Raw genomic sequence first — 72,089 nt, forward strand, 5'->3', positions numbered from 1 at the left:
AGAACCAGTAGGTGGAGTAAACCTGGATTTCCTAAAGATATTTGATAAGATGCCACACAAAAGGTTAATAGGCAAGATAAGGGCTTATGGATTTGGGAGTAATAGAGAATATGCTAATGGACAGGAAGCAAGGAGTAGGCGTGAACAGAGCATTTTCAAGTTGGCAGGCATTAAATAGTGGAGTGCCACAACAATCAGTGCTGGGGCCTCAGCTATTTCCAATCTATATTAATGACTTAGATGAAGAGACAGAGACTGGTGTATCAGAATGTTATCATGCAGGTACAACAAGCAGCTAGGAAGGCAAATGGCATGTTGGTCTTTATTGCAAGGGGATTGGAGAACAGGAATTGAGAAATCTTGCTACAATTATACAGGGTTTTGGTGAGATCACATCTGAAGTACTGTATGCAGTTTTGGTCTCCACATTTAAGAAAAGATATACTTGCATTGGAGGCAGTGCAGCAAAGGTTCACTAAATTGGATGAAGGGGTTGTCGTATGATGAAAGGCTGAGTAAATTGGGCCTATATTCTCTGGAGTTTAGAGGAATGAGAAACAATGTCATTGAAACATACAAGATTCTGAAGGGGCTGGATAGGGAATTCAGAGAGAGATTGTTTCCACTGGTCAAGGAATCTAAAACACGGGGTCACAGTCTCACGATAAGGGGCTGATCATTCAGGACTGAGAGGAGGAAAAACTATTTCACTCAAAGGATTGTGAATCTTTGGAATTCTCTACCTCAGAGGGTCGTGGATGCTCCATCATTGAATACATTTAACGCTAGGATCAACAGATTTTTTGTCTCTCAGTGAATCAAGGATTATTGCAAGTGGGCGGGAAAATGGAGTTGAAGCCTAAGATCAGCCAGGATTTTATTGAATGGTGGATAGGCTCGATGGGCCTTATGGTCTACTCCTGCTCCTATTTCTTGTGTTCTTATGTTATTGTGTATCTTTTTGGAGTAAGTGTGTATAAGCAGCAATTAACTGAAGGCAGCGCTCTTAACTTGAGAAGTCGATTATGGTTTAACATGTTGCTGTCACGGTGCAGGAGCCCTCCTTTCCTGTCTGAAAACAGCCTGCACGTGGCTGTTTCACTTCTGCAGTTACATCTGCTGGCCAGCAGGGAGCTCCTTTGAGCAGCAACTCATCCAAACACTCAGCACTCACTGGAAAGCAAAAGAAGTCTCTGTCAGTCAGACAGGGCTCTCGACTGCTCCCTCACACTCGGGGCAGCTGCTAGTTTCCAGACACATCTTGCTTGGAAGAAGCTAATTTCAACGTGATGAGAAGGGATCTAGCCAGGGTAAAATGGAATGAAGGACTGACAGGAAGAGCTGGATCAGAACAATGGATAATCTTTAAAAAGAGATTCTTCAGGTACAGGCGAGGAACATTCCAACAAGGGTGAAAGGTAAAGGAACCAAAAACAGGGACTAGTTGGATGACAAGGGAGACAGAGATTATGATGAAACAATAAAAGAGGGTGTATGATCATGTCAAGTGAATTCTTCAAGTGAGAACCAGGTCATGTACAATAAGTTGAGAGGGGAGGTGAAGAGGAAAATAAGACTGGCAAAGAGAGAATATGAGAATAGAATGGCAGTCAACATAAAAGGTAACTCAAAAATCTTCTACCGACATGTAAGTAGTAAGTGGGTAAGAGGTGGAGTGGGGCCTGTTAGGGACACAGAGGGGAATGTATGCTTAGAATGAAAAACACTGCCTGAGAGTGTGTTGAAGACAGATTCAATCGAGGCCTTCAAAAGAGAATTAGATAAGCACCTAAAGAAGAAAATTTACATGTCTATTGGGAAAAGGTGGGGGGTTGAACTAACTGAATTGCTCTTGCAGAAAGCTGGCATGGAGGTGATGGGCCAAATGGCCTCCTTCTGTGATGTAGCCATTCTATGATTCTACAACATCTTTACTTTTATACTTCAACCCCTTGCAATAAAAGCTAACATATCATTTTCCTTGGTAATTGCTTTCTGTACCTGCATGTTAACTTTCTGTGATTCATGTACAAGAACACCAGGTGCCTCTGAATGCCATTGTTTCCCAGTCTGTCACCTTTAAACTAATATTCTGTTTTTCTATTCTTCTTAACAATGTGGATAGCTTCACAATTCCCCACATTATCGCTAATCTGCCACCTTCTTGCCGATCCAGTCTATATCCATTTGTAGCCCCTTTGCATCCTCCTCACAGCTTACTTTCCCACCTTGCTTTATATCATCAGCAAATTGGGAAATATTACACTTGGTCCCCTCACCTGAGTCATTAATGTAGATTGTAAATAGCTGAGGCCCAAGTACTGATCCTTGCAGTAGCCCTCAAGTTACAGCCTGCCGACATACAAATGACCTGTTTATTCCTACCCTTTGTTTTCTGTCTATTAACCAATTGTCAATCCAAGCTAATACATTAGAGGGGTGTAGAGCAAGGTTAATAGACTTAATGAGTACTTTGCATCAGTGTTCACCAAGGAAATAGAATCTGACAAAATCAGTCTAAGCGGAGAGAGTAGAGGCAATGGATAGGGTAAAAATTGAAAGGTACTAAAAAGGATGGCTATGCTTAGGGTAGATAAGTCACATGTTCCAGATGTCTTGCATCCCAGGTTGCTAAAGGAAGTGGGGATGGAGATAGTGGAAGGGCTTGCCCTGATCTTCCAATCTTCCCTGGATACAGGGGAGGTGACAGAGGATTGGAGAGTGGCAAATGTGACACCCTTATTCAAGAAAGGATGTAAGGACAGTCCGAGGAATGACAGGCCAGTTAGTTTAACATCAGTAGTAGGTAAGGCTTTAGTAATAATAATTAGGGAAGAAATCAACAGAAACCTGGAGAGATTTGAGTTAATTAAGGATAGACAGCATGGATTTGTAAAAGGCAGATCATGCTTAACAAATCTAATTGAATTTCTTGATGAAGTAACAGAGAAGGTTGATGCAAGAAATGTGGTGGATGCTGTTTATATGGATTTTAAGAAAGCATTTGATGAGATACCGCATAAAAGGCTGGTTAACAAAACTGAGGCTTTTGGAATAGCTCAGTCTCCAACTGGACAAAAAAAATTAATTGAGGACAGAAAGCAGCGAGTCGTAGTAAATGGTTGTTTTTCAGACTGGAGGATGGTCGACAGTGGTGTTTCCCCAAGAGTCAGTGCTGGGACCACTGCATTTTTTTGTTATATTTAAATGACTTGGATCTTGGAATACTGAGTGGAATCTCAAAATTTATCAATGATACCAAATTTGGAGATGTGGCACACAGTAAGGATGATAGGAACAGCCTGCAACAGGACATAGATAGGCTAGCAGAGTGGTCAGACAGGTGGCAGTTGGAATTTAATACTGACAAGTGTGAGGTGATGCATTTTGACAAAAGGAATAAGGATAGGCAATATATAGTTCATGGCTCCGTTCTAAAGAGTGTGCAGGAACAGAGGGATCTGGGGATGCAAGTGCATCGATCTGTTGAGAGAGAGGGATTAGTAAAGCATATGGGATCTTGGGCTTCATAATTAGAGGCATTGAGTACAAAAGCAGGGAAGTTACGCTGAAACTTTATAAAGCTCTGGTTAGGCCCCAACTGGAGTATTGTATCCAGTTCTGGTCACCACACTTCAGGAAGGATGTGAGGATCCTTGGGAGGGTGCAGAGGAGATTTAGCAGAATGGTTCCAGGGATGGAGGATTTTCGTTAAAAGGTTAGATTGGAAAAGATGGGTTTGTTCTCCTTAAAACAAAGGAGATTGAGGGAAGATTTAATAGAAGTGTACAAGATTATGACAGGCTTAGAGGAAAAAATGTTTCCATTAACTAATTATACAAGGACTAGGCAATACAGATCGAAGGTTTTGGGTAAGAAGAGTAGGGAAAGTAGAAGAATGTTTTTACACAGCGGGTGGTAATGACCTGGAACTCGCTGCCCACAAGGGTGATGGAAGCAGAGATGATCACTGACTTCAAGAGGAAGTTGGATGGCCACATGAAAGAAATGGACTTGCAGGGTTCCGGGGATCAAGCGGGTGAGGGGGACTGACTAGATCGCTCCGTGAAGAGCCGGCATGGACTTGATGGGCCGAGTGGTCTCTTTCTGTGCCATAAATTACTCAATAACTGTATGACTCTTTGACTTCATTTCCCTTCTGCAAGCTGAGGCTCTTCTCGGCTTCTTCCATCATTATTGTGTCTTTCCGTCTGGCCGATGCTCACCTGCTACTGCTTGAACCGAGCAAAGTATTTAATGTGTTCAGGCAGCGGGTCAACGCGAAGCAGGATTTCACTGCTGGTCACAGAGCAACATGGAGGTGGATGCTGAGGGGCTCCTGTGAAACAAGCTGGGGTGAGGTGTCAGCAGAGACCAGGGAGTTAGCTCAAATGGTAGAGCACTCACTTTACCTGTGAGAGGTACAGGGATCGATATCCACATTCTCCACTGTACTTTTACCTCGGGTTAATTGATCAGACACAGCAGTGGTGTCAGGTGTCAGTGAACGGTAGCACACGTACTTCCTTCCACAGCATTTCCACAGGCTGAGGTACAAAGAGGTCGAGAGGCATCAAATCCTTTGGTGTGTTATAGTAAACAAGGATTCTTTCTTTTTACATGGAGCAAAGATGGAGAGCTGAAGTGAGAGAGGGGGAAGAAAGATTTGTAAATTCCAGTCAATGTTTGGGACCTTTAGTTCTGACTAGTCACTGACCACTCTGGGTAGGAGGCATTTGATATAAGCAGTAGTAAGTTTATTAAGTGGAAGCACCAGTAGTATAACAAAATGGGTCCTTAGCAAGGCAGTAGTCACACTCTGATTTTACGAACATCAGCTCTGGACTCTCCGGTTGATTGGGGTGCGGTCTCCTGCTCTGTTCTTGTTGCTGCTTTATTGTCAACCATAGTCTGTCTCCTCTTCTCTTGTTTATGGATTGAGGGTCACAAGACCCTTCTTCTTATACCATTTTCAGTCCAGCCTTGTGTTGTATTAGGTGACTGATCAGATTACCTTTGAATAGGGTGAAATCTCATCTTCACCAACCTGATTAGTGTACTTCTTTTGGGCCTCCTTATCTCGAGAGACAATGGATACGCGCCTGGAGGTGGTCAGTGGTTTGTGAAGCAGCGCCTGGAGTGGCTATAAAGGCCAATTCTGTAGTGTACTATTATTTTATTATTGACCTGATTAGTTCACCATTATGTCATTATTGTTGTAAATTTACATGTCCCTCATGCATGGTGTTTTTGTTTACTAAGCAGGAGACCCTTTAGCTAAATTCTTTATCTTAGCTGTTGTCTTATTATAGAGTTTGGCAGATGAAAATGCTTATCCAAGATTCCAAGCAGCCAAATGTTAGAATACTTTCTGACCTAAGCTTTTATAAGAGCTCGACATTTCTTTCCACTGTCCTCCATACATCGGAATCTTACATCATTTCAAAATTATACCTCACTTCTCAGCATTTTCCAAATTCATACTTTCACACTAACCTACATATTGCCCAGCTTGAGGGTGAAGTGAAGCTGATCCCTCAAAATTACTCTGTATAATGACAGTACGCTCGATATATATAATTACATTACTGTTCTACCAACACCCGTGACAAATATTTTTTGCAAATCTATACTTTAAGCTCCAATGTTCGGACTTGCAGTTTCATCTTCCTTGGGTGGAGTTACTCCGTCCTCAGCTTTCATCCAATTGAAGTGGGACCCTTCTGCATGGTGAATTCCCACATGGTGTCAAAGGAATGGATAACTGTGCTCTGAATATTTCTGTTAACCCAAGGTAGAGTATACACAGCATCTTCATATCTATTTCTACAAGATAGAGATCAGATTTACCATTCATTCCTGCCAGTTTTTAACTGATTTATGTGGAACCATTTCAGCTTTGGTTCCCCTTTTGGTCCATAAGGAATTTGCAACAAATACACAGCAGGATTTAATTTGTCCAGGATACTATCTGGTCCTGACCATCTAATAACAAATGAATATTTCTTTGGCACGAAATTCTGCAGCATCACCCGATCTCCTACCTCATACTCAAATGGTTTGACCCTTTTATCAACATTTTTTTTTATTTTTCCTTTTGGATTTCCCAATATTTCTGACCATGAACATATTAACTTCCATCACATGATGAATTAATTCCTGTAGCCATTTTCGACTACATGGTTGTAGTGTAAGGGGTGTTTTCCCTCCCAAAATCAAATGTCCTGGTATCTTCAATGGCCTCCTAGTCATTGCCTCATATGGACTAACTCCTGTGGTCCTATGGGGTGTTGATCATATTGCCATTAAACAAAGGGGAAGCTGCTTGTCCACTAAGTGGGGCAATCTGTACACAGCTTGGTTAGCATCGTCTTCAAGGTTCGATTATTCCTTTCCATGATTGTGGATGATGTGGAATATGTCGTTTGTGTTGAATTTACAACAATTGTTGCAGGGCAGAGAAAATATCCCCTGTAAAGTGTGTTCCTTGGTCACTATCTACCTGTATTGCCCACGTACAGAACATCTCACTCAATAGGACATGAGCTGCTGTCCTTGCCTTATTATCTCCCGCAGGGATTGCTTCAATCCATTTTGTGAATTGATCAATGACAATTAGAACATATTCATAGTTGCCCTGTGCTTTTGTGAAGGGCCCAATGAAATCAATCTGAAAATGTATCCAGGGTCCGTCTGGCAGGGGTTGAGATCTCAGAGGAGCTTTGTTGGTATTTGGTGGTGGGTTGGTCTGTAAATAGTAGTTGGTGATTAGTAAGATCTATTGTGGAAGGTTATCTCACAAATCCTTGGCACACGCTGACAGCTCTATCCGTTCCATATCCTCATCCCATAACTGTGAGTCACACTATCCAAAGGACAGGAGCCTCTGGGCCAAATAAAAAGGGCAAGTTTTGTGACTTACGGGATCTTTAGAGAGGGTGCAGAGGAGATTTACCAGGATGCTGCCTGGACTGGAGGGCATGTCCTACGAAGAAAAATTGAGGGAGCTAGGGCTTTTCTTATTGGAGTGAAGAAGGATGAGAGGTGACTTGATAGAGGGGTACAAGATGATGAGAGGCATAGATAGAGTGGATAGCCAGAGACTTTTTCCCAGGGTGGAAAGGGCTATCACCAGGGGGCATAATTTTAAGGTGATTGGAGGAAGGTTTCGGGGAGATGTCAGAGGTAGGTTCTTTACACAGAGAGTGGTGGGTGCGTGGAATGCGCTGCCAGCGGTGGTAGTAGAAGCAGATACATTAGGGGCATTTAAGCGACTCTTGGATAGGTGCATGGATGATAGTAGAATGAAGGGTAGGTAGTTAGTTTGATCTTAGAGTAGGTTAAAGGTTCGGCACAACATCATGGGCCGAAGGGCCTGTACTGTGCTGTACTGTTCTATGTTCTATGTTCTAACTGTTCTGCTAGTGCTTTGAGTTCCATGAAACTCAAAGGGGTAAATGTTTCTATCAAAGTTTCGATGGTGGTACTCTCCTGAGTTCCTTTGTCCTCCTCCTCTTCCTCATCTCTGGCAGTCCCCTCTTTCTTTTCAAGTCTGACTGGTGCCTTGGTTTGCTTCACAGCTTTTGCTCTGGTGGTGGGATGCACCAGAAGGAGGACATCCTCCTCATTGTCCTTACAATCATACTCAGTCTCTCTTTGATCAATTCGCTCGACTCAATCTGGCAGGGTAACTGCGGCTACCACTGCGTGCTGCTTTCCCAATTGCAGCCTCAACTGCTGGATCACTCTTTTACACAGTGTATGATCAGTTTCTCAAATGGGTTGCTCCAGAGCTTCTCTCAATGCTCTCCAGGCATCTTCTAACTTTTCCTTCATTGTGCATTGTCCTGAATCAAGACAGCAATTTCTTTCTCTGCCATCTGCAGGTTATGCTGAGCTCAGCCTGCCTATACAGCATTCAATGCTTGCTGTTGCAGTGTGGCTGTAGAAGAGGCCAATTGATTTTGTACGATATCTAACTGTTCCTGCCGCTGTCGGCCACTTTCAGTGAGAATATAAACCTGGTCCTCACTCTTTAGAGTGCAATACATCATGACGTAGGCAACAAACTTCATTGCTTTGTCTGCCTTCCACCTTTTTGCTGTTACCTGGTCCCTATAAATCTTGCCAAGTCCTCCAAGTCAACCCGGTCTCTTTTCTGGAAGCACTCAGTCATCAGGACCTGAACCGTCTTGGTGCTACACTTGGCAACCACCCAAGCCTGGAATTCCTGCCACAGGGACCCCTTTAGATCTGTCTTTATGGGCATATCGGACATTCAAGAGACACGACCTTAACAGTAAAACGTGGCCCTCCCACCCAATGTCAATGAGTAGTTTTCCCCACACAAATCCTCATCAGTCAAACAGGTCTCCTTGTGCTTACCCTGCTTATCAATGCCACCTCATTTTCTGCTAGTCATGTCCCGGGTTTCAGCACTGCTATTATTTTATTATTGTCCATTACTGTATTGTAAACGTACATGTCCCTCATGCATGGTGTTTATGTTTACTGAGCAGGAGACCCTTTAGCTAACATAGTTAACAGAACATTATCTTAGCTGCTGTCTTATTATAGAGTTAGGCTAATGAAATTGCTTATCCAAGCTTCCGAGCAGCCAAAACATCAGTCTAATTCCTGACCTAAGCTTTTATAAGAGCTTGACATTTCTTTCCACCGTCCTCCACACAACAGAATCTTACATCATTTAAAAATTACGCATCGCTTCTGAATTTATACTTTCAAACTAACCCACAGGAAAACTGAAGCCATTGTCCTCGGTCCCCACCACAAACTCCGTTCCCTAATCACTGACTCCATCCCTCTCCTTGGACACTGTCTGAGGCTGAACCAGACTCTTCACAACCTTGAAATCCTATTTGACCCTGAACTGAGCTTCCGATCACAAATCCTCTCCATCACCAAGACTGCCTATTTCCACCTCAGTAACATCATCCGACTCCACCCCTGCCTCAGCTCATCTGCTGCTGAAACCCTCATCCGTACCGTTTTTACCTCCAGACCCGATTATTCCAATTCCCTGCTGGCCGGCCTCCCACCTTCCACCCTCCGTAAACTTTACCTCACCCAAAACTCTGCTGCCTGTATCCTCACACCCAGTCCTGTTCACCCATCACCCCCTGTGCTCACCGACCTACATTGGCTCCTGGTCCGGCAGCACCTCGATTTTAAAATTCTCATCCTCATGTTCAAATCCCTCCATGTCCTTTCCCCTCCCTATCTCTGTAATCTCCTCCAGCCCCACAACCCTCCGAGATCTCTGCACTCCTCCAATTCTGGCTTCTTGAGCATCCCCGATTGACATCTCTCCACGATCGGTGGCCGTGCCTACAGCTGCTGAGGACTCTCGAAGACCGCAAAAATCCATGTGGTTTCCCAACTTTCACACTCTGTTTGCAGTGCTGTCCATTTCTGACCACTCTGTGCTGAACACTCTAGACCACAGCTAGAGAACTGTGTACAGTTCTGCTCACCACATTACAGGAAGAATGTGATCTCACTGGAGAGAGTACAGAGGAGATGTACATAGGAAGTTGCCAGGACTGAAGAATATTAATGATGAGGAAAGATTGGATAGACTGGGAGTGTTCTCCTTGGAACAGAGGAGGATGAGGGGGATTTAATTTGAGGTGTGTATAATTATGAGGGCCCTGAATAGAGCAGATTGAAAGGACACATTACCCTTAGCAGAGAGGGAGACATACACTTAAAGTAATTGGTGAAAGGATTAGAGTGGAGTTCAAGTGAAATGTTTTCATTCAGAGGGTGCTGGGGGTCTGGAATTCATTTCCTGAAAGGGAGGCAGAGACAGAAACCCTCCTTCCATTTGAAAGAAGAAATACTTGGATATGCAGCTGAGGTGCTGTAACCTACAGGACAATAGTCCAAGAGCTGGAAAGCAACATTTGGCTAAATAGCCCTTTTTATGATTTGCACAGATGCGATGGGCTGAATGGCCTCCTTCAGTGCCATAGATTTCAATAATTCTATAATTCTATGCGGTATTAGTTTGGTGAACTGTATTAGTCTAATTTGATATCTGGTGTTAGTTTGAGGTAATTGAGATACTGTATTAACTGAAAGTGATGTATGAGCATGAAATGCTGAATTAGTTTGAGTTGCTTTATTCGTGTGAAGGGCTGTATTAATGAGGGGAGCTATTAGTTTGAGGAATGTATTAGTTTCAGGTGACCTATTATTTTGGGTTGTATTAAAGTGAGTTGTTCTTTCAGTCAGAGGGGCTTTATCAGGTTGAATGTCTGTATCAGTGGAAGGGCTGTATCAATTGGAGAGTTTGTATCGATTGAAGGGTCTGTATCAGTTTGGTGGGGGCTGCATCAATTGGAGGTTCTGTATCGGTTTGAGGGTCTGCATGGATTAGAGGGTTTGTATCGGTTTGAGGGTCTGTATCAGTTTGAGGGTTTGTATTGATTCGAGGGTCTGTATTGATTCGAGGGTCTGTATCAATTGGAGGGTCTGTATTGATTCGAGGGTCTGTGTTGGTTAGTGGGTCTGTATTGATTCGAGGGTCTGTATTGATCCACTGGTCTGTATCTGTTTTTGCATCTGTATCGGTTCGAGGGTCTGTATCGATCAGAGGGTCTGTCTGCGTTCGAGGATGTATCAGTTGGAAGGTCTGTATTACTTCAGCACTTCTACTGGTTTATAGTATTGTCTTAGTTTGAGGTGCTGTATCAGACTGAGCTGCTATATCAGTTTGTGGTGTGAAATAAGTTTCAGATGCTGTATTAATTGAATTCTGCAATGCAAAGTCACAAATAACCCACTTTAATCACAAACTGAATGGTCCCAGTTAAAGAGGACAGTCATTTCCCAGAGTGCAATAGAACAAACCTGAGAGGCACACTCTAACATTTGGTATTTAAGTACTAAATGGTTACAGTTGAGTGAAGGACATCACTGAAACAACATGAGATCTAGAGATGGGACTGATGGTGTTTGAAAGAACACCTCATTGCTGGGAGAATGCAGCTTCCAATTATCATTAGTTAATTAATGTGATCAGAATTGTCCAGTCTTTGGAGTTTTCCAATTCAATCTCAGAAATATATATATTCTATCACAACACAGACTAGAGGCAATGTCATAATCTGTTTGCTCAAATTAAATAAAACAGTTTGAACAATGTTGCAACCTCAATATCCCCGGGGAGATCCCACAGGGTATAAATTACAGGCTCTGGTAATGTGTCACCTCAGAGTTTAATACAGAGAGAGTCTGCAGCACGAAGAGACACATCACTTCACACAGAAAATGACTCGACCAATTGACAATTTCGGCAAAATATATTACCCCATCCTTGCTGTCATTGGAGTTCCTGGTAAGTGACTGTAACCATTGAAGTTGTGTAAATCTGTGTGTGAGCTGGTTTCTGGTTTTATTCTGTGACTGACAACGTTAAATGCTGATCTAGTGGTCACTGTTATACAGACACCCGATCAGTGATATAATTTCCTTACATCAACTATCCTGAATTATCTCTGCGGTTTTATTCCATTGTCTCAGCTGATAATAAACCTGTTTGTAATTGACAGGCTCTCTGAATTATCAAGTTATTGCATTTAGTGTAATCTAGTCTAATGCTGAATTAGACCTCAGTGAAGGCAACTCTCTGAGTGAAGGTATTACTGGGAGTATCTGTCACTGTGGAATTGTACTGACTACAATTGTACAACCCGGTTATATTTTAAAATCATTGTTTCAAGTGGCTGATCTCTCCATTCCATCAAGCTGCCTCTGTGTTTTCGCAATGTAATTGTTTGCAAAGTGTTTTTTACTGATGTTTGGTAATAAGTATATAAAGTGAAATGTATTGATATTGCTCTGTCTCCTATTGAACAGTTCCAACAGAAACAGATGTTAATGATTTACTGACAGTTAAATAGCAGAACCCGATTTTTACAGTACTCAAATCCTCGGGTTAATAACTTATTTTTACTCTGAGTATAGTTATGTAAAAACTTTAGTTGTTTTGATGTTGATTATACTCCTTCCCCCCAACATGATTCTGAGAATCTGTGGGTCAGGAGTGGTCAATTTTATTATCTGTCTATTACACAGGAAGAATATTGATTATGGTTTGACTGATCAGTTTTTATCTATGATTCAGAGTCTCAACACATGTAACCTGTACCAATCCCTGCCCTTAACTCAGTGAGGTGGTCCCTGTGAGGAGAGACACCTATAACTGAGGAATAGACATATCAGGTTTTCATAATGTGAGAATAAGAAATACTGAAATGTTATTTCTACAGCTTGTGGAAAATTGCCAAGAAGACATTTCTACGCAACATAATGAAATCACTGAACAAGGGAACTGATAAGGGGTGTGAGTAAAGACCTTGAGACAGTACGGCAGTTAAAAATTGTGCTTATGCAGAGAAAAGAAAAACAGCAAGAGTTAGAACAAAGGATGTAGTGAATGAGAAACTGCCCCTCTAAGATAAAGGCTGACAGCTGCAAGTTAACACACACACAGGAGGCTTGCAAAAGAATGGAGAGCCAAATAAGGTAAAACAAAAACAAGAGTTAGGGGCTAGAAAGTTAGAGTAGGGGGAGAAGTAAACAGAGGAGGAGATTGTAGCAACCATAGGATAGGTTAGTGTCATAATACGTTATAACCAATAATGTAAAATAAAGGCGTGGACAAATGGATTTGTATTCTATAAACATGAACTGAATATGTTGATCGGTGTGCCTGCTTGTAGGACACCCGATCTTGCAAGAACGTTAAATAAACTTACTTCTTCAGAGTTTGACTTGGTGTAAATTATTATTAAGTGGGCTACGTTTCTCACAGACCAACGTCCTGGGTTTGGCAGCCCCATAAAATCAAGCCCCGCCATTGTGTCTTCGATCAGATATCTCCTTCCCCCTCACCTCCCACCAGGAATATGTCACAGGATAGGAGACCAGGCTTGAGGATTGGAAACTCACCCGCCCCCTCTTCTCCCACTCCCCCTCCCCAAGCTCAGACTACACTGCAGTATAGGACACCCCCTCCCCGAGGTTGAGGATCGACAGACCAGTGATCAGAGATGTCACCACTCTCTCCCCCTCTGGAGATGGTGAATGGACATCCCCCAATATCAGGCATCTCCCCCAGAACACCAGGGTCAGCATTTGGACCACCCTGGTCCTGAGGCCTGCTCCAGAGTCCGCCCTGCCTGACTGGAAGCCAAGCTTGTCAATCAGGCTGACTTCAGGGCGGGAACCTGTCAAGGATAAAAGAGGCAGTCTGTGGAGTTAAAACACACCATTAACATATTGTTTGCCTTTGCTCCGTGACCTTTTGGTCAGCTATGTGGCCTGGTCCAATCTGCACCTTCTCCTTTGTTATCTCTTGCCCAACCCCCACCTCACTTGTTTATAATCTGTGACTTTTCTAATATTTGTCAGTTCCGAAGAAGGGTCACTGACCCGAAACGTTAACTCTGCTTCTCTTTCCACAGATGCTGCCAGACCTGCTGAGTGAATCCAGCATTTCTTGTTTTTGTTTCAGATTTCCAGCATCCGCAGTATTTTGCTTTTATTTTAATGTTTCAGGCTGATAGGCTTTCATCAGAACTGGAAGATATTAGAGATTAACAGTTTTAAAGCATTTATGTAGTCAGTGAGAAGTGGGGTATAGGGGGAGGAAAGAACAAATGGGAAGGTTTGTGATCGGGTGGAGGTCAGGAGTGATTCAGTGATAAAAGGGATGATGGTGCAAGGTGAATGGGACAATTAAAGACACAGAGGATGGGTCCAGAGGAGGTGTAAATGGTTGCAGCAGAATAACAGAGGGAGAGGGGAGTATGGAAAATCTGGCAAAGAGGAGAAGGTTCCAGTGGCGCGGAAAAGTGATGGAGAATGGTGGGGAGACCCCAGGTGTGTGGACTAGCCTGCCAATTGTATACCAATAGGGGGATCCACACCCCAAGCACCAGCCCACACCCCCTCCACTCCCAATGACTCTGATATTGAGTCTGAGAAGCAATAAAATGCATAATCTAAAAATACAGTACTGTTCCTCATTGAACTTCAGTGCAAGAGTGTAGAAGGTTGAGGATAGAGAGGTAAAGCTGCAAGTGGGATGTAGAATTCAAATGACAAGTAACCAGAAGCTCAGGGTCACACTTGCAGACTGAACGGAGGAGTTCAGCAAAGCAATCACTCAATCTGTGTTTGCTCCTCTCCCAATGTCCAGGAGATTCCATTGTGAGCAGTGAATACCGTTAATAAATTGAAAGAAGTCCAAGTAAATCACTGTTTCACCTGGAGGGGGTGTTTGGGGCCTTGGACAGTGGGAAGGGAGGAGGTAAAAGGGCAGGTGTTACATCTCCTGTGCTTGCACGGGAAGGTGCCTGGGGAAGAGGAGCTGATGTTGGGGGTGATTGAGGAGTGGATCAGGGTGTCACAATGAGTGGGGGGGAAGGGAGGGGTGCAGAATATATGTTTGGTGTTGGACTTAGCTGGACGTGGCAGAAATGTTGGAGGATGATCTGTTGAATGTGGAGGCTAGTGGGGTGGAAGGTGAGGACAAGGGGAACCTTATCGTGGTTCTGGCAGGAAGGGAAGGGGTGAAGGCAGTAACATGGGAAATGGGATGGATATGACCGAGGGCCCTGTTAACCACAGTGGAGGGGAATCCTCGGCTGAGGAATAATGAAGACACTTATGAAGCACTGGTGTGGAAGGTAGCATCATCAGAACAGATGGAACGGAGGTGGAGAAACTGGGAGAATGAAACAGAGTGTTTCCAGGAAGACGGGTGGGAGGAAGTATAATCAAGGTAGCTGTGGGAGTCTGTGGGATTATATTAGATATTGGTGGACAGCCAATCCCCTGAAATGGAGGTAGAGAAGTCGAGGAGGGGAAGGGATGTGTCAGAGACGGACCATGTGAAGATGAGGGAGGTTTGGAAATTAGAAGCAAAGTTGATGTAATTTTCCAGTTCAAGGCAAAAGAAGAAAATGACACCAGCACAGTCATCAAAGTATCAGAAAAATATGTGAAGGAGGGGAGCTGAGTCGGATTGGAACAAAGAATGGTTCACATATCCTGCACAAAGGCAGCATAAGTAGGACACATACAGCTCCCATAGTGACAACATTTAAGTGTGGAATGTCCCAATGTTTAAACCCGAGGTTCAGACACCTATACTTTACAACAGGGTTCCTGCACAGGGATCAGGATCAGGAACCTATGAGGGTTTTCATTCCCAGACTCGAGCCAATGAGGAAGAGAGGAGTTCCAGTGGGAATGGTGAGTGAATGAAACAAAATTAATCAATTTCAAATGGGGCCCTCGGAATGTCCCAGCAGGAGATGGTGGAGGGAAACTGGCCGGGAAATGGCCTCATGGTGTCTATCAGGCAAGATCCCATCCACTGTGAGTTTAAGGAGAGCTCAGGTTTACTGGACTTTGAAGCAGAGAGGGGCAGACTGACATGGACAGAAATGTAAATGGAATTCTGCAGGACAGCTCCGAGCTCAGAAGGAAGGAAATCTCGTGTGTTGTGGGACAGTCGGTGCCAGAATGACCCAGTATGGTGCCACCACCAAACACATCTTCCCCTTTCCTCTCCTGTCAGCAATACAAATGGGTTGTTTCCTCCACGGCACCCAGGTCAACTCCTCCATCACCCCTGATTCCTCATCCCTTTCCTATGGCCCCTTCCTGTGCAATCGCAGGAGGTGTGATACCTGCCCATTTACCTCCTCTCTCCTCAATGTCCCAGGCCCCAAACATTCCTTTCAGCTGAAGCAACGATTTACTTGCACTTACTTCAATTTAGTGTATTGTATTCGCTGCTCACAATGTATTCTCCACATCGGGGAGAACAAACGCAGACTAGGTGATCACTTTGCAGAACACCAGCACTCAGTCTAAAAGCATGACCCCAAGATTCCTGTCGCTTGCCATTTCAACACACCCACTCTGCTCTCATGCCTACATTTCTGTCCTGGGATTGCTGCAGTGTTCCAGTGAACATCAATGCAAGCTCGAGGAACAGCATCTCATTTACCGATTCGGCACACTACAGCCTGCCGGACTGAATATTGAGTTCAATAATTTCAGAGCATGACTGGTACTTTTTGATTATTATTATTTTATTTTGTTTTATCGTTTTCAACTATGTGCCTGCCTTAAACTGGGTTTTTCATGTTTATTAACGCTCACTCTGTACGAAGGCTTTGTCTTTCACTGCAGCATCAGCACACTCTCTTTGCCATTGCCCCATAACCTTCATCTCAGTTAATCTCTCCAGCCCTCTGTCTGATCACACACCTTCCCTTTTGTTATCTTTCTACCCCCAACCCCTGCTTTAATTGCTTAAAACCTACTACATTCCTCACCTTTGTCAATTCTGATGAAAGGTCACAGACCTGAAATGTTAACTCTGCTTCTCACTCCACAGACCCTGCCCAGACCTGCTGAGTATTTCCATCATTTCTGTTTTTATTTCAGATTTCCAGCATCCACAGTATTTTGCTTTTATTTTATTGCAAAGAACTACAGACCAGTCAGCATAACGTCAGTGACAAGAAAGATAATGAAATCTTTATTCAAAGATTTAACTGAGAAACAACTAGAAACACATAATATAATAGAGTAATCAGCACATGTACCAAAAGGAAGGTCATACTTGACCACCCTTATTGAATTCTTTGAATAATATCAGAAAGAGTGGATAATACAGATGATGTAATATCTATTGATTTTGTAAAGGTCTTCGATAAGTGACCACACAGCAGACTCATGACTAATCTCAGAGCAAGTGGAGTTTGGGGACAAGCAGCAGAATGGACAGTGAGCTGGCTACAGAAACAGAAAACAGGGAGTAGGGGTTAAAGATATTTCCTCAGATTGGGGGAAGGTGGGAAGTGGTGTTCCACAAGGATCAGCGTTGGGAACATTGTCGTTCACCATTTACCGAAACAATATGGACTCAGGAAGCAGAAGCACAATTAGAGACAAATCTGAGCTGAGAGTGCAGTTAATACATAGGAATAATATAAGAAAATACCTGAAGACATTATGAATAATAATTAATAAACTTGCACAATAGATATTTAAATGGAAAATTAATTTCAGTCGAGCTAAGTGTGAGATGCTGAATTTTGGCAGGAAGAATAAGGTTCCCTAATATACCTTGGAAAATAAGCATCAGAATGGGGTCGAGGGGAAAAGGGGTTCACGGGGACAGATTCACAAATCATTTAAAGTTGCAACACAGGTTAACAGGGCCATAAAAATACAAACAAAGCACTGGAGTCCATTTCTAGAGGAATTGAATTGAAAAAGCAAAGAGCTGATATTAAACTAATATAGAACCTTGGTTATACAACACTGAGCATACTGTGTACAGTTCTGGTCTCCAGATTACTAAAAGGATATTGATGCACTGGAGAAGGTGCAATTATTTTAACCAGAATGATACCAGAACTGAGAGAAGTGTACTATTTATTTCATCATGAACAGCTTAGTAATGTTAATATTTATTGCCCTCGGTCTGATCTCTGTTTTGTGAAAACCCAGTGTGTCTGTTCCTCAGTGCGAGTTGTCTCTCCTCACAGGAACACACCTCAATGAGCTCAGGGCAGAGATTGGTAGAGGTTACATGTGTCGAGACTCTGAATCATAGATTAGAACTGATCTATCAAACCATAATCAGTTACAGAAGTGGATGATTCAATAAACACAGCTCAATATTCATCCTGTGTAATAGACAGATAATACAATTCACCACTCATGACCCCCAGATTCTCAAGACCATGTTGGATGAAAGGGATTAATCATCATTAAAATAACTAAAGTGGTTATAGTAACGATACTCAAAGTAAGAAATTCCATTCCCCAGAAGATTAGAATGCTGTAACAGTGTTGTCCTGCTGTTTAACTGTCAGTAAGTAGTTAACATCTGTTTCTGGAGCAGTTCAATAGGAGACAGAGCAATATCAATATATTTCACTTTATACACTTATTACCAAACATCAGCAAAAAACACTTTGCAATCAATTACATTGTTAAAACACAGAGGCAGCTTCATGGAATGGAGAGATCGGATACCTGAAACAATGATTTTATATGAGAATCAGGTTGTACAATTGTACTCAGTACAATTCCACAGTGACAGATACTCCCAGTAATACATGGTCACTGGTGTCAGGTGTTCCACTCCGGTTAGTGACACACACTCATTTTGATTTTACACTGACTGATGCTCCCACTAATACCTTCACTCAGAGAGTTGCCTTCACTGAGGTCTAATTCAGCATTACATGATATTCCACTAAATGCAATAACTTGATAATTCAGAGAGCCTGTCAGTTACAAACAGAGGTTTATTATCAGCTGAGAATGGAATAAAACCAGAGAGATAATTCAGGATATGTGATGCATGGAAATGATATCACTGATTGGGTGTCTGTATAACAGTGATCACTAGATCAGCATTTAACATTATCAGTCACAGAGTAAAACCAGAGACCAGCTCACAAATAGATTTACACAACTTCAATGGTTACAGTCACTTACCAGGAACACCAATGACAGCAAGCATGGGGTAATATATTTTCAAGATACTGTCTATTGGAAGATACATTTTCTGTGTGAAGTGATGTGTCTCTTCGTGCTGCAGACAATCTCTCTGTATTAAACTCTGAGGTGACAGACTGCCAGAGCCTGTAATTTATACCCTGTGGGATCTCCCCGGAGATATTGAGGTTGCCACATTGTTCAAACTTTTTTTTTTAAATCGAACAAACAGATTACAACATTGAGTTCAGTCTGTGTTGTGATGAAAAATATTTATTTCTGAGATAGAATTGGAAAACTCCAAAGACTGGACAATTCTGATCACATTAAGTAACTCATGAAAATTCGGAACTGTATTCTCCCAGCAATGAGGTTGTTCTTTCAAACACCATCAGTCCCATCTCTCGATCTCATGTTGTTTCAGTGATGTCCTTCACTCGACTGTGGTTCGGGTGGTGAAGAGCAGATTGCAGCCATTGACCATCTGGGCCTTGAGCTGCAGGCTCTCATTGTAAAGCACAGAGAACTGGGACTGCAGGCAGTGAAACTCTGGGGAGTCCTTCACCATTTTACTGGCAAGAATCTTCAGCTGTTCCTGGGGAGGGGAGAGTGGGGAGGAGAGACAGGACAAGGACAGGGTTAACCAGAGAGAGAGACTCATTGCTCCACACCATGTCTGACCAATCAGAGAAAACACAGGAACAGGAGAGGCCATTCAGCTCCTCCAGCCTGTTCAGTCTTTTAATGCCGGGGAGGGGAAATTGGGAAATAGATGAAAGATTTAAAGTGACAGAGAATCTCTCAGGTGGGAGGAGGGGCCATGGAATCCTTCACCTATGCCAGAGATGATAAACGGGACCTCGGTATAATGTCTCATACAAAAACAGCACCACCAACAGTGCAGCATCCCTCAGAACTGAGCCTCTGACAGTGCAGCACTCCCACAGTAATGGTCATCCAACAGTACAGTACTCCATCAATACTGACCCTTCTACAGTGAGGCACTCCCTCTTTACTGCCCCTTTGACAGTGCAGCACTCCTTCAGTACAGACCCTCCAACAGTGCAGCACTCCCTCAGTACTGACCCTACAACAGTGCAGCACTCCCTCAGTACTGACCCTCCGACAGTGCAGCACTCCCTCAGTACTGACCCTCTGACAGTGCAGCACTCCCTCAGTATTTACTCTCTGACAGTGCAGCACTCCCTCAGTACTGACTCTCCAACACTGCAGCCCTCCCTCAGTAATGACCCTCTGACCGTGCAGCACTTCCTCAGTACTAACTTTCTGACAGTGCAGCACTCCCTCAGTACTGACCCTCTGACAGTGCAGCACTCCCTCAGTATTGACTCTCTGACAGTGCAGCACTCCCTCAGTACTGACTCTCCAACACTGCAGCCCTCCCTCAGTAATGACCCTCTGACCGTGCAGCACTTCCTCAGTACTAACTTTCTGACAGTGCAGCACTCCCTCAGTACTGACCCTCTGACAGTGCAGCACTCCCTCAGTATTGACTCTCTGACAGTGCAGCACTCCCTCAGTACTGACTCTCCAACACTGCAGCCCTCCCTCAGTAATGACCCTCTGACCGTGCAGCACTTCCTCAGTACTAACTTTCTGACAGTGCAGCACTCCCTCAGTACGGACCGTCTAACAGTGCAGCACACCCTCAGTACTGACCCTCTGACAGTGCAGCACATCCTGAGTGCTGACCCTCTGACAGTGCAGCACACCCTCAGTAATGATACTGCCAGTAACTCTGAAACTGTGGACATTTGTGCTCAGGACTTTGGAGGTGGCAGGACAGGTTGAGAAGGCTGATAAAAACATCGACTGGATCCTGGGCTTTTAAATAGAGGTACAGTGTAAAAGACATGGAAATTATGTTCTACTGTTTCAAAACACCGATTTGGCCCCAGCTGGAATATTGTGTCCAATTCTGGGCTCCACACTTTAGGAAGGATGTCGGGGCCTTGGAGAAAGTGAAGAGGAGATTTACTAGAATGGGACCAGGGTTAATGGAGGTCAGTGGAGAGAGTTCAATGTGGAGTGACTGGAGATGCTGGGATTGTTCTCTTGAACAAATTAGCATTTAAAGGGAGGAAGTATTAGCTGTTTTAGTAGGCTTAAAAGTGGATAAATCCCCAGGCCCAGATGAGATGTATCCCAGACTACTATGTGAGGCAAGGGAGGAGATGGCAGAGGCTCTGACACAAATTTTCAAATCCTCTCTGGCCACAGGAGAGGTACAGTGAACTGGAAGACAGCGAATGTGGTACCATTATTTAAGAAGGGTAGCAAGGAACTACGGAACGGTGAGTCCAACATCAGGGGTTGGGAAAATACTGGAAAAATTCTGAGGGACAGGATTACTCTCCACTTGGAGAGGCAGGGATTAATCAGGAATAATCATCATGGCTTTGTCAGGGGGAGATCTGTCTAACAAACTTGATTGAATTTTTCGAGGCGGTGACTAGATGTGTAGATGAGGGTAAAGCAGTTGATGTAGTCTACATGGACTTCAGTAAGGCTTTTGATAAGGTCCCGCCTGGGAGATTGGCTAAGAAGATAAGAGCCCATGGGATCCAGGGCAATTTGGCAAATTGGATCCAAAATTGGCTTAGTGGCAGGAGGCAGAGGGTGATGGTTGAGGGTTGTTTTTGTGAGTGGAAGCCTGTGACCAGTGGTGTACCACAGGGATCGGTGCTGGGACCCTTGCTGTTTGTCGTGTACATTAATGATTTAGACGTGAATATAGGAGGTATGATCAGTAAGTTTGCAGATGACACAAAAATTGGTGGTGTCGTAAATAGTGGGGAGAAAAGCCTTAGATTACAGGACGATATAGATGGGCTGGTCAGATGGGCAGAGCTGTGGCAAATGGAATTTAATCCTGAGAAGTGTGAGGTAATGCATTTTGGGAGGACTAACAAGGCAAGGGAATATACAACGGATGGTAGGACCCTCGGAAGTACAGAGGGTCAGAGGGACCTTGGTGTACTTGTCCATAGGTCACTGAAGACAGCAGCACAGGTAGATAAGGTGGTTAGGAAGGCATATGAGATACTTGCCTTTATTAGCCGAGGCACAGAATATAAGCACAGGGAGTTTATGATGGAGCTGAAAAATCACTAGTTAGGCCACAGCTGGAGTACTGTGTACAGTTCTGGTCACCACACTATAGGAAGGATGTGATTGCACTGGAGAGGGTGCAGAGGAGATTCACAAGGATGTTGCCTGGGCCGGAGCATTTCAGCTAAGAAGAGAGACTGAAAAGGCTAGGGTTATTTTCCTTAGAGCAGAGAAGGTTGAGGGGAGACCTGATTGAGGTGTAGAAAATTATGAGGGGCATTAATAGGTTAGATCAGAAGAAACATTTTTCCTTAGCAGAGGTGCGGCACAGTGGTGCAGTGGTTAGCACCGCAGCCTCACAGCTCCAGCGACCCAGGTTCAATTCTGGGTACTGCCTGTGTGGAGTTTGCAAGTTCTCCCTGTGTCTGCGTGGGTTTTTTCTGGGTGCTCCAGTTTCCTCCCACAAGCCAAAAGACCTGCAGGTTGGTAGGTAAATTGGCCATTATAAATTGCCCCTAGTATCGGTAGGTTGTAGGGAAATATAGGGACAGGTGGGAATGTGGTAGGAATATTGGATTAGTGTAGAATTAGTATAAATGGGTGGTTGATAGTCGGCACAGACTCGGTGGGCCAAAGGGCCTGTTTCAGTGCTGTAACTCTAAAACTAAAAACTAAAAAGGGGTCAATAACCAGGTGATATAGATTTAAGGTAAGGTGCAGGAGGTTTAGAGGGGATTTGAGGAAAGCATTTTTTCACTCAGAGGGTGGTTGGAATCTGGAACACACTGCCTGAAGAGGTGGTAGAGGCAGGAAACCTCACAACATTGAAGAAGTATTGAGATGAGCACGTGAAATGCATACTAGGCTACGGGCCAAGTGCTGGAAAATGGGATTAGAATAGATAGGTGCTTGATGGCCGGCACAGACATGATGGGCCAAAGGGCCTGTTTCTGTGTTGTATAACTATGACTCCTTAGAGCAGAGAAGGTTAAGGGGAGATTAAATTGAGGTTTTCAAAATCATGAAAGGTTTCATTGGAGTAAATAAGGAGAAACTGTTTCCAGTGACAGGAGGGTCAGTAAACAAAGAAACACAGATTGAAGATCATTGGTAAAAGAACCAGAGGGGGAGATGAGGAGGAATGTTTTTACACAGCGACTTCTTGTGATCTGGAATGTTCTGTCTGAAAGGGCTGTGGAAGCAGATTCAATAATAACTTTCAAAAGGGGAATTGGATAATCCGTGAAGGGGATGAATTTACAGGGCAATGGGGGAAAGAGAAGCAGTAGTGTGAGACTAACTGGATAGCTCTTTCAAAGAGCCAGTACAGGCTCGCTGGGCTGAATGGCCTCCTGTGCTGTATGATTGTGTGTTTGGGTGTATTATTCAGAATGAGAAAGAGCTCTGAGTTCAGAGTGACAAACCCAGGGCAGTGACTGGGGGAGGACTCACTTCCCAGTGACACGCTTGAAGGATCCTGTGAGATAGACCAAGCTGGGAATTAAAGTAAAGGGTTTCCCAGTGTGAACGCCATCAGAATCACTGAACCCGCACATCCACTGCACAAACTGTGAAACCCCTCACTCCGCGCACGGTCTCACAGTCCCACAGAGCCCACGATGAGGAATAACTTCCTTGTGTTGATGGTGACAGTCCCACCGTACAGATTCCGATGCACGGTAAACCTTGTAACCTTTCAATATCACCTGGAGAAGAACATAGAGACAGAGAGAGAGTCACAATAAGCACATTTGTTTTTCCTTTTTTATCTTTTTTCTTTCTTTTTTGTACCTAACCAATTTTTTTACCTAACATATTTTCTTTTTCTTTTTTAAGTGGCCTATATACGCCAGGCCCCTTAATTTTTTGTCAAGGGGACCTTCATTCCTCAGGCCTGCTTTATATGCATATCAGGGATCAGCTCGGCCAGGAGCGCCCCGGGCTCCCGAACCCCATCGTCACCCGCAGTGTGAGGCCTCCCGGGGCCTTTGGTTACTCCTCTGCCTGTCGGTCCGTCCCCGGAGCTGGCTTCCCGGACAGCCAAGGCGCTCTCCTCTGCCAGCGGGGGAGCGCCCTGACTGGAGGCGACCATGTTCCAGAACTGAATAGATCCCGGTAAAATACAGGCACCTCCCTCAGAGAGGCGCGGCTAATGTTCTCCGCTGGGAGCTGCCTGTCGTTTTGAAGGCAGAGCCCCTGGCGGAAAAAAATTTCACCAGTGCACTCCATCTGGGAGGAGGCTCGATGTACAGGTATCTCTGCAGGGTCCGAAGGCAGAGAGTCGCAGCCTGGGTGCGGACGTACATCAGCAACCGGCTGCCCTCCTCAATCGGGAGAGTCAGTGTTTCCTCTTGCCCCTGAAAAAATCAACAAGCTTCTTCTGGATCTTGGTGGCAAATGCAGGGGGCAGGGCCAAAGTGACCAACCGGTACCACAGCATCGAGGCCACAAGTTGGTTTACGACCAGTGCTTGGCTCCTGTAGGAAGTCATTTCTCCCAATTGATCCTTGAGGAGGACGTGGCAGAAAAGTTCTGCTGTCAGTCGTGCATCCTCCGCAAGTCAACAGGATCTGTGACTGCGAGGAGCACGTCATCGGTGTAAGTCAAGAGGATGACCCGCATGGCCGGCTCGCGCAGTGCGAAACCCGTCAACCTCCTGCGAAGCAAGCACTGAAATGGCTCCATGCAGATGGTGTATAATTGGTCGGACATGGGGCATGCCTGATGCACTCCTCTCCCAAGGGGAAGGGGCGCCATCAAGGACCTGTTAACATTGACCAGACACTCTGCGGCGGCCTATAAAAGTCGGACCCAGGCCACAAAATGTGACCGAGTCCGAATGCGTGCAGAGTCCAGAAAAAATATTCGTGACCCACCCTGTGGAATGCCTTCTCCTGATCAAGGGAGAGAAAGGCAACCATCTGACCAGTCCTCTGGGAAAGATGAATCAGGTCCCAGACCAGGTGGATATTGTCCTGGATGGACCTTGTAGGGCTGGTTGGGGTGGATCATGTGGGCCAGCACGGAGCCCAGGTGGGTAGTCATAGCCTGGGAAAAGATTTTATAATCCGTGCTGAGGAGGAAGACCAAACGGCAGTTCTTAAACAGGCGGAGATCACCCCGCTTCAGCAACAGGACGATGACTGCCCTGCGCCACGAGAGGGGCATCTCCCCAGTCGCCAGGCTTTCCCCAGAACCTCCTAGAACACCTTGAGGAACTCCACGGTCAGCCCGTCCAGACCTGGGGATTTGCCCCTCGAGAGCTGGTGGAGGGCACCAGTCAGCTCCGCCAATGTGAGCGGAGCCTCCAATCCTTGAACGACCTCCGGGCTGACCTTCAGCAGGTCCTCCCACAAAACTCTGTGCGCTTTCTCGCTGGACAGATCTGGAGATAACAACGCATTGTAATAGGTACGGAGTAGGGGGCCCAATCCCTTTGGATCCGTGATGGAGGATCCATCGCGACCAGCAGCTCGATGAGTTGCTTATGGACCCCCCGCCGTTTTTCCAGCCAGTAGAAGAAGAGTGAGACTGGTCCAAATCTTCCAGGATCTGGATCCATGACCTCATGTACCTCGGGACCCTACAAGCTGTAGGTCCCTCAGTGCGCCCCTCTTCTCTTTGTACGCCTGCCACATGGCTGGTCCGCGATGGCATGACCGAAGCGGGACTTCAAGTCGAGCACCTCCCTCTCTAGGAGCCTGATCTTGGCTTCCCGCTTCTTGGTTGACCCCTTTGCGTACCCCTGACGGAAGACATGGATGTGAGTCTTGCCCACATCCCACCATAGCCTCAAGGAGGGGAAGCCCCCCTGCTGCCTTCTCCAGTCGACCCAGAATTGTTGGAACAAGTCCCGGAATTGCTTCTCCTCCAGCAGCCGGTTGTTAAAGTGCCAGTACGCGGAGCCTGCCTGTGTGCGGAGCAGATTAAACTCTGCCCACACCAGGTGCTGGTCCGAGCATGGCACCAGTCACATGGAGGCCGCCGTGACATGGGAGATGTACACCTGCGAAATGTAGAGGCGGTCAATTCGGGACCCTCCTCCTCCAGACCTCCATTTGAAGGCGCTGGAGTCGGGATGGAGATTCCACCAAACATCCACCAAGTTGAGGGAGCTGATCAGATCCCTTAACCTCTCCACCGCGCTTGGCCGCACTGGGGACCAGACCGATCCCTTACCTCAAGGGTACAATTAAAATCCCCCCCCGAGGATGATGCACTCGCCGCTATCGATAGAGTTCAAGAGAGCTGACACTTCTTCAAAGAAGCGCGCTTGCAACACGGAGGGCTTTGGCGTGTACACATTCACAAAGTAGAGCGGCACGCTACCCAGGCGAACGGTGAGGTGGAGCAAGTGGCCCGGCATGAGCTCCTAGACCCTCAAGACCTCCGGCTGAAAAGTCAGGGCCAACAAGATAGCCACCCCACTAGAATTAGGGGTGAGGTGACTCACGTAGACCCCACCCTGACATTCCAGGCTTCGTCTCCTGGAAGGGTGTGGGTTTCCTGCAGAAAGCTCACCGCATATCTCCCTTCCCTGAGGACTGAGAGATTGTGTAATCTGCGGTGAGACCATCTGCTGCTGTTGATGTTGAGACTGGCTATGGTTATCTTCATGTCGAAGGTACTTAAAAATCGTCACCAACACCTCACTGTGAGAAGGGAATGGAAGTGCACCTCGCCTTCCAGTCCTCCAGCAACTAATTGAGGAACTCTTTAAACCAGTGTGCCTCAACCAGTTTCATGTCCGTGCCCTTCCCTGCCTTCGTGAGGGCAGCACTAACGGACTGGATGATCAGCGCCAAACTCAACCACCGACCGAAGGAAGCTGAACTTTAATGTGGCAACCTCTGCATGCTGCGAGGAAGTCCTGGAGTTCCACTGTGGGGTTGAGAGGAGACTCGGTGGGAGGCACGAGGGACTCCACTGCCTCACTGGCGATGATTCAAGGTCGTCCTCTGTGCCCCACTTTGAGTCCCCATCCTCCTCTGGGTCGTCACCGCCAGCGGCCGACACACCTACCACACACTGTGGGGCAGACGTCCCAGCTGCGCCAGCTAGTCCCGCCTCCATCACGATCCCACCCCCAGGAACGATGGCGGAGGAGTCCTCTCTGGGTTCTACTGTGGAACTCGAGTCTATGGGTGCTAACGGTTCAGGTCCCCCCTCCACCCCCGTCCCCAGGCCAATGAGCGGACAAAGGGAGACGGAGGTTCCTGACTCCAGAAATCCAGCCAGTGCCGATACCGGAGGGAGAGAGAGGAGGCCATCTCCCGCCCGCCAGCACCCACTGGCCCAGCAGACGGGGAATTACACAAATTGGCGTCTGGGTCGGGTACATCCCAGGTGACAGCGTGAGGCTGTCGGGAGAGCGGAACCTCACAGGTCTTGGCCCCACCCAGGACACCTGACCCATTGGCCAAAGGAATGAATGCTCCTTTGGGGTCAACAGGCTCTCCTACCACAGGAGAGGCCCCCACCTCAGGAGTTGACAAGATTATAGGGGAATCTACCCACCCCTCTGTTTGGAGGGGTGGAGGGTTCCTGCCCAGGGCTCGTGGCCCTATGCGTTTTGCTGGCAGGAAGACCCTGAGGACCTGCACTATGAGATGGACCCCCTGGTTCAGGTCTTTCTTCAGAGGAGGGACATCTCCTCCTCTTATTTCGGTGCTGTTCTGACTAACGGAGCTGATCAGGTTATTTCAAACCAGCTTGTTGTTGTTTGTTACCAGGTGTAAGTGTAATCTTCACACCAACAACTGTATCTTGGAGAAGGGGAAGCTGAGTTGTGAGTGTGAACACAACACGACGGAGCCGGACTGTGGGAGATGTGAGAAAGGTTTTCAAGGCTGACGGTGGAGAGCGGGCTCGTACCTCCCAATCCCCAAAGGGACGGCCAATGTCTGTGAGTAACGAGCGCTTCTCCGGCCCGGCCCAGTGCTGGCGGAAGATTCACTTCATATTTCATTCTCATCGTAACTCCCGGCAACGCATCGATTCTAAAAGACAACCCAATGGATGTTTGTGATTGTGTTAATGTGTAAACAGAGACTCACACTGGGAGATTGTACAGACACAGAATCAGAGAATCAGACAGCACAGAAGGAGGACATTCGGCCCATCGTGCCTGTGCCGGCTCTTTGAAAGATCTATCCAATTAATCCCACTCTCCTGCTCTTTCCCCAGAACGCTGTAAATTCATCCTTTTCAAGTATTTATTTAATTCCCTTTTGAAATTTATGATTGAATCTGCTTCCACTGCCCTTTCAGGCAGAACATTCCAGATCACAACAACTCGCTGTGTAAAACTCCAATTCTCCTCCTCTCCCCCTCTGGGTCTTTACTAATTCTCTTCAATCTGTGTCCTCTGGTCACTGACCCTCCTGCCACTGGAAACACTTTCTCCTTATTTACTCCATCAAAACCCTTCAGGATTTTGAAGCCTCTCTCAGTGTAATGTCAGAGTCAGTGAACAAGGTGGAATTGCTGACATGATGTAGAGGGTGAGGTTAGAATAGTCGTCTGGGTTAAATGTGATGAAATCCCACTCGGGACACACACACACATCCAGAGGCAGCAGTGAGGTGGAGACTGATGTGTGAATGGAATGTTAACAGCTGGATGAACATCTGGGGAACAGCTGGGGAGGGTGAAAGGAGAATAAGCCTCTGTGTAATAAATATCTGAAGCAGATCAGGAAGTGAAGGTTGTGAGGGATATCTGTGGTCATTGCTGTGTGTGGAATGTCCCGAGATCAGGAAACAGAGAGTGACACGAATGGGCAGTGGGGGAGGGGTCTATGTGATTACTGACCCCCTTACGTAGTAACCCTGCTCACTTACACATTAATCACACGTAGTGGGAACGTACTTACACACTAACCTCACACTCACCTTACGTGAGCACTTTAGTAACTCGACCTGGTCTCACCTCGAGCTGGTGTGAACACCCAGAGGATGCAGCATGTGAATCCCCAATGAGATCTTTGATTGTGAGTTTGAGTGAGGTCGATCCTATTAACACACCATGTGATAGGTTGTATTCATGTTTATTAATAAAGATTGTGAATCAGACGTCTCTCCAATTCTTTGTGTTTCCGTTTCCCTCTCCAGGTCTCCCTGACACTGTCGCCAGTGGCCATAAGTATGACCTTCATTCTCTGACCTATGACCTGCTGACCCAGAGCCCATTTCTGCATCGAGCTCGAGCCACTCCCCTCAAACCTCCCTCATCATTCACTGATCGAGGAACAGGTTTAGGTGTGAACAGGGAGTGAGTGAGAAACAGGTGTCGATGTGAGCAGGGAGTGACCATAACTCCCCACACTGACTAGGAGTGAACATAACTCCCCACACTGACCAGGAGTGACCATATCTCCCCACACTGTTGACAAGTGAATATAACTCCCCACACTGACCACGAGTGACCATATCTCCCCACACTGTTGACAAGTGAATATAACTCCCCACACTGACTGGCAGTGACCATAACTTCCCACATTGACTGGGAATTTGAGACTGGAGCAGGAACATGTGGGAACTGGGCCTTCAGCTACCTGGGTGCTAAGCTCTGGAATTCCCTCCCTAAACCTCTCCGCCTCTCCACGTCTCTCTCCTCCTGTAAGATGCAATTTAAAACCTACCTCTTTGACTGAGCTTTTGTTCCCTGTCCTAATATCTCCTCTTGTGTCTCAGTGTCAGTTTTTGTCTGATTGGTGATGAGTTTTTTTTTAAATTTCCAAAATATACTTTATTCATAAAAATCTGTAAAAATTACATTACAAAACAATTCCAAACAGCACCAAGTCAAACAATACAAAGAGTGGAAAGGAGATCAGTTTCCTTCAATACAGGAGTGAGTTGCCTCACAACCCTTCCATTTCATTTTACATGCCATGTACATTTTGCAGCAAACAACGATTTTTTGGACACAGTTGAGGGGTTTCCTATCGATCCAGCCCCTCAGTTCACTATGGTGGGGGGACCTTACACTGTGGTCTTTCCCCATTGAGCCTTTGCCACGGCTGCCCCAAACTTTAGTGCGTGCCTCAGCACGTAGTCCTGGACCTTGGAATGTGCCAGTCTGCAACATTCAGTCGTGGACAACTCTTTGCGCTGGAAGACCAGCAAGTTTCGGGCAGACCAAAGAGAGTCTTTCACCGAATTGAGAGTCCTCCAGCAGCAGTTGATGTTTATCTCGGTGTGCATCCCCGGGAATAGCCCGTAGAGCACAGACTCCTGTGTTACAGAGCTGCTTGGGATGAACCTCGACAAAAACCACTGCATCTCTTTCCACACCTGCTTTGCAAAGACACATTCCAGAAGGAGGTGGGCAACTATCTCTTCCCCACCACAGCCACCGCGGGGGCATTGCGCGGAGGGTGTGAGACTCCGAGCGTGCAGGAAGGATCTGACGGGGAGGGCTCTTCTCACCACCAGCCAAGCTACATCTTGGTGCTTGTTTGAATGTTCTGGTGATGAGGCATTCCACCAAATGACTTTGGCAGTCTGCTCGGGGAACCATCCGACCAGATCCACCATCTCCTTTTCCCGTAGGGCCTTGAGGACATTCCGTGCAGACCACTGCCTGATGGATTGGTGGTCAAAGGTGTTTTTCTGCAGAAACTTTCCCACGAAGGATAGGTGGTACGGCACGGTCCAACTGGATGGAGCGTTCCACGGCAATGTGACCAGCGGCATCTTTCTCAACACTGGGGACAGATAGAACCTCAGCACGTAGTGACACTTGGAGTTTGCGTACTGAAGGTCGACACACAGTTTGATGCAGCCGCACACAAAGGATGTCATCAGGGTGAGGGCGATGTTAGGTACATTTCTCCTGCCCTTATGCAGAGGTTTGAACATCGCGTCCCTCCAGACACGGTCCATTTTAGATTTCCAGATAAAGCAGTGATGAGGTGGAGATGAACAAGCTGTTTGTTTGTCTCTCGGAGCCTCTTGCAGTGGTGGACAGTCTCCACTCGATGTGTGTGTGTACACAGTACAGATGTTGTGTTCAGACTGTGCGTTGTTCTCCAGCTAGGATTAATAATTGCTGATTTCTCCTGACACATGCAGCTGACCCAAAGCTGGGTCACACACGGCCAAGTATCTCATCACGAGAGGTCGCGAACCCAAAGCAAGGGAGGAGCTCGCAAACAGTGTGACAGGATTGGAGCAGAAAGAGAAAGCAAGGACTTTCAATTATACAGCACTGCGTCATTACTGACTCTCTGACAGTGCAGCACTCCCACAGTACTGATCCTCTGACAGTGCAGCACTCCCTCAGTACTGACAGTCTACCAGCATCAATCTTTGTGGACCATCACCTCCCACTTTTTGCCAGTCTGAGTAACTGGCTTTAATCTCTGCTCTCTGTTTACTGTTTCGTAGCCAACTTGTTATCCATTCTGCTGCTTCCCCCCTCACTCCACATGTTCTGACTTTAATCATGTGTCAACTATGTGGTACTTTATCAACATCTAAATATATTACATTGATGACATCACCCATATTTACTATTCTGTTTCTTCTGCAAATAATTCAATACGGTTGGTTATGCATGACTTTCTCTTTAGGAAACTATCCAATCACACTTTATGATAGTTTTAGTTTCTGAATGTTTTTCTGTTACATCTTGAGTCAGGATTCCATTATCTTTCCTACCACTGATGTTAAGCTCATTGGTCTGTTGTTCCCCGGACATGTTCTGTCACCATTTTTAAACATAGGAATCACATGATCTGTCTGCCTGTCCTCTGAATGAATATCTAATTCCAATGAACTTTTATATCTATGTAATAGAGCCTCTGTTATCTCTACCCTAACTTCTTATAATATTCAGATACAATCCATCTGGACCAGGGGTTATAATCCTCTCTAAGTCTGAGTAGTTTATCAATTATCTCCTGTCTTTCTATCTTTATTTCTTTTTGTTTTCTTCCTCTAATGTCATCTTCACCATGTTAGTCTCCCTGGTAAATTCTGAGGCAAAATAGTTATTTCATATTTCTGCCATTTTACTGTCATTACCTGTGAGTTTATCATGTTTATCCCTTAGTGACCCTATCCCTGTCCTGATTTTCCATTAGTTATTTATTTGTCTGTCGAATACTTTACTGTTTCATTTTATATTCCATGATAATTTAATTCCAAAGTTTCTCTTTGTTTTCCTAATTGTTTTCTTCACTTCATTCTCAACCTTTTCATGTTCTCTTTGGAATCTGCTCTGATTATTTTTTATTAATATTCTCAATGTCTGGTTGTTTTCACAATAAAATGTTTTGTGAAAGTGAAACACTGGGAGTGGTGACAGTTGAAACAATCTGTAACATGGGGAGATTTTCAATGATCTGAACCTTTCTTTTTTCTGTCCTCTTGCAGTGGGCGTGTGTGATAACTTGCTGACACAGTGTGAGAATGGAGGAGTGTGTGAGGACAATGGGAGGCGTCTCTGCCCCGCTCCCGACACCGGCCTCCTGTGTGAGAAAGTCCAGTGCAGGAAGGAAGTGGGAGGATGTGTCTCCCAATCCCCCGGCCGGGACCCCACCTTGCACCGGGTGCTGCTGTCACTGACTGCACTGCTAACCGCTGATAACGGCCGCCCACCGCTCTGACCCACTTCCAGTTCCATGGCCGCTCATCGGAAGGTGCGAAGAGCGCAGGAGAATCCAACGTTTACTGCGTCTCCGTTAAAACACACTCCCCTCCCGCACTCCCGGGAAAGGCAAACTGGAACCGAGGCCTGAGTCCAGCCACCCAGCCAGCCCGACTGGATCTCAGAGCCCGGAAGGAATGGGCAGTCAGTGGGGACTGGACTCTCGACTCCCCGCGACACCGAGGCAGCTGCTAATATTCATTCTCCAATCGCCAGCCGCTCGTCCCATGTCCAGCTTTGGGACAAAGAAACAAAGAAAGGACTTGGATTTCTACAGAACCTTTCATCACCTCAGGACCTCCCAAAGTGCTTTACAGTCAATGAAGGACCTTTTCAACAAACAGCAATGTGATCATGAGCAGATAATCTGTTTTAGTGATGTTGGTTGTGGGATAAATATTGGTCAGGACACCGGGGAGAACTCCCCTGCTCTTCTTCAAATAGTGACCGTGGGATCTTTTACACCCACCTGAGAGGGCAGACGGGGCCTTGGTTTCATGTCTCATCTGACAGACAGCACTTCAGATAGTGTATCACTCATTCCCTCCCTCCCTCCCTCTCCCCCCTCTCCCTCTCTGTGAGGGATTGCTGAGTGCGGACCAGGCCTCTCTGTCGGTGCATCGTGACCTGACGGAATGTGAGGAGCAGTTTCGAGTTTCCCACAGCCTGGGCTTCAGTGAGCGTTGCTGTGTAATCCTGGTCAATGGGGTTTTGTGTAATCACTTCCCCCCGACCCCCTCCTTATGAAATCCCGCTCCTATCCTGTTCTATCCACGGAGGCTGCATCAATCCCATGTGGGAATAATCCTGAGCCGTGATCGCAGCGTTCGTGTGTTTATTGATTGTTTTGTATTGAGATGAAGTTATTTTCTTGCAATCCCACAAGGTGTGATGTAGTTTTTGTATGAATAGTGGTTTGTGTTGGTGAATATATCTGTCACTGTGGAACTCCCAGCAATGGCAGCAATGAGACCATTTTCTTTGTCTGATTTTCCTGTGCACAGATTTCTCTGGAACTGCAATTTGCTGCATCAAAGAATTGGAGTTCCCAGCTCGGGAAAGTCTCCTAAGATCCAGCAAAGGCCTCGTCACTTTACACTGGACTACAATAAAAACTCCTACATCAGGTGTCCTGGCCTCAGGACCCAGCTCCTGACTGTGTGAGAGAGGGGGATCGGCGGGCATGGGGAGGGGGAGGGGGATCGGCGGGGAGGGGAGGGGGAGGAGGTTGGGGTTTGTGGAGGGAGGGGAGGGGGAAGGGTTTTGGCTGCCCGTTATCCTCCATTACAACAGTGACTACACTTGTGAATTATTTAATTGGTTGTGAAGCACATTCATATACACCTCCGATACGTTGACCTGGATTTATTTTACACAAAGGGTTCAAAGCTTTTACTACAATAAAATAGAAGAGATATTGTGACCACATTCAGGAATAAACATTGCAATTTCAACTTCCTTAAGGAAACTGAGCAGCTGACAGGAGTCCACGTCCAGTGTGAGATGTTTCCAGGGGTCTTTATCCTCAATCCCCACCCCCTCCCCCAGGATATCTCCAGCCTCCGACAGTTAAGGAGCAGTCATCTCCAGAGGGCCAGTCTCAAAGCTCAGTGTTGAATTGTATGAGCTGGTCTTTAGTGACTATACAGGGAGAGACAGACACTGCACTCAGATTCCACCCACCAGATTGTACAGTTAATACCAGCTGTAATAGCCCAGTTAGAAGGCCAGGGAAGGATCTGCTCACACTATTGATCAACACGATTCATACCTCAGGCACTGGCGGAGGAGCTGGATGAGGATTCCCCTTTATCAGAAACTGTTAATGGAAGGACAGGTATTAACAAACTGTTCACTATCAGAGAGACAGAGACAGAGTCAGTGAGCAAGATACAAAGACAGATGGAGAGAGTGGAAAACATATGAAGGGAGGCACGGGGATGGAGGGAGAAACAGGGACAGAGGCAGACACAGGGAGGGAGGGAGACTCGGGGATGCAGGGACCATGGGGACACAGGGAGACACGGGGATGGAAGGTGACACGGGGACGGATGTTAATCTGTTAACTGTGTATCAATGGTTTGATTATATGAAGGTGAAAGGTGTTAATTGGAGTCTTTGTTGAGCATTTATAAGCAGACACGCACGGAGACTCGTTGGGGGTTAGAATGAGGCACTACATGTTTATAATCCTTTTCTTCTGCACAATAAATGTGAAACTCCCAGTAAATGTGAAATGCTCCAGCATTATCCTTCTCTCCCAAGCTTTCTGCAATTTAACAACGGAGGGAGGCACAGGGACGAAGGGAGATGTGGGGATGGAGGGAGACACGGGGATGGAGGGGGACACGGGGACGGAGGGGGACACGGGTACAGAGGGGGACATGGGGACAGTAGGAAACACGGGGATGGAGGGAGACAGAACAATGAGCTGTTGGCTGGATCAGATACACAATGATCAATGAACATGTGGTGCCCGTCTGTTCACTCAAGACCGTCCGCGACCGATGAGCATCACAGGGGCTGGAGAGCATTATTGATGTGGATAATAAGGTCTCAATTCAAGTTTTATTTTATTTCCCTGTTTTAATCAAGTTATTTATTTAAAATACACATAAAGGGGGCCTGAGAAATAAAGGCCCCTTTGATAAATAAAAAATAATGTTACATACAGAGTCAAGCTCCCTGTAAAATGTCCGATCAAACACTCCCAGCGCCGGTACAGCAAAAAAAAAACTTGCTGTACACGTCCTTGACCAGTGTAGGAGGCATGGACAGAGAGAGAGAGAGGGCAAGAGAGCATGTGACACAGAGGGAATGTGTGGGAAGGGAGTGAGTGAGTGGGACAGGGATTAGGAGGGGGAGATGGTGAGGGAGGGTGGTGAGTGAGGGTGCAGGATGAATCACAGTCACAGTCACATAGGATGTCATTTGTGACTTTGTTAAGAGCTGTTTCAGTACGGTGAAAGGGGCAGAAACCTGATTGGAGGATTCAAACATGGTGTACCGGGAATGATAGTCACAGATTTGGGAGGTGACAACACGTTCAAGGACTTTGGAGAGGAAAAGGGAGTTTGGAGATGGGGCGTTAGTTTGCAAGGACAGAACAGGTCAAGGGATTTTTTTAGGAGAAGGGTGAGAACCAGAGATTTGAAAGAGAGAGGCACAGAACCTGAGGAGAGGGAACCGTTAACAATATCAGCTAACATGGGAGCCTGGAAGGGACTTGGCCCCGTCCATCCGAGCACCGTGAAACTGAGGCCCCGGGGCTGCTGGCTCCTGTGCCGAGCCCGACTCCACTCCCTCACCCCGGGTCCCGACTCCCTATCCTAGTCCCTCAGCTGGGCTTGTCCTGATGCAACCCCCCCACCCCCCCCACACACACAACACGATCTGACTCGGAGAGAGAGGGAGAAAGAGAGATGACAGTGATCAGGCGGGGGAATGGAAGGGAGACGGACTCAATAAAGTGTCTCCAGAAAAAAATCAATTCACAAGAAAATGTTCAACATCTGCAGCATTTTTGCTTTTGTAAGAATAGTTTTGTTTTCTGAGCAGATGTGAGGACCTGAGAATTGAACCAGTGGAGATGGAGGAGAGTCTGTGGCTGCTGTTTCCCCTCCTGTCCTGCAGGAAGTGGTATTAATTTCTTCCAGCCCCAACCCCCTCTCCCAATCTCGCCACTGGGAGTATTTTCACATTCCCAGCGATTCCTGCTGTCATTCAGTTGATGGAAGTCTGGGGATAAATATTCCATTCATGGACTGGAAACACTGGGACCTGCCTCTGGGCTGCTGTCAGTTGTTTTGTTCATTCATTAATTGAATAATTGATGTAACTGGATATTTCACCGCACTCTTGACCTGCTCTCTGAACTTGGACTGAGTCACCACATAAATAAATGTGTTTGTGCAGCAACTTAAAGTCAGCAGCATATATCCAACTTGTCCAAATATATAATATGAATCAAAATCAAAGTGATCTGCGATGTTAAAGTAAAATAATACAAATAACAACCACAGAAGTATGAAGTTGCCGGATATGGTGAAGAGTAAAATCACAGACTTCCTTCTGCTCTCCATCTCTGGGTCACTGTGATTCTCTCCCTTGCTCTGACCCCTCAGTCCCTTACGGACTCGATTGGCAACTAAAATGTGTCTGACTGTCAGAACGTTGAGCAACAGAATTAAACCGAATGGGATCAATGGGATTAAAACCGTATCAAACCTGTCAAATCCCACCCAACCGGGCTCACTATAATAGCTTGGCTTTGTATAACAGTACATTGGCACATTGTCGATTATCTCTCCAGGTTCATATGCAAAGTAGAAGGGGATGTTTTTTGAACAGAGCAGAATGCAGGTTGTTGCTAGAACCACAGCCGCAGTTTTCTCGGTGCAATATTTTGTTTTCAGCTTCTGGCAACAAATGGCCACAAATCTATCAAAGGTGAAAGTGACAGTGAACCAGACAGAACAGTCTGTGGCTGCATGGTTCAGGAGAAGTTTCACACTGCACACAGGAGTGATGTCCAAGAAAGATCCCGGGAAATAATAATTATTGATCCGAAACAGAATGACGTCAATGATAATGACCAGTAGATCCGCCGTTGCCATGGCCATCAGGTAGCGAGTGGTGCATCTGGAGAGGCCGCACTTTCCCTGGGACAGGATCACAATCGTCAGTAAATTAACTGTAAGAGAGAGAAGGGAAAAGAGACTGGAAATTACTGATCAAATATTCTCCGTGTCTGACCCAGACAGTAAGGGCAGGATTTTAGCACCAAAAACAGGCGGGGGGAGGTTTGGGGGTTGGGAACAGGTCAGTGGTTAAAATTTAAAAATCTCAATCCCGACACCAACTGACTTCCAACCCTCCCGCATCTGGGTTTAACGGAGTCGGGAAAGGGGACGGACAGACAACTTCTCCCAGGAGGCGGGTTTGTAATTTAAATATTTGAATGAGGCTGGAAGTCTCTGATTTAATCTGTTTTACAGGTTTAATTCTTTCCGGCCCAGTTTCCCCGTTATACCGCACGCAACATACAAAATTGATGATTGGAACATTGCCCTCAGCAGGATCGGACCGCTCCCTCGGGTTCATCCCTCCCACTCTGGGACCGCACTCCACTTTCCCCACGATAGGAGCCCACTCCCCAGGATCAGACTGCACCCCCAGAATCGGGCATCACGAGGATCGGAGACCTCCACAGGATTGGAACTCCCCCAATTTGATGCCCACACCCGGAATTGGACCCCACCACTCCCTTGGTTCATGTCGCATACCCCTGAGATTATCCTGACAACTCCAAGGATCATATTCTACACAAAGCAATCACTCAATCTGTGTTTGTTCCTCTCCCAATGTCCAGGAGATTCCATCGTGAGCAGTGAATACTGTTAATAAATTGAAAGAAGTCCAAATAAATCACTGTTTCAACTGGAAGGAGTGTTTGGGGCCTTGGACAGTGGGAAGGGAGCAGGTAAAAGGGCAGGTGTTACATCTCCTGTGCTTGCCTGAGGAAGAGGAGCTGATGTTGGGGGTGATTGATGAGTGGATCAGGGTGACACAGTGAGTGGGAGAAGGGAGGGGAGCAGAATATATGTTTGATGTTGGACTTAGCTGGATGTGGCAGAAATATTGGAGGGTAATGTGTTGAATGTGGAGGCTGGTGGGGTGGAAGGTGAGGACAAGGGGAACCTTATCGTGGTTCTGTCAGGGAGGGAAGGGTGAAGGCAGTAATGTGGGAAATGGGATGGACATGGTCGAGGACCCTGTTAACCACAGTGGAGGGGAATCCTCGGCTGAGGAATAATGAAGACATTTCAGAAGCACTGGTGTTGAAGGTAGCATCGTCAGAACAGATGGACCAGAGGTGGAGAAACTGGGAGAATGGAACAGAGTCTTTCCAGGAAGCCGGGTGGGAGGAAGTATAATCAAGGTAGCTGTGGAAGACAGTGGGATTATAGTGGATATTGGTGGACGGCCAATTCCCTGAAATGGAGGTAGAGAAGTCAGGGAAGGGAAGTGAAGAGTCGGAGACGACCATGTGAAGATGAGGGAGGGGTGGAAACGAGAAGTAAAGTTGATGTAATTTTCCAGTTCAAGACAAAAGAAGGAAATAACACCAGCACAGTCATCAAAATATCAGAAAAATGTGAAATATGTGAATGGAGGGGAGCTGAGTGGGATTGGACCAAAGAATGGTCCACGTATCCTACACAAAGGCAGCATAGCTGGGACCCATACAGCTCCAATAGTGACAGCATTTTGTGTGGAATATCCCAATGTTTACACCCAAGATCCACACACCTATGTATTACAACAGGATCCCTGCACAGGAACCAGGATCAGGAAACTGCGAGGGTTTTCATTCCGAGACCAGAGCCGGTGAGGAAGAGAGGAGTTCCAGTGGGATTGATGAGTAAATGAAACAAAATGAATCAATTCCAAATGGAACCCTCGGAATGTCCCAGCAGGAGACGATGGAAGGAAACTGTGAAATCCCATCCACTGTGAGTTTAAGGAGAGCTCGGATTTACTGGACTTTGGAGCAGAGAGGGACAGACTGACATGGACAGTAATGTAAATGGAATTCTGCAGCACAGCTCCAAGCTCAGAAGGAAGGAAGTCTCGTGTGTTATGACACAGTCGGGGCCAGAATGACCCAATGGATGAGGATTCAGAGCCTGAAGAAGGGAGTCAGATCTCTGAGGGGAGGAACTAAACTGGCAATTAATAGTGAATAAATTCAATGAAAAACTTCAAGACATTGAAGGTAGAAAGTGGAGAGATATTTGATAAAGTAATCAGAGAGAGAGCAAACTCTTTGCTTTCGATGGATTGCGTCTAAACTGAAATCTGCAACTTATCCACGTTTACATGCATACGAGAGGCACACACACACATACACACACAGAGATACAAAGGGGAAGAAAGGGTTGGGGAGGATGAAGTAAAGGCTGTGACAAATGGAATTCAAATACTGGTTTCTAATGTCCTTAGTTGAAAATAAAGTCGTGGACTCCTCGCTGGGGCCATATGCACAATTTCAGTCTTGCTTCTCTGGATCCAGAAGGATGAAGAGTCTTCTTGGTGGTCTCCTGTAAGGTTCTGTCGACTTGAGGCTTAGTAGCTGCCATTGTGATTTCCCTAAGACTTTTCTGGAGAGAGAGAGAAAGAGAGACTGATGCCTTTTGCTTGGAGTTCAGTTTCAGTGTCTCTCTTCACTCACAGGCACAATTCAAAACTTCAGTGTTACACCAGCAGGTGTGACATTTTGATTTTTTTGATTTAGAGATACAGCACTGAAACAGGCCCTTCGGCCCACCCAGTCTGTGCCAACCATTAATCACCCATTTATACTAATCCTACACATCCTCACCTGTCCCTATATTCCCCTACCACCAACCTATACTAGGGGCAATTTATAATGGCCAATTTACCTATCACCTGCAAGTCCTTTTGGCTGTGGGAGGAAACCAGAGCACCCTGAGGAAACCCACGCAGACACAGGAAGAAGTTGCAAACTCCACACAGGCAGTACCCAGAATTGAACCCGGGTCGCTGGAGCTGTGAGGCTGCAGTGCTAACCACTGCACCACTGTGCCGCCTGTGTGTGACCATCTGTGTTTGAAACAGCACCTTCTTCAAAGATCTTTGAAATTCAAGGCTGTTCATACATACCTGTTCATGGGTGCGGGGGCTGTGGGGGGTGGGGGGGGTGGGTGGTGGGGCGGTGGGGGGGGGCTCTATCAAAGTCAAAGGGTGTTAACATCTTTTGATCACCGTTATTGACCATACTAATCTCACTAATTGAATCAGGGAGAAACCCCATTTTTCCAGCAAGACTGGGTAATTTTACCTCTGTCTGTCGGCAAGCCTTTGTCTTCTCATATGAAAATATGCATGACCATTTTTAGCTGTTCAATTCTGGTTTTTAAAAGTTAATTGTAATGTCCAATAAATGTTCTCAAGTAAAGTCTCATATGATGAAATTAATATTTTTCCATTTGACGTGTGATTTCTGTCACAACACAGACTAAAAAGAAAGGTGGAGATCGCAGAGGCACAATTATCTGTTCATTAATAATCATCAGAACATAGAACAAGTTCAAACAACTACAGACCAGTTAGCATAATGTCAGTGGTAGGAAACATAATGGAATCCTTATTCAAAGATATAACAGAAAAAAGATCTAGAAACACATAATATAATAAAGAGTAGTCAGCACATATTCCAAAAAGGTCATACTTGACCAACCTTATTAAGTTCTTTGAAGAATTTTTATTTTATTCATTCATGGGATAACGGTGTCATTGGCTAGGACAAAATTTATTGCATATCCCTAATTGCGTTTGAGAAGGAATATCAGAAAGGGTTGATAAAACTTATACAGACAACGCAATATACATTGATTTTCTAAAGGTCTTCGATAAGGGACCACACAGCAGACTCATGACTAATCTCAGAGCAAGTGGAGTTAGGGGACAAGCAGCAGAATGGACAGTGAGCTGGCTACAGAAACAGAAAACAGGGAGTTGGGGTTAAAGGTATTTCCTCAGATTGCCGGAAGGTGGGATGTGGTGTTCCACAAGGATCAGCATTGGGAACATTGTCGTTCAGCATTTACATAAACAATATGGACTCGAGAAGCAGAAGCATAATTTCCAAGATTTGCAGACAAATCCGAGTTGAGAGTGCAGTTCATACAGAGGAAGAATGCAACAAAATACCTTAAGACATTATTAATAATTAATAAACCTGCACAATGGTGAGGTGCTGGATTTTGGTCGGAAGAATAAGGTTCCCAAATATAGCTTGGAAAGTTAGAATCTGAATGGGGTCGAGGGAAAAAGAGGTTCGGGGGACAGATTCACAAATCATCTAAAATCACCACACAGGTTAACAGGGCCATAAAAATACAAACAAAGCACTGGAGTTCATTTCCAGAGTAATGGAATTGAAAAAGCAAAGAGCTGATATTAAACTAATATAGAACCTTGGTTATACAACACTTAACCTATTGTGTACAGTACTGGTGTCCAATTTACAAAAAGAAAATTGATGCATTGGAAAAGGTGCAATTATTTTATTCAGAACGAAACCAGAACTGAGAGAAATGTACTATTTATTTCATCATTAACAGTTTACGAATGCTATTCTTCACTGTCCTTAGTCTGATCTCTGTATTATGAAAACCCAATATGTCTGTTTCTCAGTTATTGGTGTCTCTCCCCACAGGGACACACCTCACTGAGCGAAGGGCAGAGATTGGTACAGGTTACATGTGTTGAGACTCTGAATCATAGATAAGAACTGATCCGTCAAACCATAATCAGTTACAGAAGTGGACGATTCAATAAACACAGCCCAATATTCATCCTGTGGAATAGACAGATAATAGAATTCACCACTCATGACCCACAGATTCTCAGGACCATGTTGGATGAAAGGGATTAATCATCATTAAAATAACTAAAGTGGTTATAGTAACGATACTCAAAGTAAGAAATTCCATTCCTCAGAAGATTAGAATACTGTAACAGTGCTGTCCTGCTGTTTAACTGTCAGTAAGTAGTTAACATCTGTTTCTGGAGCAGTTCAATAGGAGACAGAGCAATATCAATACATTTCACTTTATACACTTATTACCAAACATCAGCAAAAACCACTTTGCAATCAATTACATTGTTAAAACACAGAGGCAATTTCATGGAATGGAGAGATCAGATACCTGAAACAATGATTTCAAAATAGAACTGGGTTGTACAATTGTACTCAGTACAATTCCACAGTGACAGATACTCCCAGTAATACATGGTCACTGGGATCAGGCATTGCACTCCAATTCGTGACCCACACTCAGTTTGATTTTGCACTGAATGTTGCTCTCACTAATACCTTCACTCAGAGAGTTACCTTCACTGAGGTCTAATCCAGCATTACATGATATTCCACGAAATGTGATAACTTGATAATTCAGACAGCCTGTCATTTACAAACAAAGGTTTATGATCAGCAGAGACAATGGAATAAACCACAGAAATAATTCATCATATTTGACATAAGGAAATGATATCACTGATCGGGTGTCTGTATAACGGTGACCACTAGATCAGCATTTAACATTATCAATCACAGACTAAAACCAAAAACCAGCTCTCACACAGATTTACACAACTTAAATGGTTATAGTCACTTACAAAGAACACCAATGACTGCAAGGAAGGGATAATATATTTTCAAGATACTGTCAATTGGAAGATGCATTTTCTGAAGCGATGAGTCCCTTCGTGCTGCAGACAATCTCTCTGTATTAAACTCTGTGGTGACACATTGCCAGAGCCTGTAATTTATACCCTGTGGGATCGCCCCGGGGATATTGAGGTTACCACATTGTTCAAACTTTTATTTTTAAATTAAATAAACAGATTACAACATTGAGTTCAGTCCGTGTTGTGATAGAATATATTTATTTCTGAGACTGAATTGGAAAACTCCAAAGACTGGACAATTCTGATCACATTAATTAACTAATGAAAATTTGAAGCTGTATTCTGCCAGCAATGAGGTTGATCTTTCAAACACCATCAGTCCCATCTCGAGATCTCATGTTGTTTCAGTGATGTCCTTCACTCGACTGTGGTTCGGGTGGTGAAGAGCAGATTGCGGCCATTGTCCATCTGGGCCTTGAGTTGCAGGCTCTCATTGTAAAGCACAGAGAACTGGGACTGCAGGCAGTGAAACTCTGGGTAGTCCTTCACTATCTCACTGGCAAGAGTCTTCAGCTGTTCCTGGGGAGGGGAGAGTGGGGAGGAGACACACGACAAGGACAGGGTTAAGCAAAGAGAGAGTGTCACTGGCCCACACCATGTCTGACCAATCAGAGTAAACAAAGGAAGACGAGGAGGCCATTCAGTCCCTCGAGCCTGTCCTGTCTTTTGCTGGAATTTGTGGGTGGGGTAAGAGGGATTTGGGATACAGATGAGAATTTTAAACTGTCAGATGTTTTATGTTGGAATGAGGGGACATGAAAACTTTTGCCTCTAACTGAGAACATTAATACAAAAATGTCTCAGACAGTGCAGCACTCCATCAGTGTCACATATCAGACAGGGCAGCACTGCCTCTCCACTGATGCTCTGACTGTGCAAAACTCGCTCAGTACTGACCATCAACAGTGCAGCACTTCCTCAGTACTGCCCCCTCGACAGAGCAACACTCCTTGAGTACAAACCGTTCAAACAGTGCAGCACTGTCTCTGTAGTATCGCTCTGACAGTGCAGCACTCCCTCAGTACTGCCCCTCCGACAGTGCAGGAACACTCAAACTGCTGTGATAACTCCATAAGGCAGCAAAGCCTGAAGAAAAAAGAAGCAAAGTGCAGTTCTTAAAAATATAACAACCTATTAAAAACAGCAGGGAGCTCTCAAACAGCTGTGTCAACTCCATTAAAACAAGCTGGCATGAAAAAAGAGTTTTTTAAAGGGGAACACGAAAAAAATCTATAAAGTAAAGCAAGATGGATGAAAAATTGCAAATGCTGGAGAGTTTCCAAAATCAAGGGGGACCTAATTAGATTCAAAACCGAGTATTATGGAGAAAAAAGGTTTCTCAGATAAAGAATTATATCTAAGTTAGGCAGCCAGTCTGATGTAAAGTTAGTGGATACACTGTTGTATTCAGTTGGGGCTATAGCAGATGATGTTATGGACAGACAAGGCCTTAATGAGGCCTCTGCCAAATGTGAAGAAATTTTAAAAGCTTTTGATTCTCCAACTTGCAAAGCAATAAGATTTTATAAAGAGCAAGATTCAACAAAAGCATCCACAAACTGGGCGAAACAATCGATGCTTTCATCAATGACCTCAACAGGTTTGCAGAGGGTTGTGAATACAGAGACCTTACAGCAGAATTGATAAGAGGTAGCTTTGTTGTAGACATTGCTGATGAAGCCCTATCAGATCTTTTGCTGTCTAAAGAAGACCTCACTCTATTTAGACGGTGAGACATACAGAGATCCGGAAGAACAACAGATAAATCCTGCGAAGTGAAGACCTTGGTGGAGAAAACCTCCTGCAACTCTTCAGTTCCTTCACCAGAGGGCTGATAAAGAGGCACCAGGATAAAAGGTACACGGAGGAAGGGGGGAAGTGAAAGATGCCATTAAACCCTGCCAGCACTGTGGCACCAAAAGTAACCAAAGACACAAATAGTGTCCTGTAAATAGAACAGAATGCTTCTTCTGGAAGAAAATAGGGCATTTCATCAAAATGTGTCGGACAAATTATCTATTCCCACAGGTGTAAAAGAAAAAAATTTCAAGAATAAAGTCATCAAAGAAGTTGAAGAACTTTCTTCAGAAGAGCAATTGAAACATTGTCTTGGTGAGATCAATGATCCAAATCAGGCATATTGGGCTGTAGATATATATGTTAATGGACATATCACTAACTTCAAACTCGACACCAGGGCAGGTGTGACGGTTTTATCAGACAAACAGCCCTGTCTATCCACACATTTTCTATAACCAACAGAAATTCAGTTACATGGCCCAGGAGGGGTTGAACTTGAAGCTAAGGGGAAGATACAGGTAACACTTCTATATAAGGGAAAGCAGATATTAGAAACACTATTTTCTAAGAAATCAGGAGTACTCACTCTTAAATAGAAGAGCTTGTATTGACTTTCATCTTATAGAGAAAGTAGAAGTTAAAAAACAATAATCCAGGAATTCCTGAAATAGTTCAATGAATAGGGAGACTGAGCCGGGACACAGGGAGATCCCCCCAACCTGACCTGAGCATTGCGGAGAGTCCAGACTCTGCCAGAGATCCCGCCCAATAGAGAGAGAACCCGTATAACACAGCACAACCCGCCATACCACCCAAAGACTACCAGAGTGAGAACGAGAAATGCAGCAAGTTCCTGCAGGAGTTCTACATGGACAGAGAACTCGGAAAGAAGCAAATCCAACAAATTCATCAGGCTCAGAGGCAAGATGAAGAATGCATCTCTGTCCACCAATATTGTGAGCAAGGTTGGCCACAACAGAGTGCCAAAGGTAAGAAGATGAATATCGTCTTCAAACACCAGAGGCACTTTTCCATAGTGGGTGATTTGCTGGTATATGATGAGAGACTGGTGATTCCAGCGTCACTCCAGGAAGATATCTTGGACAAAATATACCAGGGTCAAAAGGGCACAACTAACTGTAGAGCACGGGCTCAGACGTCATGTGATGACCAAGAAAATATCGAAGGACTGACTTTGAATTGTGACCTTTGTACAATTCCCAGACAGGATCAGAGAGAACCTTTAATTTCAATCCAATTCCCAACTAGACCATGGGAATGATTGGTGATGAGTCAATTCTTCTTTGTTGGATGATCCTATCTAATTATAGTCGATTACTTCTCAAGCTGGATCGAGGTTAAACGGACGGACACAACAACTGAAGCAGTCATCAGAGTTTTACAATACATCTTCACAGCACATGGTATACCTGATCAGATAGTTTCCAAAAATGGAACACAATTTGCAAACAGTTACTTCATGTACTTTGGAGAGATCAATGGAAGCAACGTAGAGAGGCATCTGTTGTTCGCGCCATTTCTCCTGTAGCTGTCAAAGGGAGAACAGCATGTAAATGGTCGACCTCTCTGCTCAAAAGCCACACTGTGCCTCAGGGTAGACACTCCCAGCCAGCTTCTGGAGCCTGTTTAAAGCGACTCGAGCGAAGACTTTCCCCACCATGCTGAGCAGGGAGATTCCACAGTAGTTGTTGTAGTCACCTGGGTGACCCTTGTTCTTATAGAGGCTGCTTGAGTTGTGTACCTACCGTAACCTCTGCGTCACCAACTCGTTCTTTCATAATATACCCTGTCACCAGATTTCTTGGAGGCACCCAAGATTACGTCATTGGCACCAGCTGGACCTCATCGTCACAAGGCGAGCCTCCTTAAACAGCGTTCATATCACACGCAGCTTCCATAGTGCAGACTGCTACACCGAACACTCCCTGGTGTGCAGCAAGGTTAGACTCAAACCAAAGAAGCTGCATCACTCCAAGCAGAAAGGCTGCCCGCGCATCAACACTAGCAGAATTTCTTATCCACAGCTGTATCATAACTTTCTAAATTCACTTGAAAAAGTCCTTCAAAACATTCCCACAGGGGAAGCAGAGACCAAGTGGGCACACATCAGAGACGCCATCTATGGTTCAGCTATGACCACCTATGGCAAACGTGTGAAGCAGAATGCAGACTGGTTTCAATCTCACTTTGAAGAGCTGGAACCTGTCATAGCCGCTAAGCGCATTGCACCGTTGAACTACAAGAAAGCCCCCAGCGAGTTAACAACCGTAGCACTTAAAGCAACGAGAAGCACTGCACAAAGAACAGCCAGGCGCTGCGCAAATGATTACTGGCAACACCTATGCAGTCATATTCAGCTGGCCTCCGACACTGGAAACATCAGAGGAATGTATGATGGCATTAAGAGAGCTTTTGGGCCAACCATCAAGAAGATCGCCACCACCCCCCCACCCCCTCCAAATCTAAATCAGGGGACACAATCACTGTCCAACGTCAGCAAATGGACCGCTGGGTTGAGCACTACCTAGAACTGTACTCCAGGGAAAATGTTGTCACTGAGACTGCCCTCAATGCAGCCCAGTCTGTGCCAGTCATGGATGAGCTAAAGGAACAGCCAACAAAATCGGAACTCAGTGATGCCATTGATTCTCTAGCCAGTGGAAAAGCCCCTGGGAAGGACGGCATTACCCCTGAAATAATCAAGAGTGCCAAGCCTGCTATACTCTCAGCACTCTACGAACTGCTTTGCCTGTGCTGGGACGAGGGAGCTGTACCACAGGACATGCGCGATGCCAATATCATCACCCAACAGGAAATACTGTACCAGAAAACTACCAAAGTTGTCAGAAGGGCAAAAGGTCTGAGTATGAAACCAAAAGATTAGTGATTCTCCAGAAAGAGGAGGATCAATAGCAATCTTATTTACAAGGAACTTCAGAAGTTACTCTCGGAAGAAATAGAAGGAATCGTATTCCTTTACAACAAAGACATCAATTGGTCATACATTTCGACAAATCAGATGTTGAACCGGAAATTCAGAAAGCACCAAATACGACAAACCTCAGTGAAGGATGTAAAGTCAAGACACAAGAGGTCAGAGAACAACAACTAATCTTCCATATCTGACAACAAAAATCTCAGGGAAAGTTGTGAAGCCTCCTGTCACACTGAATCTATGAAGTCAGAGCCTTGAGGGTAGATGGGGTAGTATGTAAATAAGAAAGTAAATGCATGTAATATATATTTGAATTAAGACTTGGGGGGGATGTAGAACAAGGATCTGAAAGGATTAATCTTAAAAGAATACCTCCTACTATGATGATTTAAGAGATCACATGGGAGAGAGACTTGAAGCTAGATGTAGCGTGGCTTTTGGGGGAGTCACATAGGCTGGTGTGAGTGTCGTTATAATGTAATAAAGATTAATGTTTAACTACAACTAACTACGAATTTCTCTAGCTCTACTCACGAAGGTGGCAGCATACCAAACAAACATACAACACCATTTTTTTTTTCTAACCCCCGTTTTTTTTTTCCAAGGTGGCCTTTATACCCCAGGCCCCTTTTATATATTTTATGTCGAGGGGGCCTTTATTCCTCAGGCCCCCTTTATATACACACTTATATTTTTTAAATAACTTTAATAAAACCAGAAATAAACAAAAACTCAAATTAAAATGCCATTCTTGGCATCGACAATGCACTCCAGTCCCTGCGGTGCCCACCGGTCGCGGAAGGCCTCAAGCGTACCGGCGGACATCGCATGCTCCTACTCCAGGTACACCAGAGCGCGAATGTAACCACGGAAGAGGGTTAGGGTTAGGGTAACCCTAACCCCCGACGGCCCGCAACCTGGACCTGTGAATTGCCACCTTGGCCAGGCCCAGGAGCAGACCGACGAGGAGATCCTCCTCCCGGCCCATGCCCCTCCGCTCCGGGTGCCCAAAGATCAGGAGCATGGGACTGAAGTGCAGCCAGAATTTGAGGAGCAGCCCCTTCAGATACTCAAAGAGGGGCTGCAACCTCGCACACTCTGTATAACCATGGAACACGGACTCGTCCAGGCCGCAGAAAGTACAGGCGGCCTGGGAGTCCGTGAACCTACTCAAAAGTCTATTGCACGGGACTGCTCTGTGCAACACCCTCCACCCAAGGTCCCCGATGTAAAGGGGGAAGACTCCCGCGTAGAGAGACCTCCATTGGGTTTTCCCCTCGCCGCCAGATGGCAACGCGGACCGCCAGGGCGTGTCCGGCCGGCTGACGAGGGCGAGGAAGTGGAGAGTGTGCAGGAGCAGCCCGTACAGGAAACCCCTCCGCACCGATAGGAATTGCACGGAGGGCATTTCCGAGAGGCGGCTCGGGTTGTGCGGGACCGGCTCCCGAGGAGGATTTCGGGGCCTGGGTCCGATGAGCAGTTCCGGCCGAGCGGGAGTCAGCTCGGCCTGGAGCACCCCGCACTCCCGAGCCCCATCGCCACCTGCAGTGAGGGGCGTCCCAGGGGTTTCGGCTACTCCTCCGCCCGCCGGACCGTCCCCGGAGTCGGCCGCCCGGACAGCCCAGGCACTCTCCTCCGCCGGCAGGGGAGCGCCCCGACTGGAGGCAACCATGTTCCAGAATCGGAATAGATCCCGGTAAAAGACAGGCAACTCCCTCAGAGAGGCGCAGCTAACGGACTCCACCGGGAGCTGCGTGTCGTCTTGAAGGCAGTGACACTGGCAGAAAAAATACGTCGCCAGCGCACACCATCTGGGAGGGCGCTCGACGTACAGGTATCTCTGCAGGATCTGAAGGCGGAGAGTCTCAGCCTGGGTGCGGACGCACACCAGCGACTGGCCGCCCTCCTCGATCGGGAGACTCAGGACCGCGGCAGAGACCCAGTGTTTCCTCTTGCCCCAGAAGAAATCGACGAGTTTCTTCTGGATCTTGGTGGCAAATACAGGGGGCGGGGCCAAAGTGACCAACCGGTACCACAATATGGAGGCCACCAGTTGGTATATGACCAACGCTCGGCCCCTGTAGGAAAGCACTCGGAGCAGTCCTGTCCAGCGCCCCAGCCGAGCGGTGACTTTCGCCTCCAACTCATGTCAGTTTGCCGGCCAGGCTTCCTCAGCGGGGCTAAGGTGGACTCCCAAATAGAGGAGGTGCGTGGTGCTCCACGCAAAAGGTGTCATCTCCTCCGGCAGGGAGCCCACCCGCCACTGACCAACTAGGAGTCCGGAACATTTCTCCCAATTGATCCTCGCGGAGGTCACGGCAGAAAAGGTCTGCTGGCAGTCGCGCATCCTCCGCAAGTCAACGGGATCTGTGATTGCGAGGAGCACGTCATCGGCGTAAGCCGAGAGGACGACCCGCATGGCCGGCTCGCGCAGAGCCAATCCCGTCAACCTCCTGCGAAGCAGGCACAGGAAGGGCTCCACGCAGATGGTATACAATTGGCCGGACATGGGGCATCCCTGACGCACTCCTCTCCCAAAGCGAAGGGGCGCCGTCAAGGACCCGTTAACTTTGACGAGACACTCTGCGGCGGAGTATAAAAGTCGGACCCAGGCCACAAAATGCGGCCCGAGTCTGAAAGCGCGCAGAGTCCCAAAAAGGTAATCGTGATCCACCCTGTCGAACGCCTTCTCCTGATCGAGGGAGAGAAAGGCGACCGACTGACCAGTCCTCTGGGAAAGATGGATCAGGTCCCGGACCAGGTGAATGTTGTCCTGGATGGACCGGCCCGGGACCATGTAGGACCAGTCGGGGTGGATCATGTGGGCCAGCACGGAGCCCAGGCGGGTAGACATAGCCCGGGCAAAGATCTTATAATCCGTGCTGAGGAGGGAGACCGGACGCCAGTTTTTAAGCAGGCGGAGATCGCCCCTCTTCGGCAGCAGGATGATGACCGCCCTGCGCCACGAGAGGGGCATCTCCCCGGTCGCCAAGCTTTCCCCCAGGACCCGCGTGTAATCGTCCCCCAGGACGTCCCAGAACACCCTGAGGAACTCCACGGTCAACCCATCCAGCCCTGGGGATTTGCCCCTTGAGAGCTGGTGGAGGGCGCCAGTCAGCTCCGCCAACGTGAGCGGAGCCTCCAATCCTTCGGCGCCGTCCGGGCTGACCTGCGGCAGGTCCTCCCACAAAACTCTGCGCGCATCCTCGCTGGACGGATCCGGAGAGAACAACGCACTGTAATAAGTACGGACCAGGAGGCCCATTCCCTCTGGATCCGTGATGGAGGATCCGTCGTCGGCCAGCAGCTCGATGAGCTGCTTACGGACCCCCCGCCATTTTTCCAGCGAGCAGAAGAAGGATCCGCGACCTCACGTACGCGCCTCAGGACCCTCTGAGCTGCAGGTCCCTCAGCGCACCCTTCTTCTCTTTGTACGCCTGTCACAGGGCCGGGTCCACGACGGCATGACTGAGGCGGGACTCCAGGTCGAGCACCTCCCTCTCAAGGCGCCCGATCTCAGCCTCCCGCCTCTTGGTCGACCCCTTCGCGTACTCCTGACAGAAGACGCGGATGTGAGTCTTGCCCACATCCCACCATAGCCTCAAGGAGGGGAAGCCCCCCTGGTTCCTTCTCCAGTCGCCCCAGAATCCACAGAACGAGTCCCGAAATCACTCGTCCTCCAGCAGCCGGTTGTTAAAGTGCCAGTACGCGGACCCCGCCCGCGTGCGGAGCAGAGTGAACTCCGCCCACACCTAGCGGTGGTCCGAGCACGGCACCAGCCGCATGGAGGCCGCCGAGACGCGGGAGACGTACGCCTGCGAAATGTAGAGGCGGTCGATTCGCGACCCCCCTCCTCCAGACCTCCACGTGAAGGCGCTGGAGTCGGGATGGAGATTCCGCCAGACGTCCACCAAGTTAAGGGAGCTGATCAGTCCCCTCAATTTCTCCACCGACGCTTGGCCGTGCTGGGGACCGGAGCGATCCCCCACCTCGAGGGTGCAGTTAAAATCCCCCCCCGAGGATGATGCACTCGCCGCTATCGATGGAGCTCAAGAGAGCGGACACTTCTTCAAAGAAGCGTGCTTGCAACGCGCCGGGCCTGGGCGCGTACACGTTCACAAAGTGGAGCGGCACGCTACCCAGGCGAACGGCGAGGTGGAGCAAGCGGCCCGGCACTAGCTCCTTGACCCCCAAGATCTCTGGCTGAAAAGTCGGGGCCAACAAGATAGCCACCCCACTAGAAATAGGGGTGAGGTGACTCATGTAGACCCCACCCTGCCACTCCAGGAGCCAGGTGGCTTCGTCTCCCGGAACGGTGTGGGTTTCCTGCAGAAAGCTCACCGCGTATCGCCCTTCCCTGAGGACTGAGAGATTGTGAAGTCTGCGGTGAGACCCCCTGCTGCCGTTGATGTTGAGGCTGGCTATGGTTATCTTCATGTCAAAGGTACTTAAAACCCGTCACCAACAGCCCACTGTGAGGAGGGAGTGGAAGTGCACCTGGCCTTCCACTCCCCCAGAAACCCATTGAGGAACACATTAAAACGGCGCCTCTCAACCAGTTTCACGCCCGCGCGCTTGCCTGTTATCTTCAGGGCAGCACGGACGGACTGGATGATCAGCGTCAGATTCGACCAGCGGTCGAGGGCCAGCTGAACTTTATTGCGGCAACCCCTGCAAGCCGCGAGGAAATCCCGGAGTTCCGCCATGGCGATGAGAGGAGATTCGGTGGGAGGCACGAGGGACTCCACCACCTCACTGGCGATGGAATCAAGATCATCCTCCGTGCCCCAAAGCGAATCCCCATCCTCCTCCGGGACAGGTGGGGATGTTTGGTAGGAATATGGGATTAGTGTAGGATTAGTATAAATGGGTGGTTGATGTTCGGCACAGACTCGGTGGGCCGAAGGGCCTGTTTCAGTGCTGTATCTCTAATCTAGTCACCGCCAGCGGCCGACACACACACACGGTGGGGCGGACGTCCCGGCCGCGCCAGCTGGTCCCGCCTCCGTCACGATCCCACCCCCAGGATCGATGCCGGAGGAGTCCTCTCTGGGTTCTATTGTGAAACTGGAGCCTATAGGCACCAGCGGTTCAGGACCCCCCTCCACCTCCGTCCTCAGGCCAATGAGTGGTCCAGGGGAGACCGAATTTCCCGACTCCGGAAAACCAGCCGGAGCCGAGACTGGAGGCGGAGAGAGAAGGCCATCTCCCGCTCCGCCAGCACCCACAGGCCCAGCAGATGGGGCAGTATTTTCAGTTATAACCGAGTCGGGTGTCTCTTGGTTGGTGGTGGACTCCGGCTGGGAGGGCCGACCCTCTGGGGCCTCACCCTCCCCTTCACTCAGGGCACCCGGCCCAGTAGCAGTGGCAGAATGGGCGGAGTCCCCAGGCTCCCCACCACAAGCAGGGCCCCACTTATTCCTTCAGGAGGGGCCTCAAGTACCGGGGCTTTCCCCTCCCCTCCATCCTGAGGAATAGGGTGCTCCTGCCCGGACTTTGTAGCCTTGGTGGTGGCGGTAGGGGAAGCCTGGGGACCCGAGACAGGAGACAGCTCCCCTCCAACAGATGGGCTCTGCGCCTCAGGGCCCCACATTACCTCTGTGGAGGGATGCCTTCTCCTCTTTTTCCCACCAGGGCGCAGAGGCTCAGAGACCTCCATGTCATCAGAGGCCTCCGCCTCCGCACTCTCTTTTTTCTTATTCACCCTGGGCCTGAGCCCAGCCCTGGGGCAAGTTGACTCCCCGAGATCGGGCTTTGTGCTGAGCTCAGACTCGGGTAGTGTTACGGTGTCCAGGGGACACGCCTCTCGATGTTTATTCCTCCTCCGCGCCTTCCTTCCACTTGGACGGTCACCCCACTCCCTGCCGGAGGCCGTGAAAACCACAGCTTCCGGTACCGACTGAATGGTATCTGGTGGAGGTGTAGGGGGGGTGGGATGAGGTGCAGTGGCGCCACCCTGGGCCGCCAAGTTGGAGTTGGCAGCCGGGAGGTTGGGGCAGTTCTTACGAACATGCCCCACCCCCTTACAGACATGGCACCGCAGCCCATCCAAGGTCCAGAAGACGTGGTAGGCCGTCCCCTGGAACTCGACATTAAATTGGCCCTCTGAAACCTCCTCCCGCGCCAGATGCATGAATAACTGGCGGCAGAAGGAGTACACGTGTCGGAGGCTGTTCTCCCGAAGACCGAGCGGGACTGGGGTGAGCCCCGTCTTTACCTCCCCCAGATGGTGCAGGTGGGGAAGGAGGAGCTCACCAGGAATGAAGGGCGGGACATTGGATAGAATGAGCCTTTGCGCAGTGGCCTCCAGGGGGTCCACTGGCAGAAAGGTCCCGCCCACGGTGAGACCCTTGCTCAGAGCCAGGGAGACCGCCCGCTCGGTCCTCAGGAATAACACTGCCTTCCCATACATTTTAGAGGCTGCAACAATGGCCGAAGGGCCGACAACCTCGGCCATTGCTTTCACACATGCCTCGATAGTCATGTTCGGGTGGACGTAGCTCTTGACTCCATGCTTCGATGTTAATAAAGCAAACGGTGACGGGGCAATAGGTACAGCTGCAGCAGCCGCAGCAGCATATGAACGGGAAGGCCCCACCACCGGCGAAGAGGGGCTTGCCATGGGGTCGCAGAGCTATGCCCACCCCCAAGAAACAAAGCACACGAGTTTTCTTTAACACAAACAATATGATGGGGGAGGTGGGGATGGGAGTAGAGGAGGATAGGGTTGAAAAGGACAAGGAGAGGAGAGGATAGGTGGCTGAGTGATGGAAGAGAGAGAACAGCTGCGAGGATGTTACAGTTCACTTGGTGGTTGGAGCACCTTCCTGCAGAGACTACAGTTCAATCTTCCAGTTAGGGGAGGGCACTTTGCCCGGGTCAGCTAGAGCCGCCCGGTTCTCTCCCTTTTCTGTTGTTGAATAAGGATTTTCTTCAGCCGGGCAGCTCCAGCCGTCCCGAGCCACACAGTTGGGGGTGGGGAGGGAGCCCCTTTTGTGCAGGATGGCAGATAAACACAAGACCAAATACAAGGGCTCCCTATAGAATTTGGCAGCCCCATCCCTGGATCTTCCGGTGCCTCCTCCCTCCCTCAACAGTCCAAACAACCAACAGTTCTCTGGTGCTCCAACACCCACCTCTCCAAAATGACTTGCAGGTCTTCAAAATCCTTGAAAAAGTGCAACAGTTCCTCAGTAAATGCAGCTGTCTCCATGCAACAGTCACCTCTTTGCAATTATTCCACTCTCCTCTCTCCACTCTGCAGTTGCTGCAGCACAGGTGCAGCTGCTCCCCCTGATTGCTGGCAGGAAGTGCTCCAAATTGACCAGCCAATCCCAGTACTGCACCTGTCCTGGGAGTGTTTGATGGGGACAGTGTAGAGGGAGCTTTACTCTGTCTCTAACCCCGTGCTGTACCTGTCCTGGGAGCATTTGGTGGGGACAAGGTAGAGGAAGCTTTACTCTGTATCTAACCCATTTAAAAATTTTTTTTTATAGGGTGCCTTTTTACCCCAGGCCCCTTTTATATATTAGAATTAGAACATTACAGCGCAGTACAGGCCCTTCAGCCCTCGATGTTGCGCCGACCTGTGAAACCATCTGACCTACACTATTCCATTTTCATCCATATGTCTATCCAATGACCACTTAAATACCCTTAAAGTTGGCGAGTCTACTACTGTTGCAGGCAGGGCGTTCCACGCCCCTACTACTCTCTGAGTAAAGAAACTACCTCGAACATCTGTCCGATATCGATCACCCCTCAACTTAAAGCTATGTCCCCTCGTGTTTGCCATCACCATCCGAGGAAAAAGACTCTCACTATCCACCCTATCTAACCCTCTGATTATCTTATATGTCTCTATTAAGTCACCTCTCCTCCTCCTTCTCTCCAACGAAAACAACCTCAAGTCCCTCAGCCTTTCCTCGTAAGACCTTCCCTCCATACCAGGCAACATCCTAGTAAATCTCCTCTGCACCCTTTCCAAAGCTTCCACATCCTTCCTATAATGCGGTGACCAGAACTGCACGCAATACTCCAGGTGCGGTCTCACCAGAGTTTTGTACAGCTGCAGCATGACCTCATGGCTCCGAAACTCGATCCCCCTACTAATAAAAGCTAACACACCATATGCCTTCTTAACAGCCCTATTAACCTGGGTAGCAACTTTCAGGGATTTATGTACCTGGACACCAAGATCTCTCTGTTCATGTACACTACCAAGAATCTTCCCATAAGCCCAGTACTCTGCATTCCTGTTACTCCTTCCAAAGTGAATCACCTCACACTTTTCCGCATTAAACTCCATTTGCCATCTCTCAGCCCAGCTCTGCAGCCTATCTATGTCCCTCTGTACCCTACAACATCCTTCGGCACTATCCACAACTCCACCGACCTTCGTGTCATCCGCAAATTTACTAACCCACCCTTCTACACCCTCTTCCAGGTCATTTATAAAAATGACAAACAGCAGTGGCCCCAAAACAGATCCTTGCGGTACACCACTAGTAACTAAACTCCAGGATGAACATTTGCCATCAACCACCACCCTCTGTCTTCTTTCAGCTAGCCAATTTCTGATCCAAAGCTCTAAATCACCTTCAACCCCATACTTCCGTATTTTCTGCAATAGCCTACCGTGGGGAACCTTATCAAACGCCTTACTGAAATCCATATACACCACATCCACTGCTTTACCCTCATCCACCTGTTTGGTCACCTTCTCGAAAAACTCAATAAGGTTTGTGAGGCACGACCTACCCTTCACAAAACCGTGCTGACTATCGCTAATGAATTTATTCTTTTCAAGATGATTATAAATCCTGTCTCTTATAACCTTTTCCAACATTTTACCCACAACCGAAGTAAGGCTCACCGGTCTATAATTACCAGGGCTGTCTCTACTCCCCTTCTTGAACAAGGGGACAACATTTGCTATCCTCCAGTCTTCCGGCACTATTTCTGTCGACAATGACGACATAAAGATCAAGGACAAAGACTCTGCAATCTCCTCCCTGGCTTCCCAGAGAATCCTAGGATAAATCCCATCTGGCCCAGGGGACTTATCTATTTTCACACTTTCCAAAATTGCTAACACCTCCTCCTTGTGAACCTCAATCCCATCTAGCCTAGTCGTCTGAATCTCAGTATTCTCCTCGACAACATTTTCTTTCTCTACTGTAAATACTGACGAAAAATATTAATTTAACGCTTCCCCTATCTCCTCTGATTCCACAGACAACTTCCCACTACTATCCTTGATTGGCCCTAATCTAACTCTAGTCATTCTTTTATTCCTGATATACCTATAGAAAGCCTTAGGGTTTTCCCTGATCCTATCCGCCAATGACTTCTCGTGTCCTCTCCTTGCTCTTCTTAGCTCTCCCTTTATATCCTTCCTGGCTAGCTTGTAACTCTCAAGCGCCCTAACTGAGCCTTCACGTCTCATCCTAACATAAGCCTTCTTCTTCCTCTTGACAAGCGCTTCAACTTCTTTAGTAAACCACGGCTCCCTCGCTCGACAACTTCCTCCCTGCCTGACAGGTACATACTTATCAAGGACACGCAGTAGCTGCTCCTTGAATAAGCTCCACATTTCGATTGTTCCCATCCCCTGCAGTTTCCTTCCCCATCCTACGCATCCTAAATCTTGCCTAATCGCATCATAATTTCCTTTCCCCCAGCTATAATTCTTGCCCTGCGGTATATACCTGTCCCTGCCCATCGCTAAGGTAAACCTAACCGAATTGTGATCACTATCACCAAAGTGCTCACCTACATCTAAATCTAACACCTGGCCGGGTTCATTACCCAGTACCAAATCCAATGTGGCATCGCCCCTGGTTGGCCTGTCTACATACTGTGTCAGAAAACCCTCCTGCACACACTGGACAAAAACTGACCCATCTAAAGTACTCGAACTATAGTATTTCCAGTCAATATTTGGAAAGTTAAAGTCCCCCATAACAACTACCCTGTTACTCTCGCCCCTGTCGAGAATCATCTTCGCTATCCTTTCCTCTACATCTCTGGAACTATTCGGAGGTCTATAGAAGACTCCCAACAGGGTGACCTCTCCTCTCCTGTTTCTAACCTCGGCCCATACTACCTCAGTAGACGAGTCCTCAAACGTCCTTTCTGCCGCTGTAATACTCTCCTTGATAAACAATGCCACACCCCCCCCCTCTTTTACCATCTTCTCTGTTCTTACTGAAACATCTAAATCCCGGAACCTGCAACATCCATTCCTGCCCCTGCTCTACCCATGTCTCCGAAATGGCCACTACATTGAGATCTCAGGTACCAACCCATGCTGCAAGCTCACCCACCTAATTCCGAATGCTCCTGGCGTTGAAGTAGACACACTTTAAACCAAGTTCTTGCTTGCCAGTGCCCTCTTGCGTCCTTGTAACCATATCCCTGACCTCACTACTCTCAACATCCTGTACACTGGCACTACAATTTAGGTTCCCATTCCCCTGCTGAATTAGTTTAAACCCCCCCGAAGAGCACTAGCAAATCTCCCCCCCAGGATATTGGTACCCCTCTGGTTCAGGTGAAGACCATCTTGTTTTTAGAGGTCCCACCTACCCCAGAAAGAGCCCCAATTATCCAGGAAACCAAAACCCTCCCTCCTACACCATCCCTGCAGCCACGTGTTCAACTCCTCTCTCTCCCTATTTCTCGCTTCGCTATCACGTGGCACGGGCAACAACCCAGAGATAACAACTCTGTTTGTTCTCGCTCTAAGCTTCCACCCGAGCTCCCTGAATTTCTGTCTTAAATTCCCATCTCTCTTCCTACCTATGCCGTTGGTGCCTATGTGGACCACGACTTGGGGCTGCTCCCCCTCCCCCTTAAGGATCCCAAAAACACGATCCGAGACATTACGAACCCTGGCACCTGGGAGGCAACACACCAACCGTGAGTCTCTCTCGTTCCCACAGAACCTCCTATCTGTTCCCCTAACTATGGAGTCCCCAATGACTAATGCTCTGCTCCTCTTCCCCCTTCCCTTCTGAGCAACAGGGACAGACTCTGTGCCAGATACATTGCTTACCCCTGGTAAGTCGTCCCCCGCAACAGTATCCAAAACGGTATACCTGTTGTTGAGGGAAACGGCCACAGGGGATCCCTGCACTGCCTGCTGGTTCCCTCTCCTTCCCCTGACGGTAACCCATCTACCTACTTCTTTTACCTGATATATTTTATGTCGAGGGGGCCTTTATTCCTCAGGCCCCCTCCTGGGAGTGTTTGGTGGCGACAGTGTGGAGGGAGCTTTACTCTGTATCTAACCCTGTGCTGGGACTGTTGGAAGCATCACTCCTCTGACTGTAACCTTTGACCCTCTGTTCTCTCTAATTGGACATTATGATCTGTATCTCATGTTTACTGGAGCTCTGCAAACAACAGAGCTGCAGAAATTGCACACTTGTCAGGAAGGTGAGTTCCCACCCAGTCTCTCTCAGTTTGCTTGTTCTCCTTTGTCTCCTTGCTTGAACACCCCACCCCAACACTCCCCACCCCAGATCCCCCACCCTGTTTTCATTCATCTCCATGGGTCTCCGTGGCCCTGAATGCCTGTGATGATCCATTGCAGCCCCTCCGTGTGACACACCATCCAGCGGTCAGCAACTTGCCTATTTCTTGGCTCCCCATAGAGTTTCACTGGCCTTTCAGGCAGCACATTCCAAATCACAACAACTTACTGTGGAAAAACATTCCTCCTCATCTTCCTCTCTGGGTCTTTTTCTGATTATCTTCAATCTGTGTCCTCTGGTTACTGACCCTCCTTTCACAGGAAATAATTTCTGCTCTAATGCCTAAATTAAATTTCCTCTTAACCTTCTCTGCTCTAAGGAGAACAATCCCAGCTTTTGCAGTCTCTCCACATTAACTGAAGTTCCATATCCCTGGGATTCTAGTAAATCTCCTCTTGCACCCTCTCTAAAGCCTTCACCATCCTTCCTGAAGTGTGGCAACCAGAATTGAACACAATAATCCAGCTGACAGCTTTTTATGAAGGTTTTAAACAACAAACTTCCTTGCTTTTGTTGTGGAACCATCTTCAGAGCAGACCAGAAACTGAACTGGAGTAGCCATATAAATAACGTGGCTACAAGAGCAGGTCAGAGGCTGGAAATTATGTGGTGAGTAACTCACCTCCTGACTCCCCAATGCCTGTCCACAATCTACAAGCACAAGTCAGGAGTGTGATGGAATAGTCTCCACTTGCCTGGATAGGTGCAGCTCCAACTCAAGAAGCTCGACACCATCTAGGAAAAAGCAATCTACTTGATTGGCACCCCATTCACTCCCTCTATCATCGATGCATAGTGTGTTACCATCGAGGCGGGAGCAATGCACCATCAATTCAGTCCCATCACTCCATAGGTCACAGCACAACATTAAAGTTTTCCCACCCAACTAGAAAAATAGCCAAATTAAACATTCTCGTAACCCCCAGAATAAAACAGACCAAACCAAAACCTTTAGACAATCACAAATTAACTATTTACTAAAAAAAATCTTAAACACTATTAAGACAAACCAATGTCTAAAGACCTTATAACTTCTTATTTTAACCTAACTCCCCCATACACACACACATACATTCACAATCTAACATTTAACTGGTTTCAAAAGTGGTATTCTTAAAAATTAGCTGTTTCTTAAGAATAAATAAATAAGTCTTTGTGGGTTCCGTTCCTGATTGGTGAGTTATCCTAGTTTATGAATAATCAAATGCTTCACAAAGTCTCCACATGGATTTGATGAAACAGTCTGTTCTTGACAAGCATTCAAAACTCTTGGGCTGCAGGAGGAATCAAACAGTTCTTTCAATGATGAGCACAGCAATAGGTCAACTTGAATTTAAAAACCGACAATCTCTCAGTCGAAACTTTACTTCAGCAATACAAATGGTCTCTTCAAAGGGTTATTTCCTCGTTAGGCAATTAACTTGACCTGTAGCTCCTTGTAGAATTTTTGATGAGAGATAGACAGCTCTTTCCTTTCAGTAAGCACGCTTCACTGGTGTCTGGCTCAGACCGGTTCTCGTCAGTTTTTGCACACAGTCAAATTGAAACATTATACTATGTGACTGCTGTCTCCTGCTGTGGCCCAGGGAGAAGTGCAGTTGGCACACTGTGCCTCAGAAAGTTTCTCTCACTGTCGTAAAGGTGCACTGTTTTTAACAGAGTCTTCAGGGCACACTGCTTCAAGCAGAGAAAAAAAAAACAATTCTGTGACAAGTGGCAGCAGTGCGTACCATATAACAGATACACTGCAGCAACGTGCCAAGGTTCCTTCGACAGCATCTTCTGTTGGCCTTGAAAAATTGGTCAAGTATTATTCTACACCCAGCATACTCTAAGGTAGCTAAGAAACGCACAGAACTTGTTGAAGTAAGCTTACAGACATGTCGAAACTTGTGGTTTATGGTACATGACTATTGAACGGTGCAAAGAGGAACAAAAAATTGACTGTTGAATGGTGCAGATAAAGGGAAGCAGATTAAGGGGAACAAACAATGGGTATCGCAAACAAGTCTGGACATCTGCTTAGGCAGCTAAACCACTAAGGCTTGCTAATCAAAGAAGAGCTACTGTTTGGAGCTTTATCTTAAAGACCATGCAAGACAGGATCATGTGAGTCATGGGTTGAGCAATAAGCCATTAAAGAATATATAAGCATTAACGCTTGAGTATATCCTCGGCAGTAACCTAGTAACAACTCTTGAAGGCAGGACCCAGAGTCTGCAGGCTCAGTGATCAACCATGATGAGAAACTGATCACCTCTGTGTTGACGGGTAGTATCTTGGAGAAGAAGTGAAACTTGTACTTATTTGATATCTAAATAAAACTGTTGTACTAAACGTCTCCTTGTAATATGTTTGTAATCCGGTGTCTGGTGCCTGGGAATTTGACATAATTGGAAAAGGAGTCAATCTTCCCATCCCGAGTTAAATTAGGCACAAAAATTCCAAACCCGCAACCTCTACCACATAGAAGGTCAAGGGCAGGAGGGGCATGGGAACACCACGATCTGCAATTTCCCCTTCAAGTCACACCTCATCCTGACTTGGAACTATATCACCATTGCTTCACTGTCGCTGGGTCAAAATCCTGGAACTACCCTCCTAACAGCACCATTGGCATACCTACATCCCAATGACTGCAGTGGTTCAAGAAGGCAGCTGGCCACCACCTTCACAAGGGCAATTAGGGTTGGGCAATAAATGCTGATCTAGCCAGTGATGCCCACACCCATGAATGAATAAAAAATAAGCACCTTAAGAGTCTGAATGTGAAGGTCACAGAGAAAGTTATGTTGCACCGCACATGACCAGGGAGTTGTGGGTGTAGCCCGACTGAGTAAGATGTATGTAGATGTGCTTCCATATTAGCTGCGTATATATCTGTTCTAGCTGAAGTTATAATAAAAATCCACATTTCCTTTGCATATTACGTGTAGTCCTGTGAATCTTACAATAGTTCACATACCAAAGGAATGAGTAATATTACATGGTGGCAACGTTTGGGATATATTTTTCTGAGGACCACTAAATATTACATAGTGGCAATGTTTTTTTCTAAAGAGCACACCAAGAGAGAATAAAGACCAGTAGGTTGCTTACCAGAAGTGCAGTTTGCAGAAGACCTCATGGCAGTGCAGTGAGCTCGGGCTGTAGCAGGACCCTGGGGGGTGTTGAAACTTTGTGAGTACAGCAAGCAATTTGCTAGGAGATTGGAACTTTCAACTAATCTGGCAATGGGTCAAAAAATTTGAAAAGAAGTAGCTTCAGCCATTATTACATTAGTTTTCCCAGGTTTTTGTTTGCTTCATGGGTGGGGCCTAAGCCGAGAAGAGTTGGAAGAGCTTAATAGCACCACTGGAGGTCCATCACAAAGTAAAAGGCTGGTTGTGGCAGCTGCAGGCTTTGCAAGGTACAGCTCTCTGCAGAGAGTGACAGAGAGAGAGAAACTGCTCTCAGTTTTCAAAAAACTCTCAGTTAAAAAAAGAGAAACAGTGTAAATGAGAAAAAGCAACTGTTGTCTCACTCTGAAAAAAGTAGACCTGCAGAAAATAAACCTGTTAAAAAGGGAAACAAAAAGCTGTACCTATGAGACAGAAAACCTGGAAAGCAGAGAGCCTATAAAAGAATTGTGCCCGTGAAAAAGAAAACCTGCAAAATTCCTATATGTATTAAAAAGCAGGATCATCTTGAAAATGGTTTTCAGATATCCAATTATGGATTGGAAGGCACAGACTGAATTTACACTGTTTCACCAGCAGATAGAACTGTATCTCATGATCAAGACGTGAGTGAACCAGAGAAACAAGCTCCAAATAAATCAAGATCACACTGGGCAACAAGAGCCTGCAACTGATCAACACATCAGGATCGTGAGATAAGGATCAGAAGGACCCTAGCAATTCACGGGCATTCCTGGCAGAGCAACTCAAGGTAAAGGTCAATTTCCGAATACAAAGGCTTGAGCTGATAACCTACCGTTAAAGGCAAGATGAGTCCATTGACCAGTTTGTTGCAAGATGCAACACGGGGAGAAAGCGGCAACAGGGTATTGAGTTTGAATGATCAGCCATGATCGTATTGAATGGCGGTGCAGGCTTGAAGGGACGAATGGCCTACTCCTGCTCCTATTTTTCCATGTTCTATGTTTCTAAAAAGCTCAATAATGTGACTTTGCAGATATTGAATTGTTGTCACACGTTATAGAACCAGTAATTGTGTCTACTGCACAATATGCCTTTCAAAAAGATCTGCTAGAAAAGAAGAAAGGCACACCATAGATGCACTACTCAATGATGGAAGGAAATTTGAAGCCATCATGGTTGGGTGCCAACAGTTACAAGCATCAAGGGAAGCTACAGCAATTGGTACGGTAACCAAGGTTCAGAAATCTGCTAAGCCTTGTGGCAAATGTGACCTGTCTCACCCAATTCGCAGTTGTCCAGTGTACCAGGACCAGAGCACAGCTTGTGGCAGGCAAGGACATTGGGCAAGACAGTGCAGAGGCTTAGCTCACACACTGCACACAGGAATGGTGGCAGATCACAGGCAGAGAGAACATCTGCAAGACAGAATGGCAAGTGCAACAAGAGATATGCCAACAAAGAACAAAAGCCCTAGCAGGTACATCAGGTCAGCAGAGAGACAGATTGTAAGCAGGACATGGGTGAAGCATGCAAACAGTGAGCAAGTATTCCACATCTTCTTCTTCTTTGGCCTCCTTGTCTCGAGAGACAATGGGTAAGCGCCTAGATGTGGATAGTGGTTTGTGAAGCAGTGCCTGGAGTGGCTATAAAGGCCAATTCTAGAGTGACAGACTGTTCCATAGGCACTGCAGATAAAATTGGTTGTTGGGGCTGTTACACAGTTGGTTCTCTCCTTGCGCTTCTGTCTTTTTTCCTGCCAACTGCTAAGTCTCTTCGACTCACCACGCTTTAACCCCACCTTTATGGCTATCCACCAGCTCAGGCAATCGCTGGCAACTGACTCCTATGACTTGTGGTCAGTGTCACAGGACTTCATGTCACGTTTGCAGACGTCTTTAAAATGGAGACATGGAAGGCCAGTGGATCTGATACCAGTGACGAGCTCGCTGTACAATGCGTCCTTGGGGATCCTGCCATCTTCCATGCGGCTCACATGGCCAAGCCATCTAGTGCATTGATCACTCAGTAGAGTGTATATTCTGGGGATGTTGGCCGCCTCGAGGACTTCTGAGTTGGAGATACAGTCCTGCCACCTGATGCCAAGGATTCTCCAGAGGCAGCGAAGATGGAATGAATTGAGGCGTCGCTCTTGGCTGACATACGTTGTCCAGACCTCGCTGCCGTAGAGCAAGGTACTGAGGACACAGGCTTGATACACTCAAACTTTTGTGTCTTGTGTCAGTGCGCCATTTTCCCACACCCTCTTGGCCAGTCTAAACATAGCCTTTCCCATGCGCTTGTTGATTTCTGCATTGAAAGACAGGTTACTGGTGATAGTTGAGCCTAGGTAGGTGAACTCTTGAACCACTTCCAGAGCGTAGTTGCCGATATTGATGGATGGAGCATTTCTGACGTCCTGTCCCATGATGTTCGTTTTCTCGAGGCTGATGGTTCGGCCAAATTCATTGCAGGCAGCCGCAAACCTGTCGATGAGACTCTGCAGACATGCTTCTGTGTGGGATGTTAAAGCAGCATCGTCAGCAAAGAGGAGTTCCCTGATGAGGACTTTCCATACTTTGGTCTTCACTCTTAGACCGGCAAGGTTGAACAACCTGCCAGCTGATCTTGTGTGGAGGAAAATTCCTTCTTCTGAAGACTTGAACGCACGTGAGAACAGCAGGGAGAAGAAGATCCCAAACAGTGTAAGTGTGAGAACACAGCCCTGTTTCACGCCACTTAGGACAGCAAATGGGTCTGATGAGGCACCGCCGTGCTGAATTGTGCCTTTCGTATTGTCATGGAATGAGGTGATGAAACTTAGTAGCTTTGGTGGACATCCCGATCTTTTCTAGTAGTCTTACAGTTAAACAGCAGGACAGCACTGTTACAGCATTCTAATTCTCTGTTTAATGATGTTTTTTACTCTGAGTATAGTTACTGTAAACACTTTAGTTATTTTAGTGATGATTAATCCCCTTCCCCCGTCATGGTCCTGAGAATCTGTGGGTCATGAGTGGTGAATTTTATGATTTGTCTATTACACAGGATGAATATTGGGCTGTGTTTATTGAATCGTCCACTTCTGCAACTGATTATGGTTTGACGGATCAGTTCTTATCTATGATTCAGAGTCTCGACACATGTAACCTGTACCAATCTCTGCCCTTAGCTCAGTGAGGTGTGTCCCTGTGAGGAGAAACAACTATAATTGAGGAACAGACATATCGGGTTTCATAATACAGATCAGACCGAGGGTAGTAAATAATCACATTGGTAAAACTGTTAGTGATGAAATAAATAATACACTTCTCTCAGTTCTGGTATCATTCTGGTTAAAATAATTGCACCTTCTCCAGTGCATCAATATCCTTTTTGTAATATGGAGACCAGAACTGTACACAGTACGCTAAGTGTTGTATAACCAAGGTTCGATATTAGTTTAATATCAGCTCTTTGCTTTTTCAATTCCATTCCTCTAGAAATGAACTCCAGTGCTTTGTTTGTATTTTTATGGCCCTGTTAACCTGTGTTGATCCTTTAAATGATTTGTGAATCTGTCCCCGTGAACCCCTTTTCCCCTTGACCCTTTTTGGACACTTATTTTCCTAGGTATATTAGGGAACCTTACACTTCTGACCAAAATTCAGCACCTCACACTTCGCCCTGGAATTTATTTTCTATTTAAATGTCTGTTGTGCAAGTTTATTCATTATTAATAATGTCTTCAGGTAGTTTGTAGCAGTGTCGAGGAGAATGGCTTCTGTCTTTCCGATACTTAAATGGAGGAAATTTCATAGAAACATAGAAAGTAGAAGCAGGAGTAGGTTATTCGGTCCTTTGGACCTGCTCCGCCAGGTTGTGGACAAACAAGACTAGGGAAAACAGGGCAGACCTTTGACCCCTCCTCACTTGACCTGAACAATATCTTCAGATATTTTGTTGCATTCTTCCTCTGTATTAACGTTACCTTCAACTTGGATTTGTCTGCAAATTTTGAAGTTGTGCTTCTGCTTCCCGAGTCCATATTGTTTATGTAAATGCTGAACGACAATGTTCCCAGTGCTGATCCTGATGGAACACCATTTCCTACCTTCCGCCAATCTGAGGAAATACCTTTAACTTCTATTCCCTGTTTTCTGTTTCTGTAGCCAGCTCACTATCCATTCTGCTGCTTGTCCCCGAACTCTACTTGCTCTGAGATCAGTCATGAGTCTGATGTGTGGTCCCTCATTGAAGACCTTCAGAAATCAATGTATATTACTTCATATTATCTACTTCTGCTATTATTCAAAGAATTCAATAAGTTTTTATATTAATTTATTCACTATTATTTGACAGTTCAGTTCCTCCCTTCAGAGATCTCACTCCCTTCTTCAGGCTCTGAATCCTCATCTACTGGGTCATTCTGGCCCTGACTGTCCCACAACACACGAGATTTCCTTCCTTCTGAGCTCGGAGCTGTGCTGCAGAATTCCATATACATTTCTGTCCATGTCAGTCTGCCCCTCTCTGCTCCAAAGTCCAGTCAACCTGAGCTCTGCTTTCACTCACAGTGGATGGGATTTTGCCTGACAGACACCATGAGGCCATTTCCCGCCCAGTTTCCCTCCACCATCGCCTGCTTGTCCATTGCGAGGGCCCCATTTGCAATTGATTCATTTTGTTTCATTTACTTATCATTCCCGTTGAAACTCCTCTCTTCCTCACCGGCTCCGGTCTTAGAATGAAAACCCTCACAGATTCCTTTCTGATCCTGATCCCTGTACAGGGAACCTGTTGTAAAGTATAGGTGTGTGGACCTCAGGTGTAGGCAAATGTTGTCACTATGGGAGCTGTATGGGTCCTAGCTATGCTGCCTTTGTGTAGGATACGTGGATCATTCTTTGTTCCAATCCAACTCAGCTCCCCTCCTTCACATATTTTTATGACACTTTGATGACTGTGCTGGTGTCATTTCCTTCTTTTGCCTTGAACTGGAAAATTACATTAACTTTGCCTCTCATTTCCACCCCTCCCTCGTCTTCACATGGTCCATCTCTGACACTTCCCTTCCATTCTTCGACTTCTCTATCTCCATTTCAGGGGATTGGCTGTCCACCAATATCTATCATAATCCCAACTCCCACAGCTACCTTGATTATACTTCATCCCACCCGGCTTCCTGGAAAGACTCTGTTCCATTCTCCCAGTTTCTCCACCTCCGTTCCATCTGTTCTGACGATGCTGCCTTCCACACCAGTGCTTCTGAAATGTCTTAATTATTTCTCAGCCGAGGATTCCCCTCCACTGTGGTTAACAGGGTCCTCGACCGTGTCCATCCCATTTTTCACGTTACTGCCTTCACCCCTTCCCTCCCTGCCTGAACCATGATAAGGTTCCCCTTGTCCTCACCTTCCACCCCACCTGCATCCACATTCAGCACATCATCCTCCAACATTTCTGCCACATCCAGCTAAGTCCAACACCAAACAAATATTCTGCCCCCCTCCCTTCCCCCCATTCATTGTGACACCCTGATCCACTCCTCAAACCCCCAACATCAGCTCCTCATCCCCAGGTACCTTCCCGTGCAAGCATAGGAGATGTAACACCTTCCCTTTTACCTCCTTCCTTCCCACTGTTCAAGGTCCCAAACACTCCTACCAGTTGAAACAGTGATTTACTTGGACTTTTTACAATTTATTAACAGTATTCACTGCTCATGATGGAATCTCCTGAACATTGGGAGAGGAGCAAACACAGATTGAGTGATTGCTTTGCTGAACTCCTCCTTTCAGTCTGCAAGTGTGACCCTGAGCTTCTGGTCACTTGTCCTTTGAATTCTACATCCCACTCCCACTCTGACCTCTCTATCTCCGACCTCCTGCACTCTTCCACTGAAGTTCAATGAAGAAAAACATTGGATTTTCAATTAGTCAGTTTATTGTCTCTCAGACTCAACACTGAGATTAAAAACTTCAGATTATAACTATTGCTCCCATTTTCTGGGACGGTCTGTGCTGGTAATGGAGGATGGCTACACCAGAGTCACTGGGAGTGGAGGGGGTGTGGGCTGGTACTTGGGGTGGGGATCCCCTATTGGTACACAGTTAGCAGGCTGGTCCACACCTCTGGGATTTACCCACCATTCTCCATCACTTTTCCAGGCCATAGGAGCCTTCTCCTCTTTGCCAGATTTTCCTTGCTCAAATCTCCCTCTGTTATTCTGCTGTAACCATTTACACCTCCTCTGGACCCATCCTCTGTTTCTTTAATTGTCCCATTCACCTTGCACCATCATCCCTTTTATCATTTAATTTATTTATTTAGAGATACAGCACTGAAACAGGCCCTTCGGCCCACCGAGTCTGTGCTGACCAACAACCACCCATTTATGCTAACCCATATTCCCTACCACCTACCTACACGAGGGGCAATTGACAATGGCCGATTTACCTATCAACCTGCAAGTCTTTGGCTGTGGGAGGAAACCGGAGCACCCGGTGAAAACCCACACGGTCACAGAAAGAACTTGCAAACTCCGCACAGGCAGTTCCCAGAATCGAACCAGGGTCCCTGGAGCTGTGAGGCTGTGGTGCTACCCACTGCGCCACTGAATCACTCCTGCCCTCCACCTGATCACAGACCTTCCCTTTTGTTCCTTCCTCCCCCTGTACCCCACTTTTCATTGGCTACATGATTGCTTTAAACTGTTAATCTCTAATATCTTTCGGTTCTGATGAAAGCCTATCAGCCTGAAACATTAATTCTGTTTCTCTCTCCACAGATGCTGCCTGACCTGCTGAGTATTTTCAACATTCTCCTATTTTTATCAGATTTACAGCAGTTTCAGTATTTTGTTTTTACTCCAATGTTTTTTCCTGGATATTAACAGGGGTGAGTGACATAGGTGGAGAGCGGAGTTTCAGAGTTTTAACTCCACAGACTGGCTCTTTTATCCTTGACAGGTTCCCCGCCCTGAAGTCAGCCTGATTGACAGGCTTGGCTTCCAGTCGGGCAGGGCTGACTTTGGAGCAGGCCTCTGACCCTGAGAAGTTCCGAGGTCCAACCTCAGGAGAATCCACTCCTGGAGCGTGGAGTCTGATTGTGGAGAAGATGGGGTGCCGTCCCAGTTAGAGCAGTCCGATCCCAGAGTGGAGACTGTTCTAATACCCAATCCTGGGTGTCTTTGTATGTGGCGTGGGGTATAACAAGGAAACCTGGCCAGACTGAGTTAAACCTGTAAAACAGATTAAATCAGAGACTTCCAGCCTCATTCAAATATTTAAATTACCAACCCGCCTCCTGGGAGCGGTTGTCTGTCCGTCCCCTTTCCAGACTCCGTTGCACCCAGAATTGGGTGGGTCAGAGGTCAGTTGAGGTCAGTTTGAAGTCAGGGTTGAGATTTTTACATTTTAACCTCTGACCTGCCCCCAACTCTCACTGCTTTTGTTGCTAAAATCCTGCTCTCCTGTCTGGGTCATACACGGAGAATGTTCAATCAGTAATTTCGAGTCTCTTTTTCCTTCTCTCTCTTACAGTTAATTGACTGGCAATTGTGATCCTGTCCCGGGGAAAGTGCAGCCTCTCCGCCTGCACCACTCGCTACCTGGTGGCCATGGCAACGATGGATCTACTGGTCATTATCACTGGGGTCATACTGCACAGGATCAATTATTATTATTTCCCAGTGTCTTTCTTAGACATCACCCCTGTGTGTACTGTTAACCTTGCCCTGCTCCGTGCAGCCACAAACTGTTCTGTCTGGTTCACCATCACTTTCACCTTTGATCGATTTGTGGCCATTTGTTGCCAGAAACTGAAAACAAAATATTGCACCGAGAAAACTGCAGCTATGTTTCTAGCAACAACGTGCATTCTGCTTTGTTTAGAAAACATCCCCTACTAATTTGTATATGAACCTGGAGAGATAATCGACAATGTACTGTGGAGCTGTCATAAAAAGCCAAGCTATTATACTGAGCCCGGATGGGTGGGATTTGACAGGTTTGATAAGGTTTTAACCCCATTGCTCCCATTCACCTTAATTCTGTTGCTCAACGCTCTGACAGTCAGACACATTTTAGTGGCCAGTCGAGTCCGTAAGGGACTGAGGGGTCAGAGCAAGGGAGAGAATCACAGTGACCCAGAGATGGAGAGCAGAAGGAAGTCTGTGATTTTACTCTTCACCATATCCGGCAACTTCATACTTCTCTGGCTGGTGTATGTTTTATATTACTTAAACATTGGATATCACTTTGATGATGATTCTTTTTATATATTTGGAGAAGTCGGTTATGTGCTGCAGGCTTTAAGTTGCTGCACAAACACATTTATTTACGTGGTGACTCAGTCCAAGTTCAGAGAGCAGGTCAAGAGTGCGGTGAAATATCCAGTTACATCAATTATTCAATTAATGAATAAACAAAACAACTGAGAGCAGCCCAGAGGCGGGTCCCAGTGTTTCCAGTCCATGAATGGAATATTTATCCTCAGACTTCCATCAACTGAATGACAGCAGGAATCACTGGGATGTGAAAATACCCCCAGTGTGTGGGGGTGGTTGGGGAGGTTGGAGCTGGAAGAGACTAACATCACCGCCTGCAGGACAGGAGGAGAAACAGCAGCCACAGTCTCTCCTCCACCTCCACTGGTTCGATTCTCAGCTCCTCACATCTGCTCAGAAAACATCAATGTTCTTACAAAAACTACAATGCTGCAGATCTCATTATGTGAATTGATTTTTTTTCTGGAGATGCTTTATTGACTCCATCTCCCTTCCATTCCCCTATTTGGTCACTGCTGTCTCTCTTTCTCCCTCTCTCTGAGTCAGACAGTGTTGTGTGTGCAGGTTGTTAGCATCAGCACATGCCCAACTGAGGGACTAGGATAGGATATTGGGACTGGGTGTAGGTTCAGCACAGTTGTTGGCTCCCCTGGGGTCTTATCTTTGTGGTGCCTGGATGGACAGGTGGAGTTCTTCCTGGTTCCCATGTTAGCTAATATTGTTTATTTTATTATTAATTTTTAGATAGAGAACTGAAACAGGCCCTTTGGCCCACCAAGTCTGTGCTGACCAACAACCAACCATTTATACCAATCCCAAATTGCCTATCACATCCCCACCATTCTACTAACACTTACCTACACTCAGGGCAATTTACAATGGCCAATTTACCTACTAACCTGCAAGTCATTGACTTTGGGAGGAAACTGGAGCACCCAGAGAAAACCCACACAAATACAGGGAGAGCTTGTAAACTCCACATGGGCATTACCTGGAACTAAACCCAGGTTGTTGGAGCTATGAGGCTGCGGTGCTAACTGCTGTGCCACTGTGTTGCCCTAGCTCGTGGCTCCCTCTCCTCATGTTCTGTCCCTCTCTCTTTCAGATCGCCAGTTATCAGCCATGTCCTAAAAATAAATCAAACCTTGACCTACTCTGTCCTTGCAAACTAACTAACGTCCTATCTCCAAACTCCCTTTCCTCTCCAAAGTCCTTGAACGTGTTGTCACCTCCCAAATCTATGGCCATCTTTCCCGGAACACCATGTTTGAATCCTCCAATCAGGTTTCTGCCCCTGTCACCGTACTGAAACTGCTCTTATCCAAGTCACAAATGACATCCGATGTGACTGTGACAAAGGTAAACTTTCCCTCCTCGTCCTTCTCCACCTGTCTGCAGCCTTTGACACGGTTGACCACACCATCCTCCTCCAACACCTCTGCACTGTTGTCCAGCTGGGTGGGACTGCTCTCACCTGGTTCCATGCTTATCTATCTAATCGTAGTCAGAGAATCACTTGCAATGGCTTCTCTTCCTGCTCCCACACCGTTACCTCTGGTGTCCCCCAATGATCTATCCTTGGCCCCCTCCTATTTCTCATCTACATGCTGCCCCTCAGCCACATCATCTGAAAACACACTGTTAATTTTCACATGTACACTGACAACATCCAGTTCTACCTCACCACCACCTCTCTCAACTCCTCCACTGTTGATAAATTATTAAACTGCTTATCTGACATCCAGCACTGGGAGGGCAGAAATTTCCTCCATTTAAGTATCGGGAAGGCAGAAGCCATTCTCTTCGGTGCTGCG

General features: G+C 46.7%; 1 protein-coding gene across 1 annotated transcript; it reads right to left on the reverse strand.

Moving 5' to 3' along the window:
* Positions 1-36,089: 36,089 nt before the first annotated feature.
* Positions 36,090-36,977, reverse strand: LOC137345766 (probable G-protein coupled receptor 139; the record flags this gene model as incomplete). The annotated part of the gene is made up of 1 exon (XM_068009021.1): positions 36,090-36,977. A coding segment is annotated over one exon (888 nt), but the record flags the coding sequence as incomplete, so codon positions are not given.
* Positions 36,978-72,089: the final 35,112 nt, after the last annotated feature.

The sequence above is a fragment of the Heterodontus francisci genome, chromosome 29 (genome assembly GCF_036365525.1).
Source record: "Heterodontus francisci isolate sHetFra1 chromosome 29, sHetFra1.hap1, whole genome shotgun sequence".
Classification (NCBI taxonomy): Eukaryota; Metazoa; Chordata; class Chondrichthyes; order Heterodontiformes; family Heterodontidae; genus Heterodontus; species Heterodontus francisci.